The following is a 72,089-nucleotide window of genomic DNA, read 5'->3' on the forward strand; positions in this document are numbered from 1 at the left end:
ATAGAGGTCCTCCTTTGTGATTCCGCATGTCTGGAGATTTATCAAGCAGAGTGCCATATCACAAGCACCACGGGGGACTTGTTGATGACAATCTGCTCTTACCAGGTTGCTTGTCTTAACTTGGTAATAGAGTCTGTGGTTAGTATAGGCCTAGGAGAACTAAGCGAGCTGTTAATGAGAGTGACTCCATAGTACGTTCTTCCTGCATTGTTATATTCTGAATATTGTCTTGACGAGATCTTGAATTAGGTTTTGGCGCCATCTAGTGAGCGTCTCTATCTGTTACATGGTAAAGGTTGTGACGGAGAATCATCTCCAGCTTTGCTTGCTATGGAGTCAGCTCATGTTAGAATTAGTAAATTGTTAGTATGGGAACCCTACATGGCATAAGAGTAAGAACGAGAGCAAGGGAGCACACACTGTCAATTAGGGAAGGTGCAGGATTGTGTCAGAGGAGCAAATTTACTTCACAGGAGATTGCAAGATGCAGCAGCTGGCTGCCTAAGAGTAATTTCCAAATAGCTTAATCATTATTTATTGCGTATATAGTATAGTGTAGTATAGGGTAGTCATATTACACAGTAGGATTATTGGATTAGGTAGGATTGAAACGAAAGGGAATAGTATAGTTTAGCGTAGTTAATAGGTCACAGGAACATGCCCTTTGTACAATAAATGTATGTGATATCACTGCCCCGTTAAGCACATAACTTTTAGTTATTACGCAATAGCAACCCTCGCTCTTCCCCTCCCCCTCCCCCAACCATCTGTATTCGATAGTCCGATCAGAGGGAGGGTGCACCTAAATGATTGGATATCCATAGTGTGCGCACTCCCCTTCCAACTCCCACAGTTTTATCAGCTCCGAGTACAGAGAACAAGACCGTGCTCTCATATGTCTAAACAAGGTTCATTATAGCTGAGTCTCTATTCCCTGGAGAGGTTCCCCATGTGATAATGGGTCGTTAGCCCATGCCCCCTTTCACAACGCTCCGTCACTATATCAACCTTTTTCCTATTTACAGTTTTGGCGCCATTTAGTTTCAACCCCGCCATATTGTGCAGCTCTGAAGAGTTTAATATTAAAGCAGTTCCATAGATAAACAATAAACCAAGGGTTATAGTTCATAATATACTCATGTCACGGTGTATGTTCTTCATAGCTGGTCACTCCGAATGGATGTAGGAAATGTTTAAGGCTGAGTGAGCACCATGATATAATGTTTATCAGCAGGATTATAGTCTGCAGCCATGCGTGCTATAGTAACGGCTGTCTCCAAGGGCTTAAAGATCGTTAATACAGGACTAGGAACGGCCACCAGCCTTTATGGTTTTTAACATCATGAGTCAATTAACAGTAACTGAGCGAAATACAAGGAGGAGAACGGAGGTAAGTAACTCTGTACCTCGCCATCACAAGAAAATCAGTACTCACGAGGGATTCACATGTCGAATGAAGAAGGACCTGGTCCGCTACTCCTGCTGTTGAGGCACAGATTCCAACCAGGTGAGTACTTGAGCTGGTTTTTCAAAGAAAAGGACTTCTTCTTTATACTCAATTCGTAGTTTTGCAGGAAACATCATTGAGTATTTGATGTTCCGATCTCTAAGCTTGGTCTTGGCGTGGGCGAAAGATCTCCGCAATTTCTGAACTCCCGTGGACAGGGGCGCCTTTCCCACCAGACAGTAGAGGCAGCCGCTTGGGGCGCTGTGCATTGAAAAGGCGGGGCCGCCCGCCGCATTTACTGTGACCGTTTTTAACTTCTTGCATTTGTTTACCTTTAGCACGCTGCCCATGTGCTCACTAGTGCCTCCCTCTGTATAGTTTCTCCATTGAGTAGTCGCCGCCTCCTCAGCTGCCTCCCCGATCAATAGAGCAGTGAGTCAACGCTGGCTCTTCTCCACCACTCCTCCTAAAGCTGCGCCCCTGCTGCTTCTCCATTAGCCACCGGGTAAATCATGTGGCCACAACCTGCCTTTAACTCCGCCCCCGCCAGTCAATTCAAGCACTCTGGCGCGTTAATTGAAATTGTCTGATGACATTGACACCGGGTCCTTTCTGGCTGTGAGCAGAGCCTCCCTGGCTGTCTGTGTCTGCAGAGTGCAGACTGCAGGTCTGAGCCCTTTCATGTAACGGCATGTGCTGTGGGGGAGGAGGAGAACGATCAGGAAGGAGAGCTTCTGTGCAGAGAAGGGGGAGGCTGCAGCTGAAGGATGTACCCAGGGGGATAGGAAACTCCAGTCCCAGGACACACCACTTCTTTCTACTCGGTGAGTAAAAGCAGGCTGACAACTGTCTGCTGTACGGGATGGCTAGGCACTCCTCATTAATCACTGGCTATTCAGTGATTGTTCCAGGCTGCAGTATAAACTGATAGAGCATTGTATAGGGGAAGAGAGACTGGGCATCAGTGTCATCTGTTTAGCAGTATATATTGTGTGCTGCAGTTTGTTTATGCCTTGATGCAATTTGAAAGATGCTGGGTCCTTGTTATAGGGGCCCAATATGTGAACATTTTATCCATTCTTGCAACCTGTATAGGATCGTATTTCACATATACAGATCTGCTGTTTGTTTGAGTGTCATGGTAATGGTCACCGGTCAATGACATTCTTGAGCACTGGGGGGACGCTTAAAGGGAACCAGAGAGGACGAAGAAAAGCTTGTATACATACCTGGGGCTTCCTCCAGCCCCATACGCCTGGATCGCTCCCACGCCGCCGTCCTCCACTTGCTGGAACCGCCGGTACCGGGTCCCGTCATTGCCGCGAGTCGGCAAGTCGGCCGGCGGACGCGGCCAATTCTCCGCATCACAGGGGGCTCCCTCCATACAGGTACGCGTGCGGCTGCCTACTGCGCAGCCGCATGCGTACGGGTATGGAGGGAGCCCCTGTGATGCGGACAATTGGCCGCGTCCGCCGGAAATGACGGGCCCGGTACCGGCGGATCCAGGAAGTGGAGGATGGCGGCGTGGGAGCGATTCAGGCTTATGGGGCTGGAGGAAGCCCCTGGTATGTATACAATCTTTTTTCTATTTCAACGTAGCATTCCTCTCTGGTTCCCTTTAAAGAGAACCAGAGACAATCTAAAGAAAAGATTTTATACACACCTGGGGCTTCCTCCAGCCTCATACGCATGGATCGCTCCTATGGCGCCATCCTCCGCTGCCCGCAGCTATGAGAACCGGGACCCCGCTCTGCCGTCAGTCGGAGCCAGTCTGAGCGTAAGGGAAGTGCTCTTTGCGTATCTCTGCAGCAGCCGCTGGAGAGATACGTAGAGGGCGCACTTCTCCTGCGTAGCCTGGCTCCGATGACGTCAGTGACGGGAGCCGGTTCTCGTAGTTGCGGGCAGTGGAGGATGGTGGCATGGGAGCGATCCATGCGTATGAGGCTGGAGGAAGCCCCAGGTATGTATAACATATTTTCTTTAGATTGTCTCTGGTTCCCTTAAAGAGAGTCTGAAGCGAGAATAAATGTCGCTTCAGACCTCATAGATAGCAGGGGCATGTGTGCCCCTGATAAACCGCCGCTATCGCGCCGCTAAACGGGGGTCCCTTCACCCCCAAATCCCCTCGGTGCAGCGGGGGAGCGCTTCCTGGTTGGGGCAGGGCTAAGCGCCGCAGCCCTGCCCCACGCGCGTCTGTCAGCGCGTATCTCCGCCTCTCCCCCGCCCCTCTCAGTCTTCCTTCACTGAGAGGGGTGGGGGAGAGGCGGCGATGCGCCGCTGATAGACGCGACTGGAGTGGAGGCAGGGCTGCAGCCGTTAGCCCTGCCTCCAGGAGCGACCAAGTCTGCGACCAAGTGTTGCAGGGGGGGGTTGGGGGTGAAGGGACCCCCCTTTAGTGGCGCGATAGCGGCGGTTTAGCAGGGGCACACGTGCCCCTGCTAACTATGAGCATTGAAGCGAGATTTATTCTCGCTTCAGAGTCTCTTTAAACCAGACCCGAAAATGTATATAAAAAAAAAGTTTCACTTATCTGGGGCTTCTACCAGCTCCCTGCAGCCATCCTGTGCCACGCAGGTCCCCAACGGTCCTAGCGGTGCAGTTTTGGATTTGCCAACTTAAAAGTCGACGTCCACTGCGCTTGTGGGGCCCTGGCTGCACAGGTCCTCATTCACTCCAGTCACTGGAAGCGTCCTCTGTGCGGACAGAGTACGGGACAATCTCTACTGCGCAGGATGCTTCTGGCTACAGGAGTGAACGAGGACCTGTGCGCCCAGGGCAGGAGCAGCGAACGGTGACTCTACAAACCGAAACTGCGCCACAGTGGGAGAACAGAGGATCGTTAAAGACTGGCACGAGACAGGTTCACTTTAAGCGGTTGACCAACAGGATAGCAAGCACTGAGGATTACAGTTTTACATTTGTTTTTCTAGGGGTTAATTCTGGCTGCAGCTGCTGCTACTACCATCTCAAACTGAGGCCAGTTGAAAGTGTTTGTAAACTCCTAGCAGTTCTGTTGTATAGGCAAATCATTAGGTTTAGCTTTTTTTCTGTCTATAGCCAAGTAGCTTAGATTCTAAGCCTTTGGCAGGGTCCTTCCTTATCTCGTAATTCAACATGATCATGTGCTCCTTTTCTATGACTACTATTACTGGGCCCACCTAACCAGCCAAAAATTGCATGATCACATATTCTCTACCCTGTTTGCCTTGTATAGCCTTTACTATGTTGTATAACCTTTTTATGTCTGCCATCCTTTTGAATCATTGTATGTATTTATTGCCCAGCACTGCGTAATATGTTGGCGCTTTATAAATGCAATTAATTATAATTGTATGGAAAAATTAGTTTGTTAAATAGAATACTCTTCATTCTGGACGACGCTGTGCGTTTGAGATTAAAGGATAACTGAGATGATCTTTGACATGGAGATAGACATGTGTATGTACAGTGCCTAGCACACAAATAACTATGCTGTGTTCCTTTTTTTTCTTTCTCTGCCTGAAAGAGTTAAAGAGAATCTGTATTGTTAAAATCGCACAAAAGTAAACATACCAGTGCGTTAGGGGACATCTCCTATTACCCTCTGTCACAATTTCACCGCTCCTCGCTGCATTAAAAGTGGTTTAAAACAGTTTTAAAAAGTTTGTTTATAAACAAACAAAATGGCCACCAAAACAGGAAGTAGGTTGATGTACAGTATGTCCACACATAGAAAATACATTCATACACAAGCAGGCTATATACACCCTTCCTTTTGAATCTCAAGAGATCATTTGTCTGTTTCTTTTCCCCTGCAGCTATCTTCCACTGAAGTGTCAGGCTGTTTCTTCCTGCAGAGTGCAGACAGCTCTGCCTGTATGTAATTCCTCAGTATGTGAAAGCCCAGCCAGCTTAGAGGAGGATTTATCCAGCTTGTAAAAGATAAGAGAGAAGAGAGAAGCTGCCCTAATCTAAATAATACACAGGCAGTGTGCAGAGAGGTTCCTGGAGGGGGGAGATGCATCACAGAACCACAACACTGAACTTGGTAGCCTTCCAGACACAGGCCGACAAGTCTGACAAGAGAGAGATAAGTTGATTTATTACAGAGATGGTGATAGTAGAACGTGCTGCAGTAAGCCAGAACACATTAGAATAGCTTTTGGAACTTGTAGGATGATAAAAAACAGGATGCAATTTTTGTTACGGAGTCTCTTTAATATCAGGTATGTAAGTGGCTGACTCAGTCAGGAAGTGACTACAGAGTGACCCTCACTGATAAGAAATTACGACTATAGAACACTTTACTAGCAGAGGATGGCTTCTGAGAGCAGGAAGGAGATAAAAGGTTCAATAGTTCATAAATGTTAGCTCTGGCATACTTCAAAGAATGTGTCATTGAGTAAAAACAGTTAAAACTTAAAACAACAGATTTAAACATAAAATAAAACTGTGGAATATTTTAAAAAGTAATTTCTAGGAGTAGGAAGATAGATAAAATTGTTTATTTCATTAGTTTATTTTCGCTTTGGGTGTCTTGATAGCCAAGCTGAAAATGTATATACAACAGGGGTCTATACATAATTTTTAGGGTTATCCACACCAGGATCACTGCCTCCATTGCCTCAGCCATGCTCCATTTACATGCAATCAGTCTCTAAACCAGATCGCAGCGGCAGTGGTGGCCAAGAATAAACTATTCATGCGTAGTTGAAGAATATTTGCTTCAACCCTGGTTTGGGTCTAGACTGGGAATGACCGCAGGAAAATGTAGCCGGGCAGGGGAAAATGGAAGCAGAAATCCTGGTGTGGGTATAGGATCCTTTTATTGATGCAATTTCAGCTCTTATATCCTTTAAGGTTAAGGTATCTACACAATACGATTCTTTGTGCGATTCGATTATGATTCTATTTACGATCCGAATAAATCCGACATGTCCGATTGTTTTGCAATGGCAAATCGAGTTGAATCAAATCCCGATTGGACAGGTCAGATTTAATTGGATCGTAAATAGAATCGTAATCGAATCGCACAAAGAATTGTATCGTGTAGATGGGGCTTGACTGACCACAGGTGATTGCCTGATGCCCCCTAATGCCCTATCCTCAAGAGGGTTGTAGTTTGGCTGCAAAAGGTAGTGTTGGGGGTGGGCTAGGACTAGGTTATGCACCAACTAGGGTTAGTTAAGTCTGGCTACCGAACTGCAGAGAGGGGCGCAGCCCCAATCAGCTGGGGGGGGGGGGGGCGCCACAGGTTTCCTTGCCTGGAGTGACAAAAAGTCTAGAGGCGCCCCTGCCCGTGGAATAATCCGGGAAGAACATCAGATTTGAATTCTCCAGGGTGATCTCCCCCGCTTGTCTTGCCGCCTGCAGAAGGACATCTCGGTCTCTATAGTTGAGGAATTTGAAGATCAGCGCACGTGGCGGAGCTCCAGGAGGGCCTCGTTTGCTGGGTATTCTGTGCGCCCTTTCGATAGCGAAGAAGGGGGAGAAGGCTGCATCTGGAAGGAGCTGCCGAAGGAGAGTTTCTATGTAAACCGGGACATCTTTATCTTCGGTTCCTTCTGGGAGACCAACTAAGCACACGTTACTGCGGCGATTCCTATTCTCTGCATCCTCGGCTCTTTCCTCCAGGGTCTGAATATCCTTTCGCATGCCTGGAATAGCGGCCTGGTGCTCCGTCACCCGATCCTCAGTAGCGGAGGTGCGTCGTTCAACCTCCGTAATTCTCTCGCGGATCCTTGACATGTCTTGTCTGAGGAGCCCTAATCCGGCATCAAGGTGATCTATTTTGGCTGTAACTGCGGCTTAGGACGCCCTGATCGCCTCCATGATATTTTCCACATAGGGCGGAAAGACTTCTTGCTCTTCGTCCTCTATATCTGATGCTGGATCCTTGTCTTGCTTGCCCTTAGCTTTATTACCGCCGGGAGTGGCAGGGGGTTTATCAGCTCTTTTGTTCCTCTGCGACATCGTGGGTCCGTATGGAGTATAGCGCAGCAGGGAGGTGTTGGCGCGTGACGGACCAGGCCCGGAATCCCAGTCAGAGGGAATGTCTTCTTTTTCTCCGGTCGGAGGCTCGCACCACTCCGCCAGTTTACCCCCAGGTCAGTGCTTAATGCCTTGGGATGAAGTAGAGCTTTGTCGGCCCTGGTAGATGCAGAATTATTTAAGGTAAGGGAGTCTGGAGCCGCGGAGCTCTCCACCACGCGTCCTCTTAGTTAGCCATCCAGGCCACGCCCCCAGTCCTCAAGTGGTTAAAGTGGACCTGAACTCTTGCACAGGACAGAAGGGAGACATTAGTGTTGGGCGAACATCTAGATGTTCGGGCCGAACAGGCCGAACATGGCCGCGATGTTCGGGTGTTCGACCCGAACTTCGAACATAATGGAAGTCAATGGGGACCCGAACTTTCGTGCTTTGTAAAGCTTCCTTACATGCTACATACCCCAAATTAGCAGGGTATGTGCACCTTGGGAGTGGGTACAAGAGGAAAAAAAATATTTGAAAAAGAGCTTATAGTTTTTGAGAAAATTGATTGTAAAGTTTCAAAGGAAAAACTGTCTTTTAAATGTGGAAAATGTCATGTTTCTTTGCACAGGTAACATGCTTTTTGTCGCCATGCAGTCATAAATGTAATACAGAGAAGAGGTTCCAGGAAAAGGGACCGGTAACGGTAACCCAGCAGCAGCAGCACACGTGATGGAACAGGAGCAGGCGCAGGAGGAGAAGGCCATGCTTTTTGAGACACAACAACCCAGGCCTTGCATGAGGACAAGAAGCGTGCGGATAGCATGCTTTTTACCGCCATGCAGTCATAAATGTAATAAAGATAAGAGGTTCAATAAACAGGGACCGGGCGTCAACGCTAACCCAGCAGCAGCAGATGTGATGGAACAGGAGGAGGCGCAGGAGGAGAAGGCCACGCTTTCAGGTGCAACTCAGGCCTTGCATGAGGACAAAAAAATGTGTGCGCAAAGCAATGCAATGAGTAGTTTTCAGGACACAATGGGCTATTCGGAGGAGCTATTCCCACCCCCACAATCTTCTACCTGTGAAAGGTCAATGGAACAGCCACAAATGTTGTGCCCGGATTCACAACCTTTTTCTGTGGAAAATGCACCTCGCACTGAAATGCAAGGCGAGGCCGAGGATGAACATGACGTCAACAACTCAACATGACGCAAAATGGGGGCGGAACAGAAAGCTGCTTTCAATGTTTTGAAGGCCTTAATTGCCTCCGGTGGCCAGTTAGATGGCTAGATGCATCATTCATCACACCCAAATCCCAGAGCAATGTGTGCAGGAATTTGAATCTCAGGAGGTGTACCGAGATCATCTGGACAAGTGACCAAGTGACAAAGTGACTAGTGACAAAGTGACAAAGTGACAAAATGACAAAGTGACAAAATGACAAAGTGACAAGTGACAAAATGACAAAGTGACAAGTGACAAAGTGAGAAGTGAGAAGTGACAAGTGACAAAATGACAAAGTGACAAGTGACAAAATGACAAAGTGACAAGTGACAAAGTGACAAAGTGACCAGTGACAAAGTGACAACTGAGAGGTTGTTCTGGGGAGCTCCACTGCACTCAGTCGCATATGAGGAGAGGTCTCGTCGGGACTGCTGATCCTCCTCAGCTTGCTCAAAGCCTTGAGGGTTCCTGAAGATCCTCTGCTTGGAGTTCGCCGGGGTTCAGCTTGGTGTCGGGGTCGGCGGCGTCCTCCTCACTCCAACGTGGCAGATCTTCTGTTGAAGGAAAAAAAAAAAACATTGTTAAAAGTCCAGTACCGCTTCTGAAGGACTCACCAAGAGATGCAGGAGCGCTTCAATCCAGCGCACCATCGCTCGCTGGGTGATGTCCCTGCCTACGCGCTGGAATTCTACGCTGCACATGCTAGCACGCTTTTGCGCAGTGCCGAGGCGCATTCCAGCAGCTAGTAGCTACCAAGCTTCTGTGGATCTGATTGGGCCACCATGTTGGATCTCTGCCAAGTCCTCCAAAATTTTGAGCAATCCACGTTGCGTGACTGAGCAGTGACAACTCTACAGTCAGCATTACAATACCACTGCTGTGTTTACTGAAGAAATCAATGTTGAAGATGGAAACCGCTGGCATGATGCAAGTGGGGGATTCTGAAGATGAAAACGATCAGCGTGATGATACCAACATCAGGCAACCTGCCTCAGGAAACGCTGGTCCCAGCTATGACAAAGAACAGGACGAGGAACAGCTGGAGTTGGAGCAGGAATTGGATGCCCCCACTGCCGAGGGACATAGCGGTGCACGTTGGACTTCCACAATTTAGCGGGAAAGGACAGCAGAAGAGGAAGAAAGTGATGCTGGTGACGAATATGGTGCATCACAACAATCACAACGCTTACAAGAACATGAAGATAGAGGAGTCTGGCAGGACTCTCTGGCACACATGGCTCAATTCATGCTAGACTGCATTGAACGCGGCCCGCGCATTATTCACTATTCATTATTATTCATTATTCTGGAATCTGGACAACACCAAGTACTGGGTTTATACCCAGTTTATACAAACACAATGTTAAAAAACTGATTGAAGAAAGTGTCAGACAGGTCAAAAATGGAACAATTCCAGCAGGCCCTTGAGGATGGAGACTTTAGAGAGGAGATTGACATCCTCCTCCTTCTCTAGCCAGTTGTACGCCGACAGACTGACTTCAGCAAACCCAGGAGGACCAGGAGGGCAGCAAAGAACACAAGCTGCTGCTAGTGCCCAAAAGGGAATGGTATTGGCAGTGTCCTTGGAGTGGGAACATTTTCTGACACCCATGCAGCAGCCCACAGAACAGCAATCGGGCAGTTCCACGTCCTCCAACACCAATCGCCTAGAGAAGATGGTCAAGGTCCAGGACTACGTGTCAGATGGCGTAGCTGTGTTGAACAATCCATCTGCAGACAGACGGTGAGTGTGACAGGCAGCACAGAAGGACCATGGCAACTCACTCATAGTACCACAGTTTGATAGTGCTGCCCAAAAAATTATATGGATCCGTGGACCCGGGCACTGCAGGCAGTACTGGGAAGTGGGAACGCAGATTTTAGTACCTAAACACACGATACAACATGTTTTCCGGGGTCGGACTCTGAGGCACATACAGATGGTCCCGATCATCATCCTCATCATACAACTCTTCTCCTGAGTCTGACCCACCCACCACCTCTGCCACCCCAACATCCCCAGACACAGACCCCTCATCGTCCTCAACATTAACTTGGGATGCTGGCCTGAGCCCGACCTCCTCCTTCACATCAGGCCCCATCATCTCCTCAATGGCAGCCCTCATTAATCGTTCTGGCGACGGACCGATGGACACAACATTCTCCTCCGGAGAGGGCTGCTGCTGACCACTGGCTGCTGTAGTGGATGTTATAGCTTGCGTGGGGCGTTGGCTGTTGCTGTTGTTGGGAGTGCTGCTCACAGCGGAGGTCTCTGAGGAACTCATGGTGAGCTCATATAGTGGTTGGCGGTGAGTGGAGTATTACTGATCCCAGCAATATACACACTGACTGGCAGAGTACGCAATGCTATATAGTCTGGCTGAGCCGTGTACACAGAGTGGCAGTACACACAATGCTATATAGTCTGGCTGAGCGGTGTACACAGAGTGGCAGTACACACAATGCTATATAGTCTGGCTGAGCCGTGTACACAGAGTGGCAGTAAACACAATGCTATATATAGCGTGGCTGAGCGAGGTACACAGTGGCAGTACACACAATGCTATGTAGTCAGGCTAAGCCGTGTACACAGAGTGTCAGAAAACACAATGCTATATATAGCGTGGCTGAGCGAGGTGCACAGTGGCAGTACACACAATGCTATATAGCCAGGCTAAGCCGTGTACACAGAGTGTCAGAAAACACAACGCTATATATAGCGTGGCTGAGCGAGGTGCACAGTGGCAGTACACACAATGCTATATTAGTCAGGCTAAGCCGTGTACACAGAGTGTCAGAAAACACAATGCTATATATAGCGTGGCTGAGCGAGGTGCACAGTGGCAGTACACACAATGCTATATTAGTCAGGCTAAGCCGTGTACACAGAGTGTCAGAAAACACAATGCTATATATATAGCGTGGCTGAGCGAGGTACACAGTGGCAGTAAACAATGCTATATATAGTGTGGCTGAGCGAGCGGTGTACTACTGTTCCCAGCAGCGACACACAATGACTGGGGGGGACCCTGGCTAGCGTGGCTGGAGAGCGAACTACCCTGCCTGCCTACCCAAAGCTAAACCCACAGACAAATGGCGGAGATATGACGTGGTTCGGGTATTTATTTACCCGAACCACGTGACCGTTCGGCCAATCAGAGCGCGTTCGGGCCCGAACCACGTGACCCGTTCGGCCAATCACAGCGCTAGCCGAACGTTCGGGGAACGTTCGGCCATGCGCTCTTAGTTCGGCCATGTGGCCGAACGGTTTGGCCGAGCACCGTCAGATGTTCGGCCGAACTCGAACATCACCCGAACAGGGTGATGTTCTGCAGAACCCGAACAGTGGCGAACACTGTTCGCCCAACACTAGAAGACATATAGAAATGCACCCTGTATGTATTTCGAGAGTTCAGCCTCTCTAATTCCCCCTCATCTATCACTAAGCACAAGTTGTAATTTGATTCCTCAGCTGTGACCACTGACCGCTAGAGAGCTAATTGGTAAACATAGGATGTTCACAATATATCTGCTTCCGTGAAAGCAGGAAGTAGACTCACTGCAGATTTATAGCACGATTTGCGCTAGTTGTAAAAAAATAAATGTTTTTCTTTAAAGGTTATTATTCTGTTGCATGTCTTTTAGAGCAGAGAGGAAGTTCTGAATTCAGGTCCGCTTTAAAGGACCACTACAGTGACAAAAGTAAGAAGTTAAAGAAGACCTAAACTGAAACACTGCAGTCAAGGAAAACAAATATAGTTGCTGAGAACATAGGCCTTATCAGCAAGTAAACAGCAAGTGTAAATTAGGGCTGTCAGGTGTGCCACTCTGTGCCAATATGTAAACACTGAAGGTTAACCCTTTCTGTGCTCCCAGGACACCAGGAAGTAAACACTGCAGGCTTTTTGTAAGATTTCTGTAAGTTGTAACAAAGAATTGTTTTTATTTAAAGGTTATTATGCTGTTGCTTATGTTTTTAGAGCAGAGAGGAAACTCTGAGTTTAGGTCCGTTGGTAACGCACATTAACGCTGCGTTACCGTCGCATACAGTAGGTATAGGAGAGCATACAGGCAATAAAAAGTATGATTTCCTATACCTAATAATGTCTGCCTTTAGAGGTAACGCACTGCAAGCAGTGCATTACCATAACGCTACACGTTACAATGCAATGCTAACGTCGCACTGTGAACGAAGCATAGGATTAGCATTGCAGTGCGGTAAGCTGCGTTATAAGAGTTTATAACAGTGCTGCTCATCCAGATTCCGTATATCCGGGCAACCCGGATATCCGTCCTTTTTTCAGCTATCTGATTCGGATTCAGATTCCGGATTTCCACAGAAATCCAGATAGCTATCTGCAGATAGTTGGCAGGCAATGCGGATATCCGTGGATATCCGCAGAAATCCGACTATTGAGATACATTAACTAAGTAGATGATGTCCAGGACATCATTGAGCCAATCAGAGGGCTCCCAGCAGAAGCCCTAGCAACCAATCACAGATGGAAACCCTGGCCAGCCCCACCTGACCTCATTGAGCCAATCAGAGGGCTCCCAGCCTAAGCCCTGGCACCCAATCACAGAAAGGAACCATGGCCAGCGCCCCCCCACCCCCCCCTGTGTAATAAGGGGGGCTGCCATGATGAGAAATATCGTCCTTGCTAGTGACTGCTCACTGAGAGACATGCTCCAGTGCTGATGGCCTAGCAAGTGCTGTACATAGTGATACACCTAAAGCTGTTCAGTGATTAACCCCTTCACTATCACTACACTATTGTTATATTGTTAATTAGCCTGATTTCATTGTGTGACAGTCAGAGTGTGTGCTGCAGGGCTGCTGCAGCTGCTATGTGTTTGTGTGTGTGCTGTGCACAGAGCAGGCCAGCTGCTGCCTGCTTTCCAGCTATTAGCCTTAGCTAGCTACAGTATAGGTTAGGTTAGGGATTCAGGAATAGGATTACTGTGTTATTGTGTAGTTAGTACTGTAGTACTGCAGTCAGTGCTAGTAGTTGTTAGAGTAGTAGTACTACTGTGTTGGCTTACTACAGAACTGCTGTGCTGCTGAGCAGTGCCAGTGTGACAGTTAGTGTCTTCTCCTCTGCTGTCTGACTGTCACTCAGCACGTAGCACTTGGCACGTGGCACTTGGCACGTGGCACGTGGCATTTGGCACATGGCATGTGGCACTTGGCACATGGCACGTGGCACTTTGCACGTGGCAGGTGGAACTTTGCATGTGGCACTTTGCACGTGGTAGGTGGCACTTTGCACTTTGCACGTGGCACTTTGCACGTGGCAGTTGGCACTTGGCACGTGCAACGTGGCACGTGCTACGTGCCACATGCAAAGTGCTACGTGCCAAGTGCAAAGTGCCACGTGCCAAGTGCAAAGTGCCACGTGCAAAGTGCCATGTGCCAAGTGCCACCTGCCATGTGCAAAGTGCCACGTGCAAAGTGCCAAGTGCCATGTGCCACTGCCAAGTGCCACGTCTGGCATTTTCCTGGCAGACGTTACACCTGCTGCTGTTGCATTTCCCTGCTCCTGCTGCTTTTGCTGCTCCCACCGCCAGGGTGCCACAGGCCACTGCTGCTGTGCTGATATCACCTATATTTAACCCAAAACACAATTGCTGCGTAATTTTTTGGAGGTGTCTGGGCTGAAAACTGCCATGTCCCAGTTGTGCAGTTGGACTTTGGACACAATGTGGGCTGCACAACCGCTGTCTGGAACCTAGTCCTGATGTTAATTGACAACCATTTTTTTTTGGGAAGGGGGAGGGATTCTAAGTCCCCACATCATCAATTTGTGTTTCCCTTTAAAAAAGAATGATGCTACATGCCTCATTTACCCTAAAAAAATTTTTTAAAGCAATTTAAAGGCCACTTCCGTTTTTTCCATCCAGATATCCGAATTTGCCTGGATGTCCCGGATACTGGGGTCGGATATCCGATTCGGATCAGAAAAGTTTGAACTCGGATATCCGACCCGGATCGGATATCTGGAAATCCGGATCCAGATCCAATCTGGATTTTGAAAAGGGGTATCCGAGCAGCACTGGTTTATAACACAGCTCCGCAAGGTCCCACTGTGAATGTAGCCTCAGGTTTTTCTTTGTTTTCAAAAGCATTTGCTGAATGGCAATTGCTAAGTCTAACTGCCAAAATAGTGTGCAAGCGAGTAGGGAGACTGGCTGGTATCTTACTATTTTGGCAGTTAGATTTAGCAACTGCCATCTACGAAATGCTTTTGAACACAAAGAAAACCCTGAGAAATTAATGCCCAATGAGGAAGTAGACTAGTACAAAACATGTCGGTTCTGACAGATGTTAACTGTTTACTTTTTTCACTATAATTTATAAAAATGGTAGTTTAAATGAATACTGTAGGGGGAAAATGAGTTGAACTTACCCAGGGCTTCTAATGGTCCCCGCAGACATCCTGTGCCCATGCAGCCGCTCACCGATGCTCCGGCCCCGCCTCCGGTTCACTTCTTGAATGTCATACTTTAAAGTCTGAAAACCACTGCGCCTGCGTTGCCGTGTCCTCGCTAGAGATGGCCCAAACGGTTCGCCGACGAATGGTTCCAGGGGAACTTTGGGTGGTTCGCGTTCGCAGTGAACCAGGAATTTTTTTTAAAAAAGTTTGGTTTGCCCATAGACTTTAATGCCCGCCAACGGTTAATAGCAAGGTCCCGTTACATAGTAAAAACACCAAATTTGCAGAGTATGTAGAGGAGGGCAGTTGCTACAAGAGGAAAAAAAAATTCAAAAAGACCTTATACTTTTAGAGAAAATCAATTTTAAAGTTTCAAAGTAAAAAGAGTTGATTCATAAACAAAAGAACCGATTAATTAAAAAGAACCGGATGATTCATGAACCGTTAGTATAGCAGAGAATGCGTCCTGAGCAGGACGTGAAGCTGCCGGCTCCTGCTGTCTCTCCCCACCTGCCTTCACCTGTCACCCTCACATAGCCTGGCATGGCTAGGTGAGGGTGACAGGTGAGGAGGTGGGGAGAGACAGCAGGAGCCAGCAGCTATGCGCCCGAAAGGACGCATTCTCTGCTATGTGGGAGGCATCGGAAATCTTCAATCAACTTCATTGAAGACTGCAACATAAGAGGATACATTGTTCGTTAGATCGTTTACCGAGGATATTGGCGTGGGAATATTTTTTAAAGGTACAGGTAAGTATTTATGGTTAATTTAGAATAATAAAATACTTTTCTCGTGGTTGTGTTTTTATTTCGTTTAACCCTTTGTGGAAGGGAGGGGGGGTGGGCATCTGGGGTCCCCTTCTTAAAGGGGACTCCCAGATGCCACCATGAATTCCCCCCCCCCCCCAGGGAGTCATCGCCCCCACCTCCTCCTGGGGCACCGGAGGTGGGGAAGAGCCCCTTGTCCATGGATTGGACAAGGGCTCCGGGTGGGGGGGGAGGGGAAGGCTTGGCCGCCCCTCCCCCCCCATACCATGGACCATATGGGCTGGTATAGCTCATGGTGCGAAGCCCCAGTCGGGCGGGGCTCCGCATTCTGGCAATCCCAGCCTTAATAGGGGACAAGGGGTTACAGAGGCTCGGCAGGGGGGACCCCACGCCATTTTTTTTCAGATTTCCCACACACAGCACATAAAAAAAATAAAAAAAAATAAAAAATGTTTTTAAAGGACTTCCGAGGCCACAAATGTGAAAAAAGTTAAATACCTTTTCATAATCTAGATCCATGGAGGACGCCATCCGCGCCCTCCCGTTCATTCCGCCATGGCTCCCACATTAATACCGACCCCGGGTCGGGTTCTCATTCCCCCCTCAATATGGCCTCCACAGATTGCCGCGGCACTGCGCAGTCTGTATAGACGCGATTGCGGCTGCGCAGCTCTAGGACCTCCTCCCGATGCGTCCGATGAATGCACACATATTGATGACGCAGCGGGAGGAGGCCCTGGTCGGGTCCCGACCCCTCTGAATGGGTGGGGTTGATGACGCGGCGGGAGGAGGCCCTACAGCTGCGCAGCCGCAATCACGCCTATGTGGACTACACAGCCGCGGCAATCTGTGGCGCCCATATTGAGGCCGTATTGAGGGGGAAATGAGAACCCGACCCGTTCGAAGGGGTCAGGACCCGACCAGGGCCGGTATTACTGCGGGAGCCATGGTGAAATGAACGGGAGGGCGCAGATGGCGTCCTCCATGGATCTGGATTATGAAAAGGTATTTAACTTTTTTCACATTTGTGGCCTCGGAAGTCCTTTAAATATTGTTTCCTGCTATCTTTTTAACATATCCTGCAAATTTGGTGTTGCTAGGATGTAAGGGCCTTTGCTATTAACTACTAAAGACGGCGGGTGATAACCAACCAGAATTATAGGGTGCAAAAGTGCCGACTTCTGCCATGGGCTTTTATTGGGCTCCCTATTTCACTTTCAAAAATCCCAAATCTTTTCAAAGGACGATGGCTCAGCTCATGACTGGTGAGATTTTCCTCTTGTTCCCACTGCTCTACTTAACATTCCCAGCAATTTTGGTGTTTCTAGCTTTTCAGAAGGAGATCTTTAAAATCAATTTTCTCAAAAACTATAAGGTCTTTTTGAAAAATTTTCCCCCTCTTTTAGTCACTGAAAAAACTCAGGTATTAGACACCTTGAAACATCTTTTCCATCACTTTTGTGGCCAGCATAAATGTTTCTAGTTTTCAAAGTTCGCATCCCCATTGAAGTCTATTGCGGTTCGCGAAAGTTCGCGCGAACCAAACCTTTTGCGGAACCTAAAATTGGAGGTTCGGGCCATCTCTAGTCCTCACTCCCCCTGTTGTCACCAGGAGCGTACTGTGCAGACACAGACCATACTGTGCCTGTGCAGTACGCTCCTGGTGACATCAGCGGGAGCGAGGACACAGCAACGCAGGCGCAGTAGTTTTCAGACTTTAATGTCTGAAATTCCAGAAGTGAACCAGAGGCGGGGCCGGAGCATCGGTGAGTGGCTTCGTGGGCACAGGACGTCTGTGGGGGACCATTAGAAAAGTTTGAACTCGGATATCCGACCCAGGCTTCTAATGGTCTCCCGCAGACCTCCTGTGCCCACACAGCCACTCACCGATGCCCTGGCCCCACCTCCGGTTCACTTCTGGAATTTCAGACATTAAAGTCTGAAAACCACTGTGCCTGCGTTGCCGTGTCCTCGCTCCCACTGACGTCACTAGGAGTGTATAGCACAAGCCCAGTATGGTCTGTGCCTGCGCAGTACGCTCCTGGTGACATCAGCGGGAGCGAGCACACGGCAACGCAGGCACAGTGGTTTTCAGACTGTAAAGTCTGAAATTATAGACGTGAACCGGAGGCGGGGCCGGAGCATCGGTGAGTGGCTGCGCGGGCACAGGATGTCTGCGGGGGACCATTAGAAGCCCAGGGTAAATTCAACTCATTTTCCCCTGTCCCCCCTACAGTATTTTTTTAAAGGTTACCCTAGGTGACATGTGACATGATAGGATAGACATGGGTATGTTCAGTGCCTAGCACACAAATAACTATGCTGTGTTCCTTTTTTTCTTTCTCTGCCTGAAAGAGTTAAATATCAGGTATGTAAGTGGCTGACTCAGTCCTGACTCAGACAGAAAGTTACTACAGTGTGACCCTCACTGATAAAAAATTCCAACTATAAAAACACTTTCCTAGCAGAAAATGGCTTCTGAGAGCAGGAAAGAGATAAAAATGTTCCATAGTTCATAGATTTTAGCTCTGGCATACTTCAGTGAATGTGTATTTGAGCAAAAACAAAAAAAAATTAAAAATTAAAAAGTAGATTTAAACATAAAATAAAACTGAAATATCTTAAAAAGTCATTTTTAGGAGAAGGAAGATAGATACAATCAGTTATTGCATTACTTTATTTTCTCCTCGGGTGTCCTTCAAAAATTTGACAGTCCTTGTGGATATATTTAATATATTTAATGATTGCTATACAGTATACTCATTGCCATCCTCACTGTGGTTATTTGTATTTCTTCGGCACCCACTTGACTTGTTCCCGCTTATTATATATGTGCAGCCTACTGCGGGGGAATTTAATTCCGCATTTAAGTTGTGTACAGTTGTTTAAGACAATGAAATATCAATTTAGCGATATTTGGCAAACTTACGGATTTCCGTTGTTGGATAAGGCAGAAATGCTCCTACCAATGCTGAAATCTGAATTAAAGGTGGAAATCCACCAGAAAGGCGGAACAGAAAGTGGTTGAATGGAAATTCCCATCTTGCAGCACTTTAATCCCATTGACCAGATGCTGTATTGCCACAGTTCTCCATCAGATCCTCCTGGTCAAGGATTGGTTGAAAGGGAAGGAGGGGAGTATAAAAGGAAATGGTGATGTACAATTTGTTGCATTATCCACTTGACAAAGGATGGAGACACCGATCAAAACGGCATAGGTCAGTTGTATTTGTAACCATGCTGCAGTGTAACACTGCCTATTCCACCTGGTAGTAGACACACTATGTTCAGCAGCATGGAGAGCTATACATATGAGCTATAATTACATCTCATGGCTAATACGGATGATGGCTGATTTTCGTTCACTAGCTGCAGTGAATAAAAAAGATCTTACAAGTCTTCCTGTGCTGGTCATCTATTATCTCTGAGACTGATCTCTGTTGGATGGACCGGACTGTGCACGGATTGCACAGACCAGACCACTAAAGTCGGCACAAAATTGTGCAAAAATTACGCAAAATTACGAATGATTACAACTACATACGAAATTAATTATGTTTTTTACTGAAATTTCGCATTAAAATTACAATACGTAATTGTGAATTACGATGCGTAATTACGCATAGGCTTCATTTCTGCTATCACTCCTGGAGGAGGAAATAAATGGGAGGAGGGCATAATGAATTTGAGTATCAAAATCTAGTTTCATTCAGGGTGTTCAGAAACCCAAGGCCAGCCCTGCATTAATTAAGTGTGGCTGGTGGATTAATATACTCCTTACCACATCACCCAGGTCTTCAATGATGCGGGATGATCAGAGTTCTGGCAGCGAGGGACGAGTCATGCTGGTAAGTATTGTTCATTTTGCAGGAACCAGCAATCAAGAAAACTAGTTTGGCCTCCTAGCAATCTCAAGAACGGTCATATTGTAACGATTGGGGAATTATTTCCGAGGTCAGCGCACAAGATGTGCGCTGACACTGCGGAAATCCTCCACAAGCATTTGAAACAACAGAACCCAGCTTTGGTGTAATGCACTTGTAGAGGGAAATTCCCACCGGCAGATGGAGCTGTGGAGTGCAGAGGAATAACCCTCTGCACTGCCACAGATGCCAAGTGGGAATTGTACGAGGTGAAGCAATACAGGGCAAGATAGCCCATAGAGAGAGAGAGCGTGAGCACAGGGACAGATTGTATGGGCATCCACCAATCCAGTCGCCACCCGGCGACGGTGAACACACAACAGCGAAGACCAAGTGGGAACGCAATTGCAAGAATGGCGATTGCTATAAGCGACACAAGACTGAGTAAGACAGAGCAAAGGAAGAATACAGACAGAACTGATAACAAACTGTAATCCAACACACAGGAGCAGACAGGACTAACTACACGCGGTCACCACACGTTAAGCGCAATAGCAACAAAGCGCGTGCACGGGACGGTCGCCACACGAGAAGCGCAATAGCGACAAAGCGTACTAACCCTGACTAACCAAAGAAACACGAAAACAAAAGAGAACGCGAACGCTTGCTAAACGGTTACCTCACTAAGACGACAACAAGCGTTCGTTCCAGACAGACAGACAGATGGAGCAACCAGTAGAAACCGCTGCTCTGGCTACACTCCTAAGGCAGAATACAGAAGGAACCTCCGCCTTTACCGCTAGGCCGAATTCGATTCCAACAGACAGAATGATTTCCTGTCGACCGCCACTGGCGACAAGACAATCGCAACAGGTAGACAGTACAAAACAATACAGGTAACAAACAACCTAACTATGCTAACAGGAATGCTAGGGCACTCCCAAGGAACTACTCTAAGATAACAATATTAGCAAACAGTAAGCAAAGGGCTGAGACTCCAGGTAAGTTAGCAGGAACAAACCATCATGACCAGCAAGGGATTCTGGGAGGAAATGGTATTTATACTGCAAACCATCAAAGGAAGCAGATAAGCAATTTGCATGCCAAGTGGATGCAAATTCCTCACCAGAGCAGCAGCTCAGCAAGTTGCAGAGTGAAGACAGGTCTCCTTTCCAGGGACCTGCAGCACTCAGACCTACAAAATGGTCAAAAATCTGTCTGCCTGTGCAGACAGCAGAGCAGATCATTACAGTACCCCCCCCCCCTCCCCTCCAGGGACGGCTTCCAGACGTCTCTCAAAATTGATATTTCCAAAAAACAAATCTGACTGAACACTCATGAAGGTCGGGACAGCCCGACAAGGCTCAATTCCAGAGTCAATCTTCCCGAAACCGAAGTCATCGGAAGCAGACGCCACCGAAACACGCCCATCAGTACTACAAGCCACAGCGTAACACCCATCAGAACTACGAGTGCCAGAGAAGAACCCATCGAAACTCTCTGAGCAATACCCACCACCTTCCAGGGACCGTCCAAAAATACCAAACCTTCCACAATACCTATTCGAAGTGTCCCTATCAACACAAAAACCACTGTTGATCCCGTCCAGGGTACCAAGAAACATTTCTCCCAGAATCTCCCAGAATACTTTGAAGGTCCGCAGAGATCACAAGAGGCCAGAATGTTCATTAGGCTCACATGGAGAACTGTCAAGAACCCCTATGGAACCTATGACCATTCCGGATTCAGAATTACCAGGACAACCATCAAGATCAGGGCTTTCAGGGACCACTTCTGGGCATGCAGGCAGGCAGGCAAAATCAGAACATGTCTCCACCGAGGAAGCATCTGAGCATGCTGGTAACCGAGACACACTTGGGCATTCTGGCTCACAGAGCGCATCGGGGCACACTAGCACAAGAGAAACCTCAGGACATGTCGAGGAACTGCCAACCTCAGAGTCTGTCACGAGACTCACGACAAGACCAAAACCAGGACCGGGCAGAGAAACATCACGAGTAGTGGTGACAAGTACTGGTCTTTCAAAAGAAGACTTGGACTCAGACTTAGAATTCTCTGTGACTGTAATATTATCTGACCAAAACTCATTATTGACTACGCATGACTGAAGCTCCACAAGAGCTGCAAAAGTAGTCAGCATAACAGCAATGCCTACTGAAGTGGGCAAAACCTCAAACGGCCCCACGGGGCAGGAGGCACCTCCTAAAAGTTCTGCACCCTTTGGGAGGAACTCAGAGACCTCCAGAACATCAAACAAGACTTCAGAAGCATCATTTCCTAAGTTTTCTGACAAGGATTCTGAACTATCCATGTTACAGGGTTGAACATCAAATACCTTCTGCGGACAGGGCAGATGTCCCAGGGATGGTTTTACCATACGCTGGGACTGAATTTCATCTTCAAGAACAGGATGCACAGGAATATCTAGTGAAACCAACACTGACTCCCTGAGTCTAGTTTCACTGCAGGCAGAATCCTTCATAGCAGTCTAACCAGACTGCAATTCTAAAATGGCAGAAAAACAGATGAAATTAGCTGCAATACCTAGAGGAGCCTCTGGGCTCCCTGCAGGAGATTTATTGCAAGGTAATATTGACTCATCCAGAGTACAGGGTGGAGTGTCAGTACTTTCTTCAGAGCAAGAAAGGGACTCACAAATGTCAGTGTGAGTGAACATCATGGTTTCATTCATGGTACAGGGCAGGCTCACAGGAACACCTGAAAAACAGGCATTATATCGCACAGATTCAAACTCCACACAATCAGAAAAAAATCTTTCAGAATTCACACAGGTGTCACCAACAGTGGTACACCAATTCATTTCAGATCGCACAGTATCCAAACTCACTTGCTTTACCCCAGAAAGGCAGGAACAATCATCTGATAACGGTGTCTCCTTATTGGAGTCAATTGGATGATGTGTGTGCAACTCATCCAAAATCGTCTGCCACACACAAATCACCGGATCCAAAAAACACTCGTCACACTCATCAGATTCAACCAAAGTGTACACAGAATCGACATAAGCATTCAGAATCTCTTCGCTTTCTGCGATGTAAAAAATCGCAAAACGCTTTCCAATCAAACTCGAACTCCTCAATCAAAGCCCCAATCTCCCACGGAGCGAATGGAGGCTTAAACAACCCTATATCAAAGAAACACTCATATGGGTTGGGATCAGGAACATGCATAGATTTTCTTACTGCTTTAATATAACATATAATTCTGCCTATAATAGGATCCACATATGCTTTTGCTTTGGGTAATGAAACCTGAGAAAAATCGTACAAATCGGAAATTCCCTCTACACTGGGAATTTCGGTTTGGCTGGTCATGCTGTAACGATTGGGGAATTATTTCCGAGGTCAGCGCACAAGATGTGCGCTGACACTGCGGGAATCCTCCACAAGCGTTTGAAGCAACAGAACCCAGCTTTGGTGTAATGCACTTGTAGAGGGAAATTCCCACCGGCAGATGGAGCTGTGGAGTGCAAAGGAATAACCCTCTGCACTGCCACAGATGCCAAGTGGGAATTGTACGAGGTGAAGCAATACAGGGCAAGATAGCCCTTAGAGAGAGAGCGTGAGCAGAGGGACAGAATGTATGCGTGTCCACCAATCTAGTCGCCACCCGGCGACGGTGAACACACAACAGCGAAAACCAAGTGGGAACGCAATTGCAAGAATGGCGATTGCTATAAGCGACACAAGACTGAGTAAGACAGAGCAAAGGAAGAATACAGACAGAACTGATAACAAACTGTAATCAAACACACAGGAGCAGACAGGACTAACTACACGCGGTCACCACACGTTAAGCGCAATAGCGACAAAGCGCGTGCATGGCACTGTCGCCACACAAGAAGCGTAATAGCGACAAAGCGTACCAACCCTGACTAACCAAAGAAACACGAAAACAAAAGAGGATGCGAACGCTTTCTATACGGTTACCTCACCGAGACGACAGCAAGCGTTCGTTCCAGACAGACAGACAGATGGAGCAACCAGTAGCAACCGCTGCTCTGGCTACACTCCTAAGGCAGAATACAGAAGGAACCACCGCCTCTAGAGCTAGGGTGAATGCGATCCAAACAGACAGACAGATGGAGCAACCAGTAGCAACCGCTGCTCTGGCTACACTCCCAGACAGAGTACAGAAGGAACCACCGCCTCTACCGCTAGGGCGAATGCGATCCCAACAGACAGAACGATTTCCTGTCGACCGCCGATGGCAACAAGACAATCGCAACAGATAGACAGTACAAAACAATACAGGTAACAAACAACCTGACTATGCTAACAGGAATGCTAGGGCACTCCCAGGGAACTACTCTAAGATAACAATATTAGCAAACAGTAAGCAAAGGGCTGAGACTCCAGGTAAGTTAGCAGGAACAAACCATCATGACCAGCAAGGGATTCTGGGAGAAAATGGTATTTATACAGCAAACCATCAAAGGAAGCAGATAAGCAATTTGCATGCCAAGTGGATGCAAATTCCTCACCAGAGCAGCAGCTCAACAAGTTGCAGAGTGAAGACAGGTCTCCTTTCCAGGGACCTGCAGCACTCAGACCTACAAAATGGTCAAAAAGCTGTCTGCCTGTGCAGACAGCAGAGCAGATCATTACACATATGGCCTCTGTGCTAAACAAATTATGATATATATTCAAAAACATAGCAAAGGTCCTTTCAATGGAGGAATGTTTCTTGCTTTCTGCTGACTCAGAGACAGATGATGTATTTTTCTGACCAGACCACTATTTCTTGCTTGGCAGGAAATATTTTCTCATGGGACATTCTTGACAAACAGAACCAAATCACCTGCAGCATTACTGTGTGATAATATAATGAGTCACGTCTACATGATATTTGAAAGTATTTTTAAAACCACCCTGGTGTTCTATTAGAATGGCCAGGGCGGTGGTGCAGCACATTTTTTTTTCTAAATCATGTAGCTAGCCTAGCGCTAGCTACATGATAGCGGCATCCCCCCACCCCTTCCCGATCGCGTGCGGCGATCAGGTCAAACAGGTAATCCCGTTCAGAATGGAATTTCCTGATTGGCTTCCCCCGTCACCATGATGACGATTGGGATGACATCATCAACGTCATCCATGTCATGGCGTTGCAGGGAGTCCTGATCCACCCCTTAGCGCTGCCTGGCGGGTCTCGGGGGGGGGGGCCCTGTTACGCGGCGGGAAGCGGCGCGTGGAGGCGATCGGTATAAACACGCAGCTAGCAAAGTGCTAGCTGCGTGTTTTTTTAAAAAAAAATTATGAAAATTAGCCCACCAGAGCCAGAGCAATCCAGCGCGGCGGTCATGGACAAGCTGAGCTCGTCCATACCGCTAAGCTGGTTAAGAATACAGTGAAACTTTGGTTTGTGAGCACAATGTGTTCCCGGAAACATGCTTGTAATCCAAAGCACTCCAATATCAAAACAAATTTCCCCATATGGATTAATGGATGATTTGTTCCACAATTCAAAACATTGATAGAAAATTGTTTAATACTAAGTACTGTACAGTACGAAGTAAAAATGTAGAAAAATACTTTGACTATAACTAACAGAAACATTGCTATCTGTTGGCTCACACCAACCTTTTTTTTGTGTGTGGATTTAACATGGAAGTTATATTGAATGACTGTTACTTTTTGCCTACTTTTGAGGATTTCACAGAAATGTGACTTCGTACAGTCCCTACACTCAGTTTAAGGACAATTAAGTAAAATCCTGCAGTGTCAAAAGGAGAAGAACCATTGTCTCAGTTGTGATGATGTGATGTGTGTATACATTCTGTGCTTATATATCAAGATGTTGCTTGCTTATCAAGATAACATTTCATACAGTGTTTTTATTGTCTTGCAAAGTGCCCTTAATTTACTTGCAATCCAAGGTTTTACTGTACATGACTTCACTGAAGAGGTTAAAGCACCTCTTCTACTGTCCCACTCCTACTCTCCCACTAAAATAACAATAAATATGTAAAAGTACACAAATAAAGGAACCACCTTCATTAATAAATACTTTGTTCTTACACAATTCAGGCCATATTTGAAGCTTTGCAAAGTAGTGATGGCAGAACATCGCATTCGCAAATGCGTCCATGAGCGTTACCGTGAACGTTCGCATACCGATAGCTTGTAGTGAACCCCACTGACTTTAATGGCAGGGTGAACGTCTGAGACCTTCAGGGCAGTGTTGATCGGATACCTCATTATCCTATTCGAGTTTGGTCGAATTCGGATAGTAAACTATCCGAATTCACTCGAAGTTCGATATTCGAGTTAATCGAATATCCGATTCGACCTCGGATATCCGACGTCACTATCCGAGTCTGTATTCGAGTAAAATATTCGAGCTGGCCTTAAATAGCTTTTAAAACTTGTATTGGAGGTCAATGATGCATGAAACCACTTTTTTTATGAAGAAAAACATCAAGTGATTATGTAGTGATGTAGTAGTTATAAAAAAGGTATCAAAAATAGTAAATTAACTTCATGAAAAGTGTTTGCATGAGAAGGTGTGTCCAAAATGGTTGTAAGTTGGAAGTCTTCATTTACGTCGTCTTCATCTTCTTCTTCTATATCTTCTTCTTCTTCCTCTTCTATATCTTCTTATTGTTCTTCTTCTTCTATATCTTCTTCTACTCGATTCTTCTTCATCTTCTACTTCTTGTATCTTCTTCAATTATCTTTTTCTTCTTCTATATCTTCTTCTTCTTCCTCTTCTTCTATATCTTCTTCTTCTTCTTCTTCTATATCTTCTTCTTCTTCTTCTATACTTTCTTCTTCTTCTATATCTTCTTCTTCTATATCTTCTTCTTCTTCTTCTTCTATATCTTCTTCGTCTTCAATATCTTCTTCTTCTTCGTCTTCTATATCTTCTTCTTCTTCGTCTTCTTCTTCTATATCTTCTTGTTCTTCTTCTATATCTTCTTCATCTTCTTCTTCTATATCTTCTTCTTCTATATCCTCTTCTTCTTTCTTCTTCTTCCTCTTCTTCTCTATCATTATATTATGTGTCTTGGTTTTCCTTTCTTTTGTAATATTTTTTTTACTTCATTTGTAGAAATATTTTATTTTAATAACACCATAGTTATATTTGTGTTGATGGCATATTAGGTAGGTAGTAGCACATTGCAAGCCACAGCGCCTTTTTCTGTGTACCCTGGCGGTGGTAAAACACAGACATCAGCAGGAGGAGGAAGTAGTTGCAAGTTGTAGTGTGGTAATAGCTGGTAGGAGAGTGGGTGGGCAGGTGGCAGCAGAAAATAGTTCTTCTTCTGTTCTCCCTGCCAGTGGTAGCAGCACAATACAGCAGAAGCTCAATGCAGCTACAGGAGGAGTAGTGTGTGTCAGGCAGTGTGATGTGACTGACATAATAGGCCCTGGTTCCTAGCGGTGGTACCAGGGCCGTAAATAAACAGCATGAGGTTCCAGACAGCGGTCGTGAAGCCCACATTGTGTCCAATACACAATTGGGACAGCACAGTTTTCAACCCGGACACCTCTAAAATAATTACAATTTTTTTTTTCAAAATAATGCAGGCAGCTATTTTTGAGCATAATAGCTGGTGGCACATGGTCAGCAGCACCTTTTAATGTGTTCCCTGGCAGTGAAGACACAGACAGCAGGAAGAAATACAGCAGCAGGCAGCGTGAGGAGGTTGAGTGTGTGGCAGACTGGCAGGCAGCAGGCAGGAGGGCAGGCAGCGAGACATAATAGGCCCAGGTTCCTGGTGGTGGTACCAGGGCCTTAAATAAACAGCATGAGGTTCCAGACAGCGGTGGTGAAGCCCACATTGTGTCCAATACACAATTGGGACAGCACAGTTTTCAACCCGGACACCTCTAAAATAATTACAATTTTGTTTTTTTTTTCAAAATAATGCAGGCAGTGAGGCAGCTATTTTTGAGCGTAATAGCTGGTGGCGCATGGGCAGCAGCACCTTTTAATGTGTTCCCTGGCAGTGGAGACACAGACAGCAGGAAGAAATACAGCAGCAGGCAGCGTGAGGAGGTTGAGTGTGTGGCAGACTGGCAGGCAGCAGGCAGGAGGGCAGGCAGCGAGACATAATAGGCCCTGGTTCCTAGTGGTGGTACCAGGGCCGTAAATAAACAGCATGAGGTTCCAGACAGCGGTCGTGAAGCCCACATTGTGTCCAATACACAATTGGGACAGCACAGTTTTCAACCCGGACACCTCTAAATTAATTACAATTTTTTTTTTAAATAATGCAGGCAGCTATTTTTGAGTGTAATAGCTGGTGGCGCATGGGCAGCAGCACCTTTTAATGTGTTCCCTGGCAGTGGAGACACAGACAGCAGGAAGAAATACAGCAGCAGGCAGCGTGAGGAGGTTGAGTGTGTGGCAGACTGGCAGGCAGCAGGCAGGAGGGCAGGCAGGTGCTGCGGTGTCTCTGCAGCGTGACTCCCAGCTGTTGGGCGGCCAAGGCGTCCACGGCCAGTGGCTAATGGCGGAAAAGCCACTGGTGCAGACGCAGAACTGCGCATGGTGGTGGTGGTGGCGCGGCTGCCACGCCCACGACCTCCTCTCTTGCCGATGCCCTTGCTGCCCTTGCTTCCCCTGCCCAAACCGCGGCTGCCAGTGCCAGACATCGTATATTTTTAATATTATACAAATGAAAAAAAAAAAGTTATGTATAGGCGGGTGGGACAAGTGGGGTACTTTAATGGGGTGGTACTGGTGGTGGTGGTGGGTGTGTGAGGTGACAGACAGGTGTACTCTACAGCAGAGATTGGTGTAGCGCTAACGAGAGAGTGCGCAGTGCGCACACAAAGACCCTAGCTGACGCTGACTGACGGTGTCCCTATACACAGACTACAGTACAGTACAAGTCAGCGAATACACAATAGAAGTAAAATAAACAAATAGGACGGGTGTAGCACTAATGAGAGGGTGCGGACAGCGCAGACGTGCACTGCGCACACAAAGACCCTAGCTGACGCTGACTGACGGTGTCCCTATACACAGACTACAGTACAGTACACAATTCAGCGAATACACAATAGAAGTAATATAAACAAATAGGACGGGTCTAGCACTAACGAGAGGGTGCGGACAGCGCAGACGTGCACTGCGCACACAAAGACCATAGCTGACGCTGACTGACGGTGTCCCTATACACAGACTACAGTACAGTACAAGTCAGCGAATACACAATAGAAGTAATATAAACAAATAGGACGGGTGTAGCACTAACGAGAGGGTGCGGACAGCACAGATGTGCACTGTGCACACAAAGACCCTAGCTGACGCTGACTGATGGTGCCCCTATACACAGACTACAGTACAGTACAAGTCAGCGAATACACAATAGAAGTAATATAAACAAATAGGACGGGTGTAGCACTAACGAGAGGGTGCGGAGAGCGCAGACGTGCACTGCGCACACAAAGACCCTAGGTAACGCGGTGACGGACGGTCCCTATACACAGACTAGAGTACACTACAGTACTAACTAAACAATAGAAGAATCTAGCTAAATAATAGAACAAGTGTGACTAGATTACAGAGAGCAGATAAAGGACAGGTATATAGCAGTAAAGCTGGGCTTTGCTAACTACAAAATAGTACAAATCTATCTAACACAGAAGTAGTACAGTAGAGTAGGACAGGTGAGAGCACAGGTAACTAGAGATTAGAGCACAGAGCAGGGCAGGCTGCCTTGCCTAGGCACAGGGCCTAGCTGCTGGCTGCAGCTTCAGCAGCACCACCAGTGACAGTCTCTCTCCCTAGTCCCTAATCACACAAACTAAACTGCCTAAAATACAATCTATCTACAATACAAAGCAATACAGTTGAATATCAAGTGTTGGAGTGTAAAAACGCTTGGTTTAGAACACAGTAAATGCACTTGCACACAGACAAAAAGCACTGGAGCAATCTCTCAGTACAGTCAGTCAGTAAGTCGCAAGCAGGACGAGTGAGGCAACATGGCGCCCGCTAATTATAGAGGGGGGTTTGGCCAGGCTCCCCCTCTGTGATTGGCTGCAGTCAGAGGGTTGGGAGCCCGCTGATTTGCTTGTGAGGACTCGAGGTGACGTCTGACGTGACGCTATCCGAGCTGGTGACGCTATCCGAGCTCGGATAGCTAGGATATCTCCGGATAGCTGCTTGCTATCCGAGTGCGCTCGGATAGCACAGCCCGGATAGCTAATACTAATCGAGCTCGGTACTCGAGCTCGAATAGTGAAAAAAGAGCTAGGATATCCGAGTATCTCGGATATCCTAGCTCGGATGAGCACCACTGCTTCAGGGTATCTCTGCAGCCACAGTTTCTTTCAAAGAGGTATACAAAGTGTACCGAAATCCAGACAGTGGCATGGCAGAGGGAGATCAAGGGTGAAATTTTCCACAAAAAATATGTATTTTACACAGAGAGTTTATCCATGTGTAAATGCCAAAAATCACATTTAGTTTCTAGCTTTGTCAAATAAAGGTCTTTAGAATGGCCACCACGGTTACCTGCCTAGCAATTGTTATATTCAGCCACTTTAGCTGAGACCAGAAATGCATGCCATTGCAAATGTAACTATTACATTTTGAAACTTTTTGTGATCTACCACCCCCTTCCTGCCATTGTTGTGGTCTTATACAGCCCTCCGGGCTCCACCCCACAATTTCTTGATGACCTTGCCTCCTGGCTCCCTCACATCCTCTCCTCTGACCTCCCCACCATCATCCTTGGGGATTTCAATATTCCCATCGATGAAGCCCAGAGCTCCGCTGTGACCCGGCTACTCACCATTGCCAACTCACTTGGATTAGTACAACACGCCAACACCCCCACTCACACTGTAGGTCACACTCTCGACCTTATATTCACTAAATCCACCACCATTGCAGACCTTGACATCGCACCCTTTCCACCCTCAGACCATCACCTCACCTTCAACCTCCTCACGGAAGGCACCTCCAAATTACCCACCCTCCCACCTGGTCGATGGCAGCGAGACCTACGCAAGCTCAACCCTAGTGTCCTTGCTGACCCCCTCCATGCCCTCTCCTCCACTCTCCCCACCCTAACCTGTCCTAATCTTGCTGCAGCTCAGTATCGCCAAACTCTCTCATCAGCCCTAGAGAAAGCTGCTCCACCAATGTTTCGCCGCAACCGACCCCCTAACCCCCAGCCCTGGCACACTACCCATACTCGCAACCTCCAGAGGAAAACACGCACCACTGAACAGAAATGGAGAAAAACTAGACTTAACCAGAATTTCCTACGGTACAAGACCAACCTGCTGCAGTTCCACACTGCCCTTGCTCATGTGAAGCAGGAATACTTTACCAAGCTCATCGGAGCACAAGCTTCCAACCCCCGGCGTCTTTTTGCCACTTTCAACTCCCTGCTTAACCCCCCCCCCCCCCACCCTCCGTTTCCTCCCTCTCTGCCACAGATTTAGCCACCCACTTCACCAACAAAATTGTCTCCATCCGCCAGGAAATATCCAATCTCCAATCTTCACCTCCCACCCCCTCCCAACGAGCTCCTCCTCCACCCTATCCTCCCCTCACATCCTTCACTCCTACTACCACTGAGGAAGTCAACCACCTACTGCAGACTTCCCATACCACTACCTCCCCCTTTGACCCCATCGCTTCTGATTTACTCCAGCCTCACTTGACGGAATTGGCCCCAGTCCTCACTACCCTGTTCAACCTCTCCCTATCCACAGGCACCTTCCCCTCCGCCTTCAAGCAGGCCACTGTACTACCCCTGCTCAAGAAACCCTCCCTCGACCCCTCGCTACCCTCCAACTACCGTCCTATCTCCCTCCTCCCCTTTGGCTCAAATCTCTTTGAGCGTCTGTTTCACAAACGCCTGACCCAGTACCTCAATGCCAACTCACTGCTAGACCCACTGCAATCTGGATTTCGGCCTGCCCACTCAACCGAAACTGCTCTCACCAAAGTGGTCAATAACCTTGCCTTAGCTAAAGCTGAAGGTAAATACTCCATTCTCCTCCTCCTTGACCTTTCAGCAGCTTTCGACACAGTAGATCATCCCCTACTCCTCCAGTCCCTCCAGTCCTTGGGCATTCACAATCTCGCCCTGTCCTGGCTTTCATCCTACCTCTCCAACTGCTCCTTCACGACCGCCTTCAATGAGTCCTCATCCACCCCCAACCACCTCTCGGTGGGAGTCCCCCAAGGTTCGGTCCTTGGCCCCCTACTGTTCACCCTATACACATCCTCCATTGGCAAGGTTATCTCCTCCATGGGTTTTAACTATCATCTGTATGCAGATGACACCCAGATCTACCTCCACACCCCTGACATATCCACCACTACCAGGGACAAGGTCTCCTCCTGACTATCAGCCATCTCCTCCTGGATGTCCGCTAGGTTCCTCAAACTAAATCTAGACAAAACGGAATTTATGATCTTCCCACCCAGGCCATCCACGAACTTCCCAGATGTGCATGTCACTGTTAACCACACTACCATTCGCCCTACCTCTCAAGCCCGCTGTCTGGGTGTCACCCTGGACTCCGCACTCTCCTTCACTTCCCACATCCAAAACCTCACAAAGTCCTGCAACTTCCACCTTCTTAACATCTGTAAGATTCGCCCTTTCCTGACCTCTGCCACCACCAAACTCCTCATCCATGCCCTCATAATTTCCCGCCTTGACTACTGCAATGCCCTGCTGTCTGGTCTCCCTATGACCCGAACAGCCCCACTGCAGTCCATCATGAATGCGGCAGCCAGAATTATCCACTGCTCCCATCGCTCCACCACGGAAGATCCCCTCCTAAAATCCCTCCACTGGCTTCCTATCCAGTCCAGAATCAGATTCAAGATACTGTGTCTGACCTACAAATCTGTCCACAAAACCTGTCCAACCTACATTTCCGATCTTACTCACAGGTACACACCTAGCCGCTCACTCCGCTCTTCCAATGAACTTCGCCGAACCGCCCCCCCCGCATCACCCAGTCCCATGCACGCCTCCAGGACTTCTCAAGAGTTGCTCCAACACTATGGAACTCCCTACCTCCACCCATTATGGCAGCCCCCTCCTTCAACATCTTCAAGAAAGCCCTCAAAACTCACCTTTTCACTCTGGCCTACTACACCTCACAAGTGCTCTAAACCCACAGCTGAACTCTGGCCCCCTACCGTTCGTGTCCTTACCTTTCCCTCTAGACTGTAAGCCTTTGGGCAGGGTCCTCCTCCTTTTGTCTCCTTTCGAACCTAACTTGCCTAATCTCCATGCTCCATCCAGTGACTGACTAAGCATTACCTGGTACTCATACTGTGCTGCGTGATCTGGTTTTCTTGTATTCCTGTATTGTCATATTGCTGTATGTCACCCCTAAATATTGTCTGTAACCTAAATTAATGTTCAGCGCTGCGTAATATGTTGGCGCTTTATAAATACAATAAATAAATAAATAATAAATCTAAAATTTCAACATTTCAAATATTACAACCAGTGCTGCTCATCAGGATTCCAGATATCCGGGTAACCCGGATATCCAAACTTTTTTTCAGCTATCCGACCGGATTCGGATTCCGGATAGCTGGGAAAAAATCCGGATAGCAAACCGTGGATATTTGGTCGCATACACGGATATCTGCGGATACCGGTCCGGTATCGGAATCCGGGTACTGTTACCATGGAGATGACGTCCATGACGTCATTGAGCCAATCAGAGGGCTCCCAGCCTACGCCTAAGCAACCAATCACAGAGGGGAACCTTGGCCAGTCCCTCCTGTATATAAAAAGGGGGCCATGATGAGAATCTCGTCCTTGCTTTGTGACTGGCACTGAGAGACAATTCCAGTGTTTTTGGCTAAAGCAAGTGCATTATCTCATTGATAAACCGTGCAGTTTCTAGGTTAAAATGCACCGAGGGTGAGTGTGTAAAAATTGCGCCTCCCCCCCTCCGCGGAGCCTTGTATAAGTGCCCGCAGTATAGGTTAGCCGGGTCTAGTTGCACTCAGTATAGGTCCCCCCAGTATTGGTAGCCAGGAATAGGTACCCCAGTATTGGTAGCCAGCTATAGGTCCCCCCAGTATAGGTAGCCAGGCATAGGTCCCCCCAGTATAGGTAGCCAGGCATAGGTGAGCCAGTATAGTTGCACCCAGCATAGGTTAACCAGGTAGGTGCCTCCAGTATAGGTAGCCAGTATAGTTGCCTCCAGTATAGGTTAGATAAGGCGTCTCCGGTATAAGTTAGATAGGTAGGTGCCCCCAGTACAGGTTAGCTAGGTGGGTGCCTCTAATATAGGTAGCCAGAATAGTTGCCCCCAGCATAGGTTAGATAGGTAGGTGCCCCCAGTATAGGTTAGTTAGGTAGGTGCATCCAATATAGGTAGCCAGTATAGTTGCCACCTGTATAGGCTAGCTAGCTAGGTAGGTGCCCCCAATACAGGATAGATAAGTAATTGCCCCCAGTATAGGTTAGATAGGTAGCTGCCCCCCAGTTTAGGTTAGATTGGTAGCTGCCCGTCAGTATAGGTTAGAATAGGTAGGTGCCTCCCAGTATAGATTAGATTAGGTAGGTGCCCCCCAGTATAGGTTAGATTAGGTAGGTGCCTCCCAGTATAGGTTAGATAGGTAGCTGCCCCCCAGTATAGGTTAGATTAGGTAGCTGCCCCTCAGTATAGGTTAGATATCTGCCCCCCAGAGGGGGATGTCAGCTCTGACTCTGAGGAGGAGGATAATTCAGTGGTTCTGGCACGGAGGATCAGCATTGCAGGGATTGGCAGGAGCAGCAGTGGGCATGGAATGCGTGACCCACAGCCTGCTGCTCCACCTGTCACTACTACCACCAGCCGCACCACTCAACGCCAGGCCCCAACCACCACTGGGAGAAAAGCAGCAGCAGCAGCATCCCATTCTGAGCGATGTAAAGGCAAACTGCAATCCCCAATATGGCAGTTTTTTCATCTGCCCTCACTTGATAGCAAGTTTGTAACTTGTAATGTGTGCCATGTGAAGATGAGCAGAGGGTCTAACCCCTCCACTTATGGCACCTCCAGTTTCATCAACCATCTGGCCAATAAACACCAAACGGAGCACGAGGAGTTCAAGAGGCTGAAGGAAGCTGGCGCTGGCCCTTGCAGTGATCAGAGCACCATAACCCACTTTGCCACTACTGCCGACACTGAGGCCTGTCCAGGCAGCCAGTCCTCCTCAGTGGTCTCCTCTGCTCCCTCCTCGGCTTCAGCTCGGCACGCCAGCTGAACGGCTTGCTTACACAGGCCATGTCCTCCCAGCTCCTCCCGTCCTCGTTTGTGTAGGAGGGGAGCCAGATGTGTGCGCTCCTGCAGTGTGCAACTCCGGATTGGCCAATCCCCAGCCGGCACTGTTTCACACACACAGCCATCCCAGCACTGCACCGCTTTGTGAAGGCCAACATGGAGCGTAGGCTGGATCATGCGGTGGGTGAGCGGGTCCATGTGACCATGGACTCCTGGAGCAGCAGGTTCGGGACAGGCCACTATCTGTCCTTCACAGCGCACTGGGTCAGTTTGGTGAAAGGGGGTGAGGAGGGGACAGCAGCATCATCACCCCAGTGGGTGGTGCCACCCCGCAGCAGGGTCCGGGGAAGTGCAGCAGGTTCCAGCTCTGATCCGGTTCCATCCTCTGGCAAACCCGCCGTCAAACACCCCTGCCTCAGCAGCAGCGTGAAGGCCCGCCACTGCCAAGCGCTGCTGCAGATGGTCACCCTGAGGAAGAACAAGCTTACAGCAGACCACGTCCTGGCCAAGCTCCGAGAGCAGGAGAGGAGTTGGCTGACCCCTAGAGGCCTCAGAGTCGGAGAGGTGGTGGCCGACAATGGGGTAAACCTGGTTGCTGCCATCCACCAGGGAAACCTCACCCATTTCCCCTGTATGGCCCATGTCCTGAACCTGGTGGTGCAGAAATTCCTGCGCATCTACCAGGGGATGGACACTCTTTTGGGAGTGGCAAGGAAAACCGTGGGTCATTTTCACCGCTCGGGTGGTGCCACAGTATCCCTGGAAGCCGTGCAGCTGGAGCTGAACCTCCCACAGCACTGGCTCATCATAGACATTACAACACGGTGGAATTCCACCCTGGCAATGTTGGAACGTCTGGTTGAACAGAGGCAGGCTGTCAACCGCTACCTGGCCAAAGCCACCATGGAGGCCAACTTGTCCGGGACCGGCACCACCCACCTCCCAGACATCATCCGCCCTGCTGAGTGTGGAAAAATGCAGCTGGTGTGCTTGGTGCTGACACCCTTCCTGGAGGCCACCAACATGGTCAGCCGGGACCATGCGTCGCTGTGTGAGTGGGTGACCAGCATGGTGTGCATGCTGGACAAGGCCCTCGATGCTCTGCTGTAAATGGGAGAGGCAGCCTTGATCCAGCAGGAGCAGCAGCAGCAACCTTTACAGTCCACCTCTGTGCGGCAGGAGGAGGAGTTTGAGGACTTGGAGGAGTTGGAGGTCCCTGACCTTGAAGAGGAGGGGGCACAGCGGAGTGCAGCTGCAGTGGTGCGGGGGTGGACAGAGCAGGAGGAGGATCAGGAATCAGAGGAGGAGGACAGCACTGGGGGTGATGAAGACAAGTATGTGTCAGCAGAGATGGTAGCCCTCTTCCCCATGGCAGCGCACATGTTGCAGTGCCTGCTCAAAGACCCAAGGGTGAAGCAGATGCGAGCTCGGGAGGACATCTGGATCACCCTGATGCTGGACCCACGGCTGAAGGGGAAGCTGGCTCAGTTCCTGCCTGTGGGAGGAGACCCTGTGCGCAGAATGAGGTACTTGCAGCGCATTCTTGTTCGGCGCTTGGAGGAAGCCTTCCCCCAGACTCCCACCCCCTCTGCTGTCCCAGTCCAGCCAGCACAGCAGCAAGTGCCTGCATCCAGCAGCAGCAGGCGCCCAACAAACCTGCTGTCTCTGACAAAGGCGCTCTATGCCACGCCAGTACCGCTGCCGACTGAGGTGGTGCCTGCAGCCGCATCCGGCTATCAAAGCCAGAACCAGCACCTGACCTGGATGGTGGCTGACTACATGGGGTCCTACAGCGGCTTGACACCGACACCCCTGTGGACCCCTTGGATTACTGTGTCAAGCATTTGGATATCTGGAGCGAGCTGGCGAAGTATGCCCTGGAAGTGCTGTCCTGCCCGCCTTCCAGCGTGCTGTCAGAAAGGTGCTTCAGTGCGGCCGGTGGCATGGTCCACCCAGTCTGTGGACAGACTGACTTTTTAAAAAATGAACCAGGCTTGGGCGGTTGGTGAGTTCCTGGCCCCTGTTGTTGGCCAGAGGGGGAAATTAAGTGGCTGAGTGGGAATCACTATGCCTGCCTCACCACCCTTTACAACCACAACCTCCTGGCTCCATCTTCATTAAGCCAGGTTCAAATTTGTTTTACAGCCGTGTACCAACACTAGGTGCCATAGCGATTCTCTGAACACAATAGCTGTGTAATTTTTTGGAGGTGTCTGTGCTGTCCAAGTTGTGGGGAGGCCCCAACTGCGGCAGTACGACCGCTTCCTGGAACCTCTCCTTTTTAATGTTTTACCTGTGCCGTGGTACCAACATTAGGTGCCATATCGACTCTCTGAACACAATAGCTGTGTAATTTTTTTGGAGGTGTCTGTGCTGTTTAAGTTGTGGGGAGGCCCCAACTGCGGCAGTACGACCGCTTCCTGGAACCTCTCCTTTTTAATGTTTTAACTGTGCCGTGGTACCAACACTAGGTGCCATAGCGATTCTCTGAACACAATAGCTGTGTAATTTTTTTGGGGGTGTCTGTGCTGTCCAAGTTGTGGGGAGGCCCCAACTGCGGCAGTACGACCGCTTCCTGGAACCTAGTCCTGATGTTAATTGACAGCCTTTTTTTTTTGGGCGGGGGGGATTTTAAGTCCCCACATCATCAATTAGTGTTCCCCTTTACAAAATAATGATGCTACATGCCTCATATACCCTAAAAAACGTTTTTAAAGCAATTTAAAGGCCACTTCTGGTTTTCTATCCGGATATCCGAATCCGCCAGATACTGAGGTCGGATATCCGATTCGGAACGGAAAATTTTGAACTCGGATATCCGACCCGGATCGGATATCGGGGTATCCGAATCAGAATCGGATCAAGATTTTGAAAAGGGGCATCCGAGCAGCACTGATTACAACTAGGGCTGATTGGAACAGCTTAATTCCGTTTTCGCTGAAATTCAGTGTACCGCAAGCGAAAACCGGATTTCGTGTTCCGAATTTTTGTATTCTGCGTGCATTTCAAGCGCTTGGCCCCAATACAGAACCTATTTTGCTGTCTCCAGTTAATTGCCTGATGAAGCAGGATTGTGACCTGCGAAACGCGTTGCACATTGGAGATTGTAATAAATGTGATTTATGGTGACGTTCTTTAGTCTGTTTTTCTTCGAGGGAGGTAAGTCCACCAAAACGTTCCGCTTTTGAATGGATTTTGATCGTTTTTATCCTTGTTGGCGCCTCTGCATACAAATTGTAACCAGTCTAGCCCACCCTTGGTGGAGGGGTGTATCCCCATTTCTTCCTATCTACAGAGAGTGACTTCTGAAACCTGAGTGGGGTCAGGTCATAATTCTCCCCACCTGCCTTGCCAGTGGTTGCCTGTGTGGCGACCCACCCTTGTGAGTATAATTACTGATATTTTCAATTTGAACTACACAATTGACTAAAATACTACACTGTATTGGGGCTCTCGGTTCTTGTTCTTTGTTTTAACCCTGGACCCACCCATTCATGTGAAATAACGATCATTCTGACACTCTGATGTGGCCTCCGGGGAACGGGGATTACCTAACAGCCATTTTGTTTGTGGCACTGTTTGCCAAAAATTCTTGTTTCAGAAATTTTTGTTCGTGTTTCTAACTTATGCAATACAGATTGCAGAGGCTGTCTACAGCCATTCAGCCCCAGGAGTTTGGCGGGATCGGCGGGTGCGTGGGACCTCCCAAGAGGATACTGGCATAGGACCACTTCTGAGGATACTGGCGTGGAATTATCGTAAGGTAAGTATCCCTGGTTAATTTAGAAGAAAAAAAAAAGGTTTTTGTTTTCTTGTCTTTATTTTTTTTTCAACTCTTTGTGGAAATGGGGAGGGGGAAGGCCTTCAAGGATCTGCTTGTTAAAGGGGATCCCCGGATGCTGCCATGAACCCCCCCCCCCCCCCAGGACGTTGGCGGCACCCACCTCCTCCTTGGCCGCCCCTCTCCTCCAGAGTTTAAAAACCCTTTTTCCTAGGAAACTTTAAAATCAATTTTCTTAAAAACCATAAGGTCTTTTCACCCAAATTTTTTACCATGTTCCTACTCATCTGCTTAACATTCATGGCAAATTTGGGGATGATAGCATGTATGGAGGCTTTACAATTAACCGCAGAATTTGGCACTATTGACTTCAATGGAAAACTGAATTCAGTACTCGGAACGGCCGAATTTTTGAGTTTCGAGTGCGTACTCGGAAATGCCAAATTCTGATGCCAAACTCGAAATTCGGATTCCGAGAGCTCAGCCCTGATTACAATTCAATGTCCCACTTTGCCAACGACTACACTTTACAGCCACACAATCCTCCCAGGCAGATGTCAGAGCCACACCAATCCTCAAATGAGCCTGAAAGAAACAACCCAAACTTTACTGAAGGAACAATGCAATTTCGAACTAAGTCAGTGTAAAGCAGAGATCAGCTGTGAATTATATCCCAATCTAATACCATTTTCTTCACTTAAACACCAAGCCCCCACGTGAATGGGAGACGAGAAGTTGAGCAGTCACCCGACTACAGCCACACTATCCTTTCAGGCCGATGGCAAAGGCACACCAGTCCTCAAATAGGCCTGAAAGAAACAACCCAACTTTACTGAAAGAACAATGCTTAAAAACAAAAAGTGCCTGAATTTCTCAATAAGGCAATTTACAATATATTTATAATGATTATAAAGTCAGGAGAAAAACCATGGCTGTGGAGTCAGTACAAAAATCGTCCGACTCCAACTCCTCAGTTTATGAAACCTTGACTCCAACTTCACAGCCCCGAGAAAAACCAAATTAATATGTACAAATTACAAAATATAGAGGTAACATTAAATAATCAAACATAGCACATGGTTTACTTACCAAGGTGACACAGGTGTGTTGGTGTGACACTGAACACTATTTAATAAACAGGCCCAGTTTTTAAATTTTACATACTTTTTTCATTGAGAAAATGTTATATTTTTTGGCAGGCACCAGGCAAATAATGTGGTATACTTCAATGTTAGTAGGAACAAATAGCATACTAGGGGCTGAAGATGTGATGCAGGATTGCTGTCCCTGTGGCCAAGGAGGGCACGAGGCCTTGTGTAACAGGCAAATTTTAAAAATTTTACATAATGTACAACATTGAAAAAATATCTATTACTACTGGCTTGCAGAGGTGGAATGCTAAATGAGCCAATCAACCACCTCTTCTGCATTCGGGCAACTAATAACTTCCCTCTGCAGAAGATCACATGTACCACAGCCATGAAATGACGCACCACCATGACCCCTAGTACCTCTTACCTCTTAGGTACCTAGTACCTCAAAGGAGCATTAGAATCAGAAATAGCAACTACACTAGACGAGGCCTGCAAAATGGAGCAGTTACCTGCCTAAAAATTGGAAGAAGCCATCACACTAAATGAGGCCTGAAAAAATGGAGCCGTTACCTTGTGATAGGACTCCAGATGCCTTCTTAGCATTGTTGCTTTTCTTGACATCCATCTTAGTGTGTGCCCTTCTTCTCTCCTTAATCCGATGACAAGAAGATCACTTGTGCGTCCCTCTGGTCCATCAATGCCTGAGTAAATAGCTCTTACTCTGAGCAATTCAATTCATTTGGAAGGGCTTTGGTGGTGGAGTTGGTGTTGAGGTTGACCACAACAGAGGAGGATAAGGAGGGTGCAGGAACATTGGCAGTAGAAGAGGTCAAAAAGGTGGAATGCTGAGTGAGCCAGTCAATCACCTCTTCTGCATCCTGGGGAGTAATAGCTTTCTTTCTACATATGCCAAGGCCACGGGATGACGAATCACCACTACCTGTAGAACCTCAGAGTTTAGGCTTGCCTCTGCCTGTCATCTTTGTTTTAGTGAGTGACCAGCCAAGGAGTATTCATCAGAAATGTCTCTGACACATCACCGACTGACTGTTATGACACAAAGTAACGCACAGTGCAGTAAGGTTCATTGTAAATAATGTGCTAATCAACAATCAGTGACAGCGAAAATTTGTGGTACGCTGTAAATTAACTTTGACATTTTTTTTTACCACAAATTTGACACAAAGTGACATGGTAGTAGCAGTAGGGTATTGTACCGTGTTAGCCATCAGTAAAAGCAAGACGTTTTAAATCAGGATGATACCATTTATTGGCTAACTAAAAATGAATAAAAATAAGCAAGCTTTCGGCCTTGCAGCCTTCGTCTGGCTTATATCCTGTTAGTTTGCAAACTGGCGGTACAGACAGTTTTATACATGCAACATCAAAAGGGAAAACAGATGTTTTTTCAAGCATAAATACATGTCATTAAGATGCCTTAATCCAAACAGACCATCTACATGGGGTTAGAGGTTGTTAGCTAAGATAAGGATCCTTGTTTACTCCCTGCTCACAGACCTGGGATTAGGATTGACCCAGAGGTATCGTAAATTCTTAGTTCACAAGTTCAGCTATAATGGCTGAGAAAGTTCAAATATCATCAGTCTCATACCAATATAAAAAATTGTTGTCCTTATTCAAACCGTTCTGCACAGCTTTGAACCAATTTGTAAATTTTGTTTCTGCTATTAATCGATCATTTGACGTTTTGAAGCCACCCTTCAGGGCAGTGACACGAAGATCATCCATGCTGTGTCCGTTGGACCGAAAGTGTGTAGCAACTGGGAGTCCAGATTTGGTATCATTAATAGTGTGCCTGTGTCAATTCATACGTTTGCGCAGAGTTTGTCCAGTTTCTCCCACGTACATAACATTGGGGCATTTAGCACACATGATCAGATATACCAGATTGGTGGAACCACAGGAAAATGTACCTTGTACTCTGTACTCCTGTTGTGAACCTGGTATCGTTACCCTGTCAGTGGAGTAAATGTGTCTGCAGGTCCCACATATTTTTTTTCGGCAGGGTGATGTTCCATTTTGTTGAGGCCTATTCAAAGAACTCCTGACAATCATCTGTTTTAGATTGTGTGGTTGCCGATATGACAAGAGTGGAGGTTTAGGGAATATCGTTCTCAGTCTGTGATCCTTGTGTAAAATGGGATGTAGTTCCTTAGCAATCCTCCTTAACCTCTTTCCGCCCATATCACGCCGATGGGCGTGGCCGCGGCGGCAGACCCAAGACCGCCTAACGCCAATTGGCGTGAAGTCCTGTGGCCAGCTAATGCAGGAGATCGCCCGCACGATGCGCACGCATCTCCTGTTGGGGGGGCGGAGCTCCGCCCCGCCTTCAGTCTCCGAGCGGCTATTGCCACTCAAGAGACTGTTAGACGGCGTGATCGCCGTCTATTTCTATGTACAGCGCTGCGATCGGCAGCAGCGCTGTACTGGGGACAGCCGTGTCACATGGCTGTCCCCCTGGGGGCAGAAGCCTATGACAGCCGATCGCTGCAATTGGCTGGCTGTGGGGAGAGAGGGAGGGAGGGGAGATAATTAAAGAAACAGGTTTAAAAAAAAAAAAATATTTATAAAAAAAATAAACATGGGGGGAGCGACTAGACCCCACCAACAGAGAGCTCTGTTGGTGGGGAGAAAAGGGGGGGATCACTTGTGTGCTGTATTGTGCGGCCCTGCAGCTTGGCCTTAAAGCTGCAGTGGCCAATTTTACAAACAATGGCCTGGTCACTTGGGGGGTTTAGCCCTGCAGTCCTCAAGAGGTTAAGATTTCCAGGTGTGGGTTGTAGGTAACAACCAAAGGGACACGTTCCTCTTTTTGGTTTTGCTTATATTTCAGGAGTTCAGTCCTGGGGATGTTGCTGGCTTTCCTGATTTGGGCCTCAGCCATAGGAGGACTGTAACCTTTATTAACGAAAGTGTTCTTAAGGCGATCCAGGTGCTTGTCTCTGTCCATCCTGTCAGAACAAATCCGGTTGTACCTTACTGCTTGGCTGTAAATTAATTAATGTGCTTGGGATGAAAACTGTCATATCTTAGGTATGTGGGACGGTCTGTAGGTTTGAAATACACAGAGGTTTGTATGTTGTTACCCCTGATGTATATGGTGGTGTCCAGAAAGTTCATCTCTGTGTGAGAGTAGGTAAGTTTCAATTTGATTGTAGGATGGAAGGCATTGAAGTTCCTGTGGAACTGGAGAAGATCATCCTCACTTGCAGACCAGATGATTAAAATATCATCAATGAAGCGGAAGTAGGCCATGGGTTTTATGCCACATGCATTGAGGTATTCCTCATCGATTTTGGCCATGAAGAGATTTGCATACTGTGGTGCGAATCGCGAACCCATTGCCATGCCCATCTGCTGTAAATAGAGGTCCTGTCCAAAAGTGAAATAATTATGAGTGAGAATGAATTTGATCAGTCCAGCAATAGGCTTTACAGGTATGCCCTGACCCTGAAGATATTTAGGGCAGGCCGCAATACCATCATCATGGGGAATGTTCGTGTACAGGGACCCACGTCCATCGTGGCCAGTAAGGTTCCCTCAGGTACTGGGCCGATGGCCCAGTGACATGGGTGACATGGCTGTGTAGGGCCCAGCAAAGCAAAGACCCCAGCAAAGCAAAGGCCCCAAGCCCCAGCCTAGAAAAACCCCCAACAAAGGGAAAGCCCCTGGGCCCCAGACAAGCAAAGCCCATTGCCCAGCTTAGCAAAGCACCAGCAATGCAAAGCCCCCGGTCCCAGCAAAGCAAAGCCCCTGGGTCTCAGCCCAGCAAAGCCCCCATCCCAGAAAAGCAAAGCCCAGGGCCCTAGCCCAGCAAAGCAAAGCCTCCAGACCAGCCTAGCAAAGCCCCAGGGCCCCAGCCCAGAAAAGCACAGCCCCAAACAAAGCAAACCCCTCAGCCTAGCAAAGCCTCCGGGCCCCATCCCAGCAAAGCATACAGCCAAGCACAGCTCCCAGCTCTGCAAAGCCCAGCAAAGCGCCTAAAAATGCCCTCACCCCAGTGAAGCCCCCAGCAAATTGCCCAGCCCAGCAAAGCCCCCAGCAAATCACCCAGCAAAGCCCCAGGTCCAGGACCCAGAAAAGCCAGGCAAGGAACAGCATCACCACCAGCCAGGCAGCCCAGCATCAGCACCAGCAAGCCCAGCATGACCACCAGCCAAGTACAGCACACAGGCCAGCTAGCCGAAAACAAGACATAAGCCATGTGAGGGGCTTATTTATGTGAAATACTACCTATTGAATATATTTAAGTTGCACCACTGCTATGCTCATGTACATTTGGCCCCACCTATGACCACGCCCACTTTCCCAAGGCATGACTGTGAGATTGTCAATAATCTTGCCTGTATTAAAGGATACCCGAACTGAAATGTGACATAATTGTATATACATGTGTATATACAATGCCTAGCACACAAATAACTGTGCTGTGTTCCTTTTTCTCTTTCTCTACCTGAAAGAGTTAAATATAAGGTATGCAAGTGGCTGACTCAGTCCTCACTCAGACAGGAAGTGGCTACAGTGTGACCCTCATTGATAAGAATTTCCCCTTTTTTACCTCTTTCTTGCTCTCAGAAGCGATTTTCTGCTAGGAAAGTGTTTTGTAGTTGGAATTTCTTATCAGTGAGGGTCACACTGTAGTCACTTCCTGTCTGATTCAGGACTGAGTCAGCCACTTGCATATCTTATATTTAACTGTTTCAGGCAGAGAAAGAAAAAAAGGAACACAGCCTAGTTATTTGTGTGCTAGGCACTGTACATACACATGTCTATCTCATCATGTCACATTTCAGTTCGGGTATCCTTTAAGTTCTGAAGTGACAGTTTGCATTTTGGCCACTAGATGCCACCTGTATTAATGTTGTAACCTAATCCTGCTGAAGAATGAACAAGCAGGAGAGGTGGGGCCTGGCAGCTCTAGAGAGACCAGGAAAAAGAATACAGAGAGAGACATGGTTGTTTTTGTGGAAAGCTGTCTGTGAAAAAGGACAATCTGGATCCATCCATGCTGCAGAGAGGCTGATCGCTGTTTTCTCCTTGAATCCTGCTTGCTGGAGTGGAGATTGTTCCCAGTTAGCTGCTCTGAGCTTAAGATTCTACGCCAGCTACCCATCAAGGCTGCAAGTGTGGTTGCAGGCCTGAGGCTGTCCTGCTGATACCAAGTAGGAACAGGTCAGTGAACCCGGGTTCTTGTGTTTTCATTAAACTGTTTTTTTGTGGTACGGTACCTGAAGAAACTGAGACTTAGGCCTGCTTTAGGTAGATAGTTAGGAACAGTTTTTTTAGCAGGTGACACTGGGTTGATACTGCAGTGCAGCAAGACTTGAGGCTCTGCTGTTACCGCCAACGACTAGGGTTGATCCTGCAGTTCAGCAGTTGGCTCTGCTGTGTCTGCTAATGGCTAAGGGTGATTCTGCAGTTCAGCATGACTTGGAGGCTCTGCTGTAAACTGCCATCAGGTAGAGGTGTCCTGTTGGACAGAAGTGGGGACTCTGGGGTATAGGGTACCCTGTTGTAACGATTGGTGTCAACACGCAGAGAGAGAATCTGATTATTGGTGATCTGCAGAATCACCAGTAATGCAGATATACACCAGATTATGGATGATCTGCAGAATCACCAATAATCCAGGTATGTCTAACCTCTGGACACCTGAGATATGAGTGTATGGTGTAACAGTACCACTTTGAGTAAGGACCACCAGAGAAGCTGGAGGTAGCAGAAGAAGGTAATTCACCCCAGACTGTGGGTGAATCCCTATAGCGTAAAGGCTCCCTAGGAGAGGGGCCTAGGCTTGGTTGCAGGATGCCCTGCTGCTAAGATGAACAGACTTGCCCTAACTGGATGAGAGATACTAGTTCTCTACACCCTGGAGGCGGGCTAAAGTAATAAATACACAATGCTAGTCTTGGGTGTGAGGGTGTGAGGTCCGTAGTCACAACACCCTAGAACTAGTCTATAGCATAACACAGCAATGTCACAGTATCCTAGGCTTGGGTGTGAGGTCCGTAGTCACAACACCCTGGAACTAGTCTATAGCATAACATAGCATTGACACAGTTTCCTAGGGTTGGGTGTGTGGTCTGTAGTCACAACACCCTGGAACTAGTCTATAGCATAACATAGCATTGGCACAGTTTCCTAGGCTTGGGTGTGAGGTCCGTAGTCACAACACCCTGGAACTAGTATATAGCATAACATAGCATTGACTCAGTTTCCTAGGCTTGGGTGTGAGGTCCGTAGTCACAACACCCTGGAACTAGTCTACAGCTGTAACGATCGGTATCAGCACACAGAGAGAATCTGATTATTGGCGATCTGCAGTATCACCAAGAATGCAGATATATACCCGATTATTGATGATCTGCAGTATCACCGATAATCCGATATATTGCTAACCTCTGGGCACCAGCAAAGGAACACAATAAAGACAGTAATATAATTCACAGAAGTGTGGAAATATCCACCACACGGCGATTCCTCAGAGGTGTGGTTACCTCTGAATGGGAACCCCGTGCGTGAGATCCTCTAACCAGGCAGAGTGAGGAATCTCGACCCCTAGCAGTAATCGTCTGCTTGGGGCAGTCGTCTCGGAGAGGCAAGCCTCAGAGATAACCCTCCAGTGGGAGAAGTTCCACTGAAGGGAGAATGGTCAGACAAGCAGAGGTTCAGCAACAGAGATGACCGATAAAGTACAAAGGCTGATTCGGTATCCAAGGCAAGCAGGGTCTGGCAACGGTATATCAGATATGCGAGGTACCGAATCAGAAGACAGAGGAGTAGTCAGAAAAGCAATAAGTCATAACAGATATCAAACAATGCCTAGACTGAGTGCGAGGTCCTTGGTCTCAGCACCCTGGAACTAGTCTGAACAACAACACAGATTAACAGTACAAGTAACTGGCTAAGTGTGAATTCCCAGGGCCACCTGGCTCCAACACACTGCAGGATCCGACTAAAGGTCTGAGTGCTTCCACGTAGTGATCGCAACGGCAGACAACCATCAACTGACAAGCAAGCTGTATATATAGTTGCAGGACTCTGCCGCCCCGCCCGAACCACTCAGCCAATCAGGAGTCCAGCAGGAATCAGCTGACACATCTCCTGCTGGCATAAAGGTCCTGACTTCTGGCGCACGCGCGCGTAGCCCTAAACCTGTGTGAACTAACAGGCTCAGCCACACCAGCTGCACGCTGCTGCGTGTAAACCGCCGCGCTGGATGCGGAATCTGCTGCCTGACTGTAGTTGCATGCAGCGGCTTTTCCGTGTTCCACTCTGCCGCCAGACACACGCTTCCGCGTTGCAAACCGCCGCACTGGACGCGGAATCAGCCGCCTGCTCAGTAGTACTCGCTGCGGCTTTTCCGCGATCTCTCACAATAGCATAACATAACAATGCGAGAATAATCTAGCTCAGTGTGAATTCCCAGGTCCTCCTGGTTACAACACGCTGTGGGATCTGACTGAGGTCTGTGTGCCAACACATAGCATTTGCAACGGCAGACAACGTGAGACTGAGGGACGAGTGGTTATATAGTGCAGCACTGATCAGCGCCGCCCCGTCCCCTCCAGCCAATCCGCATACATCCTGAGATCAGCTGACCAAGGGAGTCAGCTGATCCCTCTCTGCTTCCCATAAAGCTTCTGTCTCTCCGCGCACACGCGTGTATTCCTCAGCCTATGTGCACAAGAAGGCTGTACTACATCAGACACATGTCGCCGCGCGTAAACCGCCGGACTGGACGCGGAAGTAGCCGCCACGCCGTCAGAGCACACGGCGGCTATTCCGCAATCCTTCACAGTACCCCCTCCCCCCCGAGGAGTGGACTCCGGACACTTCCCACCAGGCTTCCCAGGATGCAAGTCATGGAACTCTTTCCTCAATTCCTCTGCGTGCATGCGGCATTCTGGTACCCAAGTTCTATCCTCCACACCATAACCTTTCCAGTGTACCAAATATTGCACAGAATTTTGCACCAGCTGGGAGTCCAGAATCTTCTCAACCTCATACTCGGGTTGATCATCAATCAATACGGGGGGGGGGGGGGAGTGGAATCCACCTGTACTGCCAGCTTGAGCAATGACACGTGAAATGATCTTACCCCTCGCATACTGGTAGGAAGATCAACAGCATAAGTGACAGCATTAATTCTTTTGGTGACTGGAAACGGCCCAACAAACCTAGGCCCTAACTTGGGTGACAGTTGTCTTAATGCCAGATGTCGCGTAGACACCCAGACCAAATCTCCTGGTGAAAAGTCCCATTCAGGCGAGCGTCTTTTGTCAGCCTGCTTTTTCTGAGACTTGAAAGCCTTCCCCAAATTTGTTTTCACCAGAGCCCAAATTTGTTTTAACGCCCCCTGCCAATCCTCTTATGCTGGGAAAGGAGTAGATGCCACTGGCAAAGGAGCAAACTTAGGGGACCTTCCCGACACTACCTGAAAAGGGGAAAACTCGGAGGAAGAACTTTTCAGGTTGTTGTGCGCAAATTCCGCGAAAGGCAAAAACTTTACCCAGTCGGTTTGCGCATCAGCCACATAGCATCTGAGAAACTGTTCCATGGATTGGTTGACCCTCTCGGTCTGGCCATTTGTCTGCGGGTGGTAGCCTGATGAAAATTAAAGATCCATGCCCATCAGATGGCAAAATGCCCTCCAGAACTTAGACACGAATTAGACTCCACTATCTGACACTACATTCTCCGGAATGCCATGCAGCCGGAAAACGTGCTGGATGAAGAGGTTAACCAGCTCTTGGGCGGAGGGGAGTCCTTTCAGAGGAATAAAATGGGCCATCTTGCTGAAACTGTCTACTACCACCCAGATGACAGTCATGCCTTCAGATCTGGGAAATTCACCCACAAAATCCATGGACAGATGAGTCCACGGTTCACTTGGAACCGACAAAGGCTGCAAAGTTCCCACCAGTGCCTGTCGGGAAGGTTTGCTCCTAGCACACACAGCACACTCCCTCACAAACTCCTTACAATCTGTGGCCAACAATAGCCACCATGCACACCTGGCAAGGAGATCCTGTGTCCTGGTGGCCCCTGGATGACCAGCATTCTTATGGGAGTGGAACAGCTGTAAGAGCTGTAGGCGAAAGGGCAGGGGCACAAACAACACGCCCTCGGGCTTTCCTTCTGGGACATCCTGCTGATATGGGGACAGGGTGGCAGTCCAATCCCTCTAGGTTTCTGTGGCTGCCAAAACCACCCTCCGAGGCAGAATAGTCTCGGGTGCCGAGGGCTGTGCCGTCTCGGGCTCGAAACACCTGGACAAGGCTTCAGCCTTAACGTTTCTACTACCAGGAGTGTACGTGATTACAAAACTGAATCTGGAAAAGAACAGTGACTTAGCATTTTCTATGTACTCCAAGTTTTTATGATCTGTGTAAACAGTAATAACATGTTCTGCTCCCTCTAACCAGTGTCGCCATTCCTCAAAGGCTAACTTGATGGCCAGGAGTTCTCGGTTGCCTATATCGTAGTTTCTCTCCGCCGGGAAAAACCTACGGGAGAAGTAGGCGCATGGATGAAGCTTACCCTGCAAACCGGAACGCTGAGACAGCACAGCCCCCACCCCCACCTCAGAGGCATCAACCTCTATTATGAACGGGAAGGTGACATCGACGTGTCTCAGGATGGGAGCAGAACAGAACAGTTTCTTTAGGGTACGAAAAGCCGTGAGAGCTTCCTCGGACCAGTGGTGAGTATCAGCCCCTTTCTTAGTGAGACTGGTGAGGGGCGCAACCACTGTAGAGTACCCCTTAAAGCGGAATATAACCCTGCATTTCAACTTTGCTCTAAAATATTATTTACAGCATATTATATGCAAAAAACATTTTTTTTTTTACTAGACCAGCATTGAAAGGGTTAAACACAGACGTTTCAAGTTCCATGGAGAGATATGCAGAAGTTCAGATTGTTACATTCTATGTAACAGTTACACAATCTTTGGCAGTCCTCCAAGATCCTTCTCAGTCACATTCAACACTTAGATACATTTTTGTAAACAAAATGTATCTCTTTTCAGCTTCGGATGCGTCTGCAGAAATCTAAAGGAACTTTAAAGCCCTGTGTAACCCTTCCAATGCTGGTCTAGTAAAAAAAATGCTGGTTGCATATAATATACTGTAAATAATGTTTTAGAGCAAAGTTGAAATGCAGGGTTATATTCCGCTTTAAAGAGAATCTGTAACAACAAAACGTCCCCTGGGGGGTACTCACCTCGGATGGGGGAAGCCTCAGGATCCTAATGAGGCTTCCCACGCCGTCTGCTGTCCCTCGGGGGTCTCGCTGTAGCCCTCCGTACAGCGGTGACGTAATATTTACCTTCCTGGCTCCTGCGCAGGCGCTCTGGCGGCTGTCGGCTCCGAAGGAGGCAGAAATACCCGATCGCCGTCGGGTCCGCTCTACTGCGCAGGCGCAAGTCTCCGGCGCCTGTGCAGTAGAGCGGACCCGACTGAGATCGGGTATTTCCGCCTCCTTCGGAGCGAAAGCAGCCACAGCGCCCCCGCTGGAGCCTGCAAAGGTAAATATTGAATTGAACAGTCGGGCCTGTCGCCGGCTGTTCGGAGGGCTGCAGCGAGACCTCCGTGGGACAGAGGACAGCGTGGGAAGCCTTATTAGGATCCTGAGGCTTCCCCCACCCGAGGTGAGTACCCCCAGGGGACGTTTTTGATGTTACAGAGTCTCTTTAATAAATCTCCTGTAGTAATTCACAAAACCCAGGAATCTCTGGAGGGCCTTCAGACCTACAGGCTGTGGCCAGTCCAGTACAGCAGAGACTTTCCCAGGGTCCATAGAGAGGCCCGAGGTAGATATTACATACCCCAAAAAAGCAACAGAGGTCACCTCAAAAATGCACTTTTCCAGTTTGGCATACAATTGATTCTGTCTTAGTCTTTCCAACACATACTTGACATGTCTCCGATGTTCGGAAAGAGTGGTTGAAAAGACTAGCATATCATCAAGATATACTAATGCAAATTTACCCAAAATTGGTCTGAAAACTTCATTAATCAGCTCCTGGAAGATGGCCGGGGCGTTGCACAACCCAAAGGGTATCACTAAGTACTCGTAATGCCCATCGGGTGTATTAAAGGCCGTCTTCCACTCGTCACCGTCCCTGATGCGCACCAGGTTGTATGCACCCCGTAAGTCCAATTGTAAGAAAATTTTAGCGTTGTTGATCTGGGAGAACAAATCGTCAATCAGAGGGAGTGGGTAACGATTTTTCACAGTGATCCTATTTAGACCCCGATAGTCAATGCAGGGACGGAGGCCTCCATCTTTCTTTTTAACAAAAAAGCGGGTGACCGAGAGGAGCGGATAAATCCCTTAGCTAAATTTTCTTTGATGTACTCCTGCATTGCCAATTTCTCTGGCCCGTACAAGTTATAAAGGTGACCCCTAGGAGGCATACAACCAGATCTTAAATCAATCGGACAATCAAAGGGACGGTGGGGAGGTAGTCTGTCTGCTGACTTAGGACAAAAGACATCAGCAAAATCTTTATACTGCTCTGGCAATCCTTCCACCTGAATTCTGGTGTTACCCATGGTTACCTTCGCCTAACAATGATGATAGCAGCGGGTAGACCAGCTCGTTAGCTGACCAGAACCCCAATCAATCTGAGGGACGTGAAGTCGTAACCATGGCAGACCAAGGATAATAGTGGAAGTTGCCATTTGTAACACAAAAAACTGTAGACTCTATCTATGTAAAACCCCTATGGTGACCTCCAACTCCAGAGTCTGAGACAGAGGGTATTTACTCTGCAGAGGAGAGTCATCCACCGCAGTAACTAACACCTTATGACTTAATGGGAGAATAGGAATTCCCAACTGTGAGGAAACGCGGAAAAGCCGCCGCAAGTGCTCAGAGTGAGGCGGCTGTTTCCGCGTCCAACATGGCGGCACAACGCGAAGAAACCGCCGCATGCCGCATGGGCAGAGCGGTGGAGTCCGCGTTGGATGCGGCGGATGGCGCGCATAGCAATACTACTGACATTGTGGTTGGACGCGGGGAAGCCGCCGCTTGCTTGGAGAGCGGTGCGGCGGCCCCGCGCCCGAATCAGCGGATACATTGCAAGACATGTCTGGTGTGGCTGGGACTGCTAGTCCACACAGGTTCAGAAGGACGCACGCGCGCTGAGAGGCAGAGCTTATATGACAGCCAGAGAAGAGTCAGCTGACCAAGCTGGTCAGCTGACATTTTCACCACTTTCCATTGGTCCAGCACTTAGGGGTGGCGCTGGAGAGCGCTATAGTATATATACTGGGTGCTGGTCATTTCTCTGGTGTCTGGCGTTGCGATCACTACATGGTAGCACTCAGACCTTGTCTGTATCTGTGTTCTAGCATAGTTTCCAAAGGTGTTGATGATCAAGGAACTCACACCTTAGCATTAGGAATATTAAACTGTATTATTTGTTATGACCTTCTGCCTGCCTGACTATTCCTCTGAACTCTGATTCTGTACCTTGCTATTTCTGATATCCTGTTGCCAAACTCTGCTCGTTCCTGGACTCTGTATTTGCCTCCTGATTCTGTACCTTGCTATTCTGCTACTCCGTTGCCAAACCCTGGCTGTTCATTGGATTCCGTATCTGTCTCCTGAATCTGTACCTTATCTGTCTGTGTGTTAACGACCTGGCTTGCCCGACCTCCAGAACTGGCCTTACTGTTAGAGGCAGTTCCCAGACCTGTTAGTGACACCCTCTCACTGGTGTCACTCACGCTCTGTCCTTCCTACTCTCAGCCTAGCTCCTTCCCCAGGAGAGTCTAGGCCTACGGAAGGAACATACTTCTGTGCAGTACTCAAAGTATTACTGTTGCACCTAACACTCACCTGTTATCTCAGGTGTCCAGAGGTTAGAAGACATATCTGATTATCGGTGATACTGCAGATCATCAATAATCGGGTATATTCTGTATTCTCGGTGATACTGCAGTTCACCGGTAATCAGACCCTCTCTGTGTTACACCGATCCTTACAGAACGCCAGACCAAAATGCAAATGGACGCACACACTCGCCGTCTGGGCGCACTTGCCACTTCGGTGGAAAACATCAACCAAGTGCTGGGTAGTCACAAGACTATGATTGACGCCTTGTCTGGTTCTTTACAAACCCTCCAGACAGCAGTGGATGAGGTGCGATCCCCTCCCAGCTCTGACATACGTTTGCCTGTACCTGAGAAATTTTCTGGACACAGATCTGACTTCTGAAATTTTAGAAGTAGAGTGTTATCTTACTTTGAGTTGAGACCCCGATCTTCTGGAACTGTGGCCCAAAGGGTCACATTTATTAAGACTTTGTTATCAGGCGATTCTCAGACGTGGGCGTACAGTTTGCCCACCGGAGACTTAGCCCTCACATCAGTGGATGAATTTTTTAAAGCTATGGCAGTAATTTACAACGACCCAGACCTTGCTGCGACTTCTGAGTGGAAGCTCAAGCTTTTGCGTCAAGGCAAGGGTCCGGTCGAGGATTACGCAGCCGAATTTAGGAGGTGGTCAGTTTCAGCCAGGTGGGACACCTATGCCCTCTTAGATTGTTTCTTATCAGGGTTGTCAGATGAGGTCTCAGATCTCATGTTAAGTCTGCCTGAACCAAAAACAGTCGATGAGGCCATTTCATTGGCTATTCGAGTCGACCGCAGGCTGCGCTATCAGAAACAGACCCGGGGTAGTAGTCATGTAAGAATGGTATCCTACACTGCGCATCCAGTAACTCCACCTCCTCCCGTCTCGCCTCCACCCGAACCAATGCAAATTGGTCGGTCGAAACTATCCCAAGTGGAGCGAAGACGTAGGATGTCTGAGCAGCTGTGTCTTTACTGCACAGAGGGGGGTCATAGAGTACGTAATTGTCCTAACAAGTCGGGAAATGCTACCGCCTAGGAGTTGTAGGGGGTAACACCCTAGGCGCGTGACTTTTACCCCTAGAAGATAAATGGTTACTTCTTCCTTGTACTGTTACGTGGGAAGATAAAACTGAGGTTTCTGAGGCTTTTGTTGATTCAGGCTCTGCAGCTAATTTTATGGATTTCGAATTTGCAAAGAAATTGGGTATTCCGCTCACCCCGGTAAAATCACCCATTCAGGTTATGGCAGTAGATGATTCCCCCCTGCAAAGTAATCATCCGCTGTCTCAGACACCAGAGGTGGAAGTCACTATAGGGGTGCTACATAAGGAGAAACTGCAGTTTTTTGTTTTACACATGACCACCTCCACAGTCATCCTTGGCATGCCATGGTTGCACCTTCACTCCCCACACATCAATTGGGCTACTGGTCAGCTAATTAGCTGGTCAACTCATTGTTTTCAGCAGTGTTTAGGGAGGGTGACACTGGGCCAGACCAGGATTCATTTGGAGGGTGTACCAGTACAATATTCCGAGTATTCCGATGTGTTCTGTCCCAAGGCTGCTGATAAGTTACCTCCACATCGCCCCTTTGATTGCCCCATCGATCTCCGATCTGGTTGTATGCCCCCTAGGGGTCATCTCTACAATTTGTCTGGGCCAGAGAAAGTGGCCATGCAGGAGTACATTCGTGAAAATTTAGCCAAGGGGTTCATTCGCCCTTCCCGGTAGCCGGCTGGCGTAGGGTTCTTTTTTGTCAAGAAAAAAGATGGAGGCCTGCGGCCATGTATTGATTACCGGGGCCTGAATAAAATCACAGTGAAGAATCGCTACCCTTTGCCCCTGATAGATGACTTGTTTACACAGGTTACCGACGCTAAGATCTTTTCAAAATTGGATTTACGGGGTGCATACAACCTGGTGCGGATTAGAAAGGTCGATGAATGGAAGACGGCCTTTAACACGCCCGACGGGCATTACGAGTACCTAGTGATGCCCTTCGGGCTGTTTAACGCCCCGGCCGTCTTCCAAAAACTAATTAATGAGGTATTCAGGGAGGTGTTGGGCAAATTCGTGTTAGTATACCTAGATGATATACTTATTTTCTCAAACAACCTCTCTGAGCACAGGACACACGTCAAGTTTGTATTGGACAAACTAAGGCAAAACATGCTTTACGCTAAACTGGAGAAGTGCATCTTCGAGGTAACATCTGTCACCTTTTTAGGGTACATAATTTCCACCTCGGGCCTGTCTATGGATCCTGCCAAGGTCTCTGCTGTGTTGGAATGGCCTCAACCAGTGGGGTTAAAATCTCTTCAGAGATTTTTAGGCTTTGCCAATTACTATAGAAGGTTCATAAAGGGGTACTCCACTGTCATTGCACCCCTCACCAGTCTCACTAAGAAAGGGGCAGATACTACCCACTGGTCTCCAGAAGCTCTGCATGCATTCTCCACTTTGAAAGATTTGTTTTGCTCTGCACCCATCCTAAGACACGTTGACACCTCCTATCCCTTTATTGTTGAGGTGGACGCCTCGGAGGTCGGGGTAGGGGCTGTGCTGTCCCAGCGGTCAGGGTTGCAGGGTAGATTGCACCCATGTGCCTATTTTTCTCGTAGGTTCTCTCCGGCAGAGAGAAACTATGATATAGGCAACAGGGAGCTCCTGGCCATCAAATTGGCCTTTATAGAATGGCGTCATTGGTTGGAAGGAGCAGAACATACGATTACAGTTTACACTGATCACAAAAATTTGGAATACATCGAGGGAGCTAAGAGATTAAGCCCCCGTCAGGCTCGATGGTCATTGTTCTTCTCGAGGTCCAGATTTATAATTACGTACACTCCGGGTAGCAAAAACATTAAGGCAGATGCCCTGTCCAGATGCTTTGAGCCGGAGACAGCACAGCCCTCCACCCCAGAGACCATTGTCCCACAGAAACTGGTACTAGCAACAACTGAGACTTGGTAAGATTGGACAGAGACTTTAGGTCCCTTTCAGCAGGACGTCCCAGAGGGGAAGCCCAAAGGGGTTATGTTTATACCACTGCCATTCCGTCTTCAGATTTTACAGATGTTCCACTCACACAAAAATGCGGGACACCCTGGGGCCTCCAGAACACAGGATCTTGTTGCCAGGGGCGCTTGGTGGCCTTCTCTGGCAACAGATTGCAAGGAGTATGTTAGAGAGTGTGCGGTGTGTGCGAAGAGTAAGCCCTCCCGGCTGGCACCTGTGGGAACGTTGCAGCCCTTGCCCACCCCGAGTGAGCCGTGGACCCACTTGTCCATAGATTTTGTGGGTGAGCTTCCCAGGTCTGAGGGCATGTCGGTCATTTGGGTGGTAGTCGACCGCTTTAGTAAAATGGACCATTTTGTGCCCGTGAAAGGACTCCCCTCGGCCCAGGAGTTGGCCGATTTGTTCATCATCCACATTTTCCGATTGCATGGCATTCCGGAAAACATAGTGTCAGATCGGGGAGTCCAATTTGTTTCGAGATTTTGGAGGGCATTTTGTCACCAAATGGGCATGGAACTGTCATTTTCGTCGGGCTACCACCCACAGACCAATGGTCAGACTGAAAGAGTCAATCAATCATTGGAACAGTTTTTGAGGTGTTACGTTGCAGAAGCGCAAAATGATTGGGTCAAGTTTTTGCCCTTCGCAGAATTTGCGCACAATAATTTGAAAAGTTCTTCCTCGGGATTTTGTCCATTTCAGATAGTGACCGGGAAGTTGCCTAAATTCTTCCCATTGCCAGTCGCCTCCACTCTGTTTCCAGCTCTGGAGGCCTGGCAAAGGTCATTTAAAGACATGTGGTGGATCGTGAAAAATATTTAGGAGAAGGCGTTTCAAAGTCAAAAAGGTCAAGCTGACAAAAAACGTTCCTTAGAGTGGAGGTTTCAACCAGGAGACTTAGTCTGGGTGTCCACACATCACTTGACCTTGAAACAGCCCTTAGCCAAGTTGGGGCCCAGGTTTGTGGGTCCGTTTCCAGTAACTAGAAAGATAAACAATGTTACTTATGCCATTGATCTCCCTGCCAGTATGCGTGGCGTAAGATCCTTTCATGTGTCCCTGCTTAAGCCAGCAGTCCATGTGGGTCCCACTCCTCCTCCTCCTGTGATGATAGATGACCAACCTGAGTACGAAGTAGAGAAGATTTTAGACTCACGCATAGTTCAGAACTCAGTACAATATCTGGTTCATTGGAAAGGGTATGGTATTGAGGAGAGATCATGGGTACCTGAATGTCGCATGCATGCTGACAAATTAAGAAGGGAGTTCCACGCGTTGCATCCTGAGAAGCCTGGTAGGAGCTGTCCGGAGTCCACTCCTCAGGGGGGGTACTGTGAGGAGACGCGGAAAAGCCGCCGCAAGTGCTCAGAGTGAGGCGGCTGTTTCCGCGTCCAACATGGCGCCACAACGCAAAGAAACCGCCGCATGCCGCATGGGCAGAGCGGTGGAGTCCGCGTTGGATGCGGCGGATGGCGCGCATAGCAATACTACTGACATTGTGGTTGGACGCGGGGAAGCCGCCACTTGCTTGGAGAGCGGTGCGGCGGCCCCCGCGCCCAAATCAGCGGATACATAGACATGTCTGGTGTGGCTGGGACTGCTAGTCCACACAGGTTCAGAAGGACGCGCGCGCGCGCTGAGAGGCAGAGCTTATATGACAGCCAGAGAAGAGTCAGCTGACCAAGCTGGTCAGCTGACATTTTCACCACTTTCTATTGGTCCAGCACTTCACTTAGGGGTGGCGCTGGAGAGCGCTATAGTATATATACTGGGTGCTGGTCATTTCTCTGGTGTCTGGCGTTGCGATCACTACGTGGTAGCACTCAGACCTTGTCTGTATCTGTGTTCTAGCATAGTTTCCAAAGGTGTTGATGATCAAGGAACTCACACCTTAGCATTAGGAATATTGAACTGTATTATTTGTTATGACCTTCTGCCTGCCTGACTATTCCTCTGAACTCTGATTCTGTACCTTGCTATTTCTGATATCCTGTTGCCAAACTCTGCTCGTTCCTGGACTCTGTATTTGCCTCCTGATTCTGTACCTTGCTATTCTGCTACTCCGTTGCCAAACCCTGCCTGTTCATTGGATTCCGTATCTGTCTCCTGAATCTGTACCTTATCTGTCTGTGTGTTAACGACCTGGCTTGCCCGACCTCCAGAACTGGCCTTACTGTTAGAGGCAGTTCCCAGACCTGTTAGTGACACCCTCTCACTGGTGTCACTCATGCTCTGTCCTTCCTACTCTCAGCCTAGCTCCTTCCCCGGGAGAGTCTAGGCCTATGGAAGGAACATACTTCTGTGCAGTACTCATAGTATTACTGTTGCACCTAACACTCACTTGTTATCTCAGGTGTCCAGAGGTTAGAAGATATATCTGATTATCGGTGATACTGCAGATCATCAATAATCGGGTATATTCTGTATTCTCGGTGATACTGCAGTTCACCGGTAATCAGACCCTCTCTGTGTTACACCGATCGTTACACCAACTTTCTAGCAAAATCATAGTCAATAAAATTGGCAGCCGAGCCAGAGTCGAGAAAGGCCTCAGTAGAAACTGTCTGGTCCTCCCATGAAATGGCACATAGGAGGAGCAAGCGATCATCTTTGAGAGGTAAATTCTGCACGCCTAGGGTATTACCTCTGACTACTCCCAGGCGGCAGCGTTTCCCAATTTTTTGGGACAGTTCTGTGCTTTACGACCCTCCTCTGCACAGTACAATCAGAGCTGTTCAGCTTTTCTACGACTCTGCTCGACCCGGGACAATTTTGACCGACCAATCTGCATGGGTTCAGGGGGTGGTGACATAGGTGGAGAGGAAGCATAGGAAAATAATCTCACACTATTCCTACCCCGACTTTGTCTCTGATACCGTAGGCAACGGTCCACTCTGATCGCTAGGGAAATGGCCTCATCAACAGTTTTTGGCTCAGGATATCCCAACATCAGATTGGACACTGCATCTGATAATCCTGACAAGAAACAATCTAACAACACAAATGAGCCCCATCTAGCTGACACTCCCCACTTCCTGAACTCAGCTGCATAAGTCTCTACCGAATCCTTGCCTTGCCGCAACATCTTGAGCTTCTGCTCAGCGGTCAAAGCAAAGTCCGGATCATCGTAAATTATAGCCATAGCTTTGAAAAAATTCCTCCACAGAGGTCAGGGCCCCATCCCCTGGTTGAAGACCATATGCCCCAGTCAACAGTGTCTTAATAAAAATAATTCTCTGTACGACAGTACCTGAAGCATTAGGTCTTAACTCAAAGTAAGATAACACTCGACTTTTAAAGCTCCGAAAGTCAGATCTATGACCAGAAAACTTCTCGGGCACAGGCATACGCAAGTCTATAACAAGAGGGGATCGCACTGCGTTAACAGTCGTCTGAAGGGCTTGTATAGACCCAGACAAGACATTGATCTGGGTCTGATGACTATCCAGCACACTGATGCAATTCTCCACCTAGGTGGTGAGTGCAAGCAGACGACTGTCAAGTGCGTCCATATTGTTTGGGTCTGCCGTTCTGTAACGATTGGTGTCAACACGCAGAGAGAGAATTTGATTATTGGTGATCTGCAGAATCACCAGTAATGCAGATATACACCAGATTATGGATGATCTGCAGAATCACCAATAATCCAGGTATGTCTAACCTCTGGACACCTGAGATATGAGTGTATGGTGTAACAGTACCACTTTGAGTAAGGACCACCAGAGGAGCTGGAGGTAGAAGAAGAAGGGAATTCACCCCAGACTGTGGGTGAATCCCTATAGCGTAAAGGTTCCCGATGAGAGATACTAGCTCTCTACACCCTGGAGGCGGGCTAAAGTAATAAATACACAATGCTAGTCTTGGGTGTGAGGTCCGTAGTCACAACACCCTGGAACTAGTCTATAGCATAACACAGCAATGTCACAGTATCCTAGGCTTGGGTGTGAGGTCCGTAGTCACAACACCCTGGAACTAGTCTATAGCATAACATAGCATTGACACAGTTTTCTAGACTTAGGTGTGAGGTCCGTAGTCACAACACCCTGGAACTAGTCTATAGCATAACATAGCATTGACACAGTTTCCTAGACTTGGGTGTGAGGTCCGTAGTCACAACACCCTGGAACTAGTCTATAGCATAACATAGCATTGACACAGTTTCCTAGGCTTGGGTGTGAGGTCCGTAGTCACAACACCCTGGAACTAGTCTATAGCATAACATAGCATTGACACAGTTTCCTAGGCTTGGGTGTGAGGTCCGTAGTCACAACACCCTGGAACTAGTCTATAGCATAACATAGCATTGACACAGTTTCCTAGGCTTGGGTTTGAGGTCCGTAGTCACAACACCCTGGAACTAGTCTATAGCATAACATAACAATGCGAGAATAATCTAGCTCAGTGTGAATTCCCAGGTCCTCCTGGTTACAACACACTGTGGGATCTGACTGAGATCTGTGTGCCAACACATAGCATTTGCAATGGTAGACAACGTGAGACTGAGGGACGAGTGGTTATATAGTGCAGCGCTGATCAGCGCCGCCCCGTCCCCTCCAGCCAATCCGCATACATCCTGAGATCAGCTGACCAAGGGAGTCAGCTGATCCCTCTCTGCTTCCCATAAAGCTTCTGTCTCTCCGTGCGCGAGCGTGTATTCCTCAGCCTATGTGCACAAGAAGGCTGTACTACATCAGACACATGTCGCCGCGCGTAAACCCGCCGGACTGGACGTGGAAGTAGCCGCCACGCCGTCAGAGCACGCGGCGGCTATTCCGCAATCCTTCACACCTGTGTATTGCAAATCTTGTTGTGTTTGTAACTGTTACTGTTAATACTTTCCAGTAAAGAAAGTTTTGGTTGCACTGAGCTGGTGTCTGTGTCACCTTCCTTGTTCCGTGACTTCGCTGTATCCTGGGGTTACCCCTCGGTACACGGTCTTACATGACCACGCCACACAATCTTTCCCTCTCGGTGCCCAGGGGTGCCCCGGATCTCCCAGGAACCTAGAAAAGCCCCTGGTGTAGGGGTCCATTACAATTAGTGTTGGGCGAACACCTGGATGTTCGGGTTCGCGAACGTTCGCCGAACATGGCCGCGATGTTCGGGTGTTCGCGCCGAACTCTGAACATAATGGAAGTCAATGGGGACCCGAACTTTCGTGCATTGTAAAGCTTCCTTACATGCTACATACCCTAAATTTGCAGGGTATGTGCACCTTGGGAGTGGGTACAAGAGGAAAAAAAAATATTTGAAAAAGAGCTAATAGTTTTTGAGAAAATTGATTGTAAAGTTTCAAAGGAAAAACTGTCTTTTAAATGCGGAAAATGTCATTTTTCTTTGCACAGGTAACATGCTTTTTGTCGCCATGCAGTCATAAATGTAATACAGATAAGAGGTTCCAGGAAAAGGGACCGGTAACGCTAACCCAGCAGCAGCACACGTGATGGAACAGGAGGAGGGCGGCGCAGGAGGAGAAGGCCACGCTTTGAGACACAACAACCCAGGCCTTGCATGAGGACAAGAAGCGTGCGGATAGCAATGAATTTTGCCGCCATGCAGTCATAAATGTAATACAGATAAGAGGTTCCAGGAAAAGGGACCGGCAACGCTAACCCAGCAGCAGCACACGTGATGGAACAGGAGGAGGCGCAGGAGGAGAAGGCCACGCTTTGAGACACAACAACCCAGGCCTTGCATGAGGACAAGAAGCGTGCGGATAGCAATGAATTTTGCCGCCATGCAGTCATAAATGTAATACAGATGAGAGGTTCAATAAACAGGGACCGGAAACGCTAACCCATCACAGATGTTCACTGTTCATGTTACTTGGTTGGGGTCCGGGAGTGTTGCGTAGTCGTTTCCAATCCAGGATTGATTCATTTTAATTTGAGTCAGACGGTCTGCATTTTCTGTGGAGAGGCGGATACGCCGATCTGTGACGATGCCTCCGGCAGCACTGAAACAGCGTTCCGACATAACGCTGGCTGCCGGGCAAGCCAGCACCTCTATTGCGTACATTGCCAGTTCGTGCCAGGTGTGTAGCTTAGAGACCCAATAGTTGAAGGGTGCAGATGGATTGTTCAACATGGCTACGCCATCTGACATGTAGTCCTTGACCATCTTCTGCAGGCGAGCGGTGTTGTAGGTGGAACTGGGCGATTGCTGTTCTGTGGGCTGCTGCATGGGTGTCAGAACATTTTGCCACTCCAAGGACACTGCCGATACCATTCCCTTGTGGGCACTAGCTGCAGCTTGCGTTCTTTGTTCCCCTCCTCGTCCTGGGTTTGCGGAAGTCAGTCTGTCGGCGTGGAACTGGCTAGAGGAGGAGGATGTCAATCTCCTCTCTAATGTCTCCACAAGGGCCTGCTGGTATTCTTCCATTTTGACCTGTCTGACACTTTCTCCAATGAGTTTGGGAACATTGTCTTTGTACCGTGGATCCAGAAGGGTATAAACCCAGTAATCCACGTCGTCCAGAATTCGAACAACGCGCGGGTCGCGTTCGATGCAGTCTAGCATGAATTGAGCCATGTCTGCCACAGTCCTAACAGAATCCTCATTATGTTCTTCTGAGCTTGACGCACTCTCATCATCATCACCAGCATCACGTCGTCGCCCACCTTCTTCCTCGTCTTCTTCTGCTGTCCATTCCCGCTGAATCATGGAAGTCCAACGTGCACCGCTCTGTCCCTCGGCAGTGGGGGCGTCCAAGTCCTGCTCCAACTCCAGCTGTTCCTCGTCCTCTTCTTCAGCATAGCTGCTGGGAGGACCAGCGTTTCCTGAGGCAGATTGCCTGATGTTGGTATCATCATCACGCTGATCGTTGTCCTCTTGAGATTCCCCCACTTGCATCATCCTGACTGCGGCTTCCCTGATCTGCAGCATTGATTTTTTCAGCAAACACAGCAGCGGTATCATAATGCTGAGTGAAGAGTTGTCACCGCTCACAAGCAACGTGTATTGCTCAAAATTTTGGAGGACTTGGCAGAGGTCCAACATGGGGGCCCAATCAGATCCACAGAAGCTTGGTAGCTGTCCGGATGCGCCTCGGTACTGCGCCGTCATGTACTGGACCACTGCACTCTTCTGCTCGCAAAAGCGTGCTAGCATGTGCAGCGTCGAATTCCAGCGCGTGGGTACGTCACACACCAAGCGATGGTTCGGTAGATTGAACCGCTCCTGCATCTTGGTGAGTCCCTCCGAAGCGGTACCTGACTTTCGGAAATATTTGGCCACTCGTCGCACCTTCAGCAGAAGATCTGCCACGCCTGGGTATGTCCTCAGGAACCGCTGAACAACTAGGTTCATAACGTGTGCCAGGCAAGGGATGTGTCTCAGCTTAGCCAACTTTAAAGCGCAAATGAGATTGCTCCCATTGTCACACACAACCATGCCTGGTTTCAGGTCCAGCGGTGCCAGCCACAAATCGGTCTGTTCCTTGATTCCCTTCCAAATTTCTTCACCTGTGTGCTGCTTATCTCCAAGGCAGATCAGCTTCAGTAAGGCTTGCTGACGCATGGCAACAGCTGTGCTGCACTGCTTCCACGACCCTATTGCTGGGTTACCGATGCCGGATGAGGTACCGCTTTGAGAGGCGTTGGAGGAGAAGGAGTCAGAGTCGAGGTAGGTGCTGCTGTTATCTCTGAGGGACGCCGGTCCAGCAGTTTGCGGCATGGGCAACACCCGCGCCGTAGCCGGTGAGGAGTCGCTGCCAGGCTCCACAAGGTTCACCCAGTGCGCCGTCAGGGAGATGTATCGACCCTGGCCAAAGGCACTCGTCCAGGTGTCTGTGGTGAGGTGAACCTTGCAGGCAACGGCATTTTTCAAGCTTCTGGTTATTTTGCTAACCACGTGCTCATGTAACGCTGGCACTGCAGACCGCGCAAAATAGTATCGGCTGGGAACCACGTAACGTGGGATGACCAGCGCCATCATGCGCTTAAAGCTGTTTGTCACCACCACGCGATATGGCAGCATTTCGCAGGCCACAAACTTGGCTATGCTGGCTGTTAGTGCCACGGCCCGGGGGTCATTTGCTGGCAATTTTCTCTTGCGCTCTAACATCTCCAGGACAGACAACTGAACCGTAGGATCGCACACCGAAGGACAGTTGGTTGTTGTTGTCGTGGTCGTTGAAGACTGGGAAACGTCAAGAGGACTGTTGCGGAAACTGACATCGTCGTCTACTACGGATGTTTGTGTACCACGTAATGGCTGGGCTGCTGCTGAGGAGGGTCTGGTGACAACGGAGGCAGTGTTGCTGGGGGCTGGAAGTGAGCCGCTACCCTGGCCTTGCGTGTTTGACCACAGAGTGCTATGTTTGGCTACCATGTGGCGGCGCATGCTGGTGGTGGAGAGGTTGTTGATATTTTTCCCCCTGCTCAGTCGGGTCCTGCACACCTTGCAAATCACCATGGTAACATCCTCCCTGCAGTCGTCGAAGAAAGCCCATACTTTTGAGCTCCTGCTTTGCTGGCGAGTTTCTTTCGTGCCTCTTTGGCGTCTCACTTCTACGGCTATGCCTGTTGTGTCCGAAATACCCCGCCCCCGCCTACTTTGTGGCACACGGCGATCTCTTGCAGCAGTGGGTTCTGCAGAAGACTCATCTGTACTGCTGCTATCCCGACAGCGAGGTTGTACTCGATAATCCGGGTCTGTGTCCACATCATCCAAAACCTCCTCTTCCATCTCCTCATCTGTGACTGTGTGTGTGTGCAGTGGACTAGAGCTCCCCAGAACACCCTCTGCGCACCTCACTCCCATGTCTTCAAGATGTTCTTGGTGGACCTCCTGCAATTCAAATTCCTGCGCACATTGCTCAGGGATTTGGGTGTCTTCGTCCTCGCCTTGCATTTCACTGCGTGGTGCATTTACCTCGTACAATGGTTGTGAATCCGGGCACAACATTTCTGGCTGTTCCATTGTTTGTGGGGGTAGGAGTGGGAATAGCTCCTCCGAAGAGGCCATTGTGTCCGGAAATAATTGTTCGGACTGGTTATTCGGCCATTGTGTGCATGGTGTAGCTGCTGGTTGTGTCACCGTTGTGCCCACTGGCTCCTTGTAACTGGCAGAGGACCTCGTGCGTGACAACAAGGATGTGCTGGTGCTGCTGCTGCTTAATCCGCTGCTGGTCTGGACGCTTGAGAGGTCATCCAATTCATTATCCGTTCCTGCTCTTGTGGATCAGTGAGGGTTGTTTGTCTGGCACACATGGGTGGTATTGAGTGGGTTTTCTTAGGTGCTCCACTGCGGCCTCTACGTGAACCGTCAGGGGAAACACCTCTTCCCTTGCCCCTCCCTCTTTCACTGGATTTCTTCATTATGGTTGTACTACTGATCCCAGCAGTACACGCACACTGACTGGCAGTACAGTGGCAATACACAATGCTATATAGTATGTTATAAACTGGTGATAGACGGAAGTACTACTGATCCCAGCAGTACAGTGGCAATAGAAGACAATGCTATATACTATGTTATACACTAGTGATGGACGGAAGTACTACTGCTCCCAGCAGTACAAGCTGACTGGCAGTACAGTGGCAATAGAAGACAATGCTATATACTATGTTATACACTGGTGATGGACGGAAGTACTACTGATCCCAGCAGTACAAGCTGACTGGCAGTACAGTGGCAATAGAAGACAATGCTATATACTATGTTATACACTGGTGATGGATGGAAGTACTACTGATCCCAGCAGTACAGTGGCAATAGAAGACAGTGCTATATACTATATTATACACTGGTGATGGACGGAAGTACTACTGATCCCAGCAGTACAGTAGCAATAGAAGACAATGCTATATAGTATGTTATACACTGGTGATGGACGGAAGTACTACTGATCCCAGCAGTACAAGCTGACTGGCAGTACAGTGGCAATAGAAGACAATGCTATATACTATGTTATACACTGGTGATGGACGGAAGTACTACTGATCCCAGCAGTACAGTGGCAATAGAAGACAGTGCTATATACTATGTTATACACTGGTGATGGACGGAAGTACTACTGATTCCAGCAGTACAGTGGCAATAGAAGACAGTGCTATATAATATGTTATACACTAGTGATAGACGGAAGTACTACTGATCCCAGCAGTACAGTGGCAATAGAAGACAATGCTATATACTATATTATACACTGGTGATGGACGGAAGTACTACTGATCCCAGCAGTACAAGCTAGCTGACTGGCAGTACAGTGGCAATAGAAGACAATGCTATATACTATGTTATACACTGGTGATGGACGGATGTACTACTGATCCCAGCAGTACACGCTGACCGGCAGTACAGTGGCAATAGAAGACAATGCTATATACTATGCTATATACTGGTGATGGACGGAAGTACTACTGATCCCAGCAGTAAACGCACGCTGAGCTGACTGGCACTACAGTGCAGTGGCAAATATAGTATAGGAGGCTGGGGGGCCCTGGCTAGCCTAGCTGGTGAGAGAGAGTCTAACCTGCCTGCCTACCCAAAGCTAAACCCAACCGCAAGTGGCGGAGAAATGACGCGGTTCGGGTATTTATTTACCCGAACCACGTGACCCGCTCGGCCAATCACAGCGCGAACCAAACGTTCGGGGAACGTTCGGCCATGCGCTGTCAGGCCAAACATACGTTCGACCGCATGGTCGAACACATGGCCGAACACCACGAGGTGTCCGGCGAAGCCCGAATCGAACTCGAACAGCCCGAAATCCGGGCGAACCCGAACAGTGGCGAACACTGTTCGCCCAACACTAGTTACAATCAAACACTTATGCAGTAACAGTGGGCTAGAATGGTGACGCAGCCACGTTACAATCAAACACTTAGGCAGTAAAAGTGGGCTAGAATGGTGACGCAGCCAGCCGTACACTATCAGGCACATGCGGGGGGGGAGTAGTGGTTCTAGCACCCTCTCTTTTAAAATACCCATAAAAAGGCTGCAAAAATAAAGCCCCACCCCTGGCTGCAATAAGCTCTGCCCACTTCATGTGGGAAGCCACACCTACCACCTGTGGTAAGCCCCTGCCCCATCTTGGACACTTTAGAGTAAAGAGATCCCATACACAATCCTAGTGTAACCAACCTTGCAGCTGTGTGGGAGCAGGTAAGATGGTGTCTCCCTGATAGCAGGGACCTCTCCTTCCCCCAGCAGTCACAGTGACCTCTCCCTCAACCTTGCACCCACACCCACAGTGACCTCTCCCTCCACCTCAGACCAATACTGACCTCTCCCTCCCCAGCATTAGCACTCCACTGATCCTGCCTCCTTTAGCACCTACACTGACCTCTCCCTCCCCCAGCACCCACACTGACCTTTCCCTCCCCCAATGGCAACCCCCATAGTGACCTCCCTCAGCACCCCCAGTGACCTCTCCCTCCAGCAGCACCCTCAATGACTTCCCCTTCCTGCAGCACCCACACTGACCTCTACTGACTTCTACTTCTCCCAACATCCACACAAACTTTCCCCCCCATAGCTGGCACACAGTACAGTACTCACACTCACATGACACCAAGTACCTCCACCCAGGCCTAACATTGCACCCAGTACTCACACTTGCACACAGCCTCCACATGGCACCCACTATCTGCACCAAGGACCCATTTAACCAGTACCCGCACCCAAAGTACCTGCATTTAAAACCCGTGTGACACCCAATACCCACCCATAGCCAGCACCCAGTGCAGGCATGGCACCAAGTATTTGCACCCATGGCACACCCAGTACCTGCACCCGGCACCCACATGACATCCAGTACATGCACCCAGATCTCACATGGCACTAAGTATCTGCATTCAACACCCGCGGGACACTCGATACCCACTCATAGCCAGACCAACATGACACCCTGTACCCGCACCCCGAACTCACATGGCACCCAGCATTCACCACCCACATCACAACCGATACTCCCCTAGCCAGAAACTAGGAGAGGGGAATGTGTGGCCATCGGTGACAGGTCCAACTGACTCCACAGCATTGAATGCAGCCAGTGTTCCTGTGACTGAATGCATGTGTCAAGCGGAGTGGCTCAGGGGGATGATTAGGGACCGTTGGCGAGCCGAGGGGGGGGGGGGGACTACGATGGTCACCAGGGATGGTCGTAGTCAGCCAACTTTGCTACGCTGGAACTACGCGTAGTTTTACGAAATTACACTTTGCCAAACTACGGCTTCGAAATCAAATATTCGCTTCATATGCATTTTGTAGACTACGCGTTAAAATACGCAATTATGCGTAGTTTGAAGCTTAGTGTATGCAGATGCTTATGCCCATAAGGCACAGTGGCACAAGCACATGCCGCTGTTGGTTACTGTATAACTGTCTGGTTGAGCTGGATTTTGCTGGACTGATACTACAACAGATGATTGTTTTGCATTGAATGGTGTCTACATTCTGCTTCTTTGTATGGCATGTTCTGCCTTCCTTCTATCCACTAGAGATGTCGCGAACCCTGTTCGCAAACCTGCGCGGAAAGTTCGGTTCGCGAAAAAGTTCGCGAAATCGCGAACCGCAATAGACTTCAATGGGGATGCGAACTTCAAAATTTTCAAAAATTTCTATTGGCTGGGATAATGTTAGAAAACATGTTTCAAGGGTTCTAATACCTGGCCCTCCCTCCTTCTACCCCCTACCGGAGGGAGGAGGGTCTCATCTGCCAGGGAATTCCAGTATTTCAAAAGCCAGCTAACATACCATGGCTGGGGATTGAACCCAGGTATCAGTGTATGGTAGGTAACTAACATATCCATTATACCACCAACACTGCTAGCTGAAGCTAGCCTAGTATGTACAATTTATGCTCAGTCCAAAAGAAAAATAACATTTATATCATGCTTTTCTCCTGGCAGACTCAAAGCACCAGAGCTGGGGATTGAACCCTGGTATGGTAGGTAACTAACATATCCATTATACCACCAACACTTCTAGCTGCAGCTAGCCTAGCATGTACAATTTATGCTCAGTCCAAAAGAAAAATAACATTTATATAATGCTTTTCTCCTGGCAGACTCAAAGCACCAGAGCTGGGGATTGAACCCAGGTATCAGTGTATGGTAGGTAACTAACATATCCATTATACCACCAACACTTCTAGCTGAAGCTAGTTGCAGCTAGCCTAGCATGTACAATTTATGCTCAGTCCTAGTTGACTAGGATTAAGGACTTGGAGTCCGAAACATGTCAGTCAAAGTGTTTTACCTGTAATTGGATATATCCTGAATAAAGTACATTGGATGTGGAGACATCAGTGCGGACCTTCCTTTCCTATCGCTGTTCATTGGGCTTGGCCGCTTGTGTTCCTGCACTGTCCCACCCAGTACGGTGTAGCGGTACCCTTGTCTATTCTCTCATGTTAGTTACCTACCATACACTGATACCTGGGTTCAATCCCCAGCCATGGTATGTTAGCTGGCTTTTGAAATACTGGAATTCCCTGGCAGATGAGACCCTTCTCCCTCCGGGAGGAGGGATGAAATAGAAGAGAGGTGGGAAGCAGCTGTCCCTTAACTAATTAGTGTAGGCAGACAAGTGAGTCAAATGGTATAAGGACCTTGCTAGGAGGAGGAGGAGGAGGCCCTCCTCCTCCAGCAGTGAGAGCAGTGTGTTTGGCAATAATGTGCCTGCTGACTGTGAGGTAGAGGGTCAAAGTTTTGCTCAATAGAGCTTTATGGGGCGAATCGAACTTCCGCGAAAGTTCGCCTGGTGCAGGCGAACGCGAACCCCCAAAGTTCGCCTGGAACCGTTCGCAAACGAACCGTTCGCGACATCTCTACTATCCACATGGCTGGAGCACACCAATGAGTCATTTAAGCAAAGAGGGCAAAGAGAGCCGAGACAGCACCCATACAAGGTGAGATCACTGCCAACCTTTATTTCGTTCATATTTAAACATAGTGAATGCCGCACTGACCACACTTTATCTTATGTATTGAACAATTGTATATTCAACACATTTTTCATGAGAACATGAGGCAATTTCGGTCATCCCTATGTTATGATCAGAATCATAACTCCAACAGTTTGCTAAATTCACAAAAGTAACATTACCCATTATGATCAACACTAATAACAAGCACACAAGCAAGTTGGCATTAAAAAGTACACCTGTGAGCACAAACAGGGCCGGGCCGAGGCATAGGCTGGAGAGGCTCCAGCCTCAGGGCGCAGTGTAGGAGGGGGCGCACAATTCATTCAGCTGTCATTCCTAATTGTGTTTGAAGCAGAAAGAAATAAGAAAAGGAGATACATAGCAGTGACTGCAAGCCAAATAACTAGATATTAAGGTGTTGGGGAGGTTGTGGGCCCTGTGGCCCTCTTAGTCTAATAGCAATCAGTGTGTGACGGCTGGGGTGGGAGGGATGGGGGAGGGGCCTCTTAGTGTAATAGTAATCAGTGTGTGACAGCTAGGGTGGGAGGGATGGAGGGGCGCACTTTGGTGTCTCAGCCTTGGGTGCTGGAGGACCTTGTCCCGGCTCTGAGCACAAAAAAGAAGTAAAAGATAGATAACTCCGTAGAGGGAAGTGATCTCTATGGAAGAGACTTCTGCTGACAACACCTTCTTTCTGCTGGACCCTTAAAATGATTCAGACATTCATCATGAGATAAAAAAACCTCATCAACTTCCCTCTTCTTCAGTCTTGACGGAAATGGCTAAAACCTACTCCAAAACATATTGGAGACATTTTACATACAGTATGAAGGATCAAAAAGCCCGATGGATTAATTGGTCTATGGGTGTTATCACACACAGCTTTCCTAGCAAAGATGGAAAGGTTGCAAGGTGGAAGGAGAGTCCCAAGAGTAGGAACTGTAAAGACATTTATCAGACCCATTACCAAACTCATTTTATTTCTACCAATTAAGGAATATTCTTGTCAATACATAAAGAGCATTACTTGAGCCCATTACAGGATTATTTCATTATCGCCAGTTACAGTTTAATGTTTGCATTATATGTTTTTTCTTTGCTTTTATTTCAGGTTTTTTTTTGATACAACAAACTAATGTTTGCATAACATCCGTTATATTTTAACCACTTGCCGACCGCGCACTCATACCGCACGTCGGCAAAGTGGCAGCTGCAGGACCAGCGACGCAGTTCTGTGTCGCCGGCTGCAGGCTAATTAATCAGGAAGCAGCCGCTCGTGCGAGCGGCTGCTTCCTGTCAAATCACGGCGGGGGGCTCCGTGAATAGCCTGCGGGCCGCCGATCGCGGCTCGCAGGCTAAATGTAAACACAAGCGGAAATAATCCGCTTTGTTTACATTCGTACAACGCTGCTAACAGTAGCAGCGTTGTACCAGATCAGCGATCCCCGGCCAATCAGCGGCCGGGGATCGCTGTCACATGACAGGCAGGAGCCTGTTAGAGGCTGCACAGGGCAGATCCGTTCCTGTGCAGCCTTGGATCTCTGGGTAAGGGAGGGAGGAGAGGGAGGGGGGAATTTCGCCGCGGAGGGGGGCTTTGAGGTACCCCCCCCCGCAACACCCAGGCAGGCAGGAGCGATCAGACCCCCCCAGCACATCATTCCCGTAGTGGGGAAAAAAGGGGGGCGATCTGGTCGCTCTGCCTACACCCTGATCTGTGCTGGGGGCTGCACAGCCCACCCAGCACAGATCAGCTAAAACAGCGCTGGTCCTTAAGGGGGGGTAAAGGGTGGGTCCTCAAGTGGTTAATATAGTGACATTACAATGTCAGGCTCAGCTTCAGTGTTCTGCCTCAGCTGAGGTTCAATATATTGCATTACCATACTGTTGTTATGTCTCTTTACAGCATGTATTTTATTCAGTTAATATTCAGCACTTCCATCTTTTGGTACTCTTCTGTAATGCCCATTTTCAGTTATGTGAATTTTTGTAAATTATGTAAATGTATCCCTTTCTTCCTCAGTGGCTTGAGCAGGGCATTCTGGGAAATACATGCAAGGTAACTGTTTGCAGAGATTTGGGGAGGAAACACTCTTTTTAGGCCTTCAGCAGTGTACAGTATATATGTAACGATTCTGGAATACTTTCCGTGATCAGCGCACAGGGCGTTCGCTGACACTGCGGAAATCCTCCACAAGCGTATAATCTGAGGGAACCCAACAAAAGGTGCAATGCACCTGTAGAGGGAAATTCCTGTCGACAGGTGGAGCTGTGGAGTGCAGAGGAACAGCTCCTCTGCCCTGCCACAGACGCCAGACAGGAATTGTACGAAGGGAAGAAACGCAGGGCAAGATAGCCCTGAAAGAGAGAGATCAAAACGACAGAGGGTATGTGTGTCCACCAATCTAGTCGCCACCCTGCGACGATGAACACACAACCATGAAGATAAAGCGAGAAGACAATCGCCAGAGATGGCGATTGCTAAC

This window comes from Hyperolius riggenbachi, chromosome 6 (genome assembly GCF_040937935.1).
Source record: "Hyperolius riggenbachi isolate aHypRig1 chromosome 6, aHypRig1.pri, whole genome shotgun sequence".
Lineage (NCBI taxonomy): Eukaryota > Metazoa > Chordata > Amphibia > Anura > Hyperoliidae > Hyperolius > Hyperolius riggenbachi.